Source organism: Talpa occidentalis, unplaced genomic scaffold (assembly GCF_014898055.3).
Source record: "Talpa occidentalis isolate TD23 unplaced genomic scaffold, MPIMG_talOcc4v2.1 talOcc4.15, whole genome shotgun sequence".
Taxonomy (NCBI): Eukaryota; Metazoa; Chordata; class Mammalia; order Eulipotyphla; family Talpidae; genus Talpa; species Talpa occidentalis.
In genome coordinates, this window is record NW_023601543.1 from 27,701,817 (window position 1) to 27,773,905 (window position 72,089).

A 72,089-nucleotide genomic window follows, 5' to 3' on the forward strand; every position below is an offset into this window, starting at 1 on the left:
TGCAGAGGCTGCAGGCAGCTTCGCAACCCAGCGTTCAACCGTTGCGCCACTGGGGAGTCCCGACGTCTACTGGCTTTTGAAAATGTTTTACATTATTGAATTTTCCACTATGTAAATGTCCACGCTATGTTTTTATTGTTCTAACTTATTCTGCTGCTCATAATTATCTGAAATTCCTTCTATTTTGTTGAAAACGGCTACATTTCACCCTTTCTTGTGGTTATATAATACTCCATTGTGTGTATATACCACATGTTTTTAACTAATTAATTTTTAACTGAATGAAATAAATCAGGAGAAAGATAAATAACAGATGGAGTCACTAATATGTGTAATATAAAGTAACAAATTTAGTAGTCAGATAAAGAGCTGAAAAAATAATCCTTGATAACTGACTAGAGATACCAAATCTTGATCCACTTATCCACTGATGACCATATAGACTGCTTCCATGTTCTATGTATTGTAAATAATGCTGCTATAAACATCATAGACCATATGGGGTTTTGCTAATGACTTCATATTCTGTGGATATACACCCATGAGTGGCATTGCCAGGTCACACTGTATTTCGATTTTTGTTTTTTAAGGGAAATCCAGATTATTTTCCATAATGGTTGCACCAGTTCACATTCCCACCAACAGTGTAAGAGTGTTCCTTATTCTCCACATCATCTCCAACACTTGTTGGGGGTCTTTTTAATATGTGCCATTCTCACTGATGTGAGAAAATATCTCATTTAGTTTAAATCTGCATTTCTCATTAAAAATGATAATGAACATTTTTTATTTTTTCAAGTCTCTTATCCTTCTGAATATGCTTTTTGGTGACTTGTCTGTTGATATCTGTTGCCCATTTATTAGTTGGGTTGTTTTTTTTAATTGTTGAATGTCATGAGCTTTTTGTGTATCTTAGCTATTAATCCCTTATCAGTTATATATTGTATAAGAATTTTCTCCCATTCAATACAGTTTCCACTTAATCATCTTGTATTTTCTTTCTTTTGTTGTATTTCAAGGTTTCAAAATTATTGGCACATAGTTGTCCAGAGCTATCTCTTGTGATCTTTTGTATTTCGTGCTATCTGTGGCGATTTCTCCTCTTCATTTGTGATTCTTTTTACTGATGTTTTCTCTTCATTTTTGTTAGCCAAGCTATAGGTTTGTATATTTCATCTTCTCAGAAGAACTAGTTTTTAGTTTCATTGATTTTTATATAGTTTTTTTTATCTCTACTTCATTTACTTCCACTCTTATTTTTATTATTTCCTTCCTTCTACTAATTTTGAGTCTTGTTGCTCTTTTGTAAGTTTCCTTAAGTATGATATTAGATTGTTTATCTGGGAATTTTGTTGCTTTTAAATGTGGATCTGTATTGCAATTATTTTTCTCCTTTAGGCTATATTTGCTGTGTCCCATAGATTCCGGTGGCTTGTATCATTATTTTTATTCTTCTCAAGGTATTTTTTAACTTCTACTTTGATGTCCTATTTTATCCAGTTGTTATTAAGCATCTTGTTATTTTGGATCCATGTATTCATAGTTTTTCCTTATAGTTGATTTCTAATTTTATGGCATTATGGTCATAGAAAGTACTAGGAATAATTTTGGTCTTTGTAGTCTTATTGACAATTGACTTGAGTATCAAGATTTTGCCTATTCTTTCAAATGTTCCATGTGCACTTCTAAAAATGTGTATATGCAGGATTTTTTGGGTAGCGTGTTCTACAGATGTCTGCTAGATCTATATGGTCTATCTACTCATTAAAAGCTATTGTTTCCTTATTTTACTTTTTGTTGCATTGTAAGTGGGGTATTATATTCCCCTATTGCATTTTTATCAGCATCTCTCTTTAGTTTTGTTATTGTTATATGTATCTGTTATTCTATCTTATCTATATATTTATCTATATATCTATATATTTATGAGTGATATTTCTTCTTTTTGGATTAGAACTTTAATCATAATATTGTGTCCTCTGTACCTCTTATTTTTCTTAATTGGAAGTCTCTTTTATCAGGTATATTGCTTGTCCTGATTTTTTTTTTGGGGGGGGGCCTCCATTTGCTTATATAACTGTCTTGCTGCCTTTAACTGTGCTTATCTTTATCAGTAAGGTGAATTTGTTGTGAACAGCAGAAGGTTGGGCTTTGTTTTAAAATCCATTCAGTCATTCTACATCTTTTGACTGGTGGGCCCAGGCCATTTATATTTAAGGTGATTATTGGGACATAGGTGCTCACTGCTATTTTGTCATATTTTTGAGAGCTTGTTTGGAGGTTCTAGCAGGGGAGTGCAGCTACCTGTATACCCTCGACCGAAGACCAGTCTGTCTCTATACCGGGAAGGCCATCCTCTTCAACCATTGTCATATTTTTGATTTGGTTTGTCTTGTCTTTATTTTTTGAGAACTTCCTGTTATATTAGTTTAGGTCCCATTTCCACTGTCTTATGTGTTACTTCTATTACTTTATGTTTGAGGGTTTTACTGAGGTTAATTTATGATAGGCCATTTGTGTGACCCATTGGATAATCTGATCTCTTACTCACTCTGATGGACCCCATTGTTACTTTCCCCTTCTTTCTCCATGTTAAGTGATTTACATGTCTGTTGCCTTAATATTCATTGTTCTGTTGCTTTATAATAACCCCTCCAGAATTTCTTTCATGTGTGGCTTGGTGTGGACAAATTCTTTTAGTTTTTGGTTTTTAGTAGTGCTCCTTATTCTTACAACTTTAATGTTAATCTTGCTAGGTAAAAGATTCTGTACTGGAGGTCTTTTTCTTTAAGTACTTTAAATACCCCCTTCAAGTCCCTTTGGTCTTGCAATATTTCTACTGAAAAGTCTAATGACAGTCTGATTGGGGTTCCCTTATAGGTTACCCTTATATTTCTTGATTTTTTAAATATTCTGTTCTTGATGTTGGTTTGCAACTGTTTTAATATTATTATAATGTGTCTTGGTGGGTGTCTGTATGGTATCATTTTGTTTGAGAATCTTTGGACCTCTTGGATCAAAATGTCTGGTTCATTTTCCCAGCTTGAGATGGTTTTCAGTGATTATTTCTTTAAATACATTTTCTATGCTTTTCTCTTTTCCCTTTGTAATCCCCATGATACAGATGTTATTTCTCTTTAAGTTGCCCCAGAGGACTCTTATACTATTTTTATATTTAAATTATTTTTCTCTACATTGTTCTATTCATGTGTTCTCCAACATTGCATTTTTGAACTCATTAATTCTCTCATTCCTTTTGTTTGCCTGCTATTGAGGCCGTCAGTTGTATTTTTAAAATCAGCTATCGTGTTTCTTAGCACCATTATTTCTCATTGCAGCTACCTCATGTTTTCCCGACCTTTATTTTGTTGTTTTGTTTTTTTTTTTCAGTTCTATAAGCATTGCCAGAACTGTTGTCCTGAACACCCTTCATGTTTGTCCCCCACCCCACCCCATTCCTCTGATTCGGGACTCTTTTGGGGTGTTTTAAGCTCTGGCATTTGTGATGTAATCTTTTGCATGCTCACTTTAAAATTTTTTATGGGTGTTAATAGGGATGTTTTGTCATCATGTAACTGCACCTGTTGAGTTCTTCTGAGGACTAGTATCAGCAAGGAGTAGTAGATACAAAAGAGCCAAAGGATACAAACAGGTCACCTCCAGTAGACTCAGGAATGTAAACTTCCTGCTATGCTGCAGATGCTAGAGTTGTGTGATAGGGATCCTTTTCTAGGCCAGCTCCTTTTTCTTAGTGTCTCTTATGGTCTTGTATACACTTCTATTCTGGGCTGTATTTAAGTACTACAGAACTGGCTGGACATGGATTGTATTTGATATGGCGTCACAGGCCAGGAACTGTTCTATTTTATGTTTTAAAAGTCTAATCTTGGGGTGTTTGCTTCAGTAGTTGGTAGGTGCTTGAATTCTAGCCTGTTTAAGCATTTCTTTGTTTTGGTTTTACTACTGTGGTTGAAGTTGGCAGGCATTTTGGATATCTCAACCTGGGTTTCAAGTACTAGACTCTTCTATAAGGAAACCCAGGTGTTCAGACCCATTTCAGACTATCGCTATTTTTTATGAAGAACTTCAGGCACAAGTTAGCAGTCCTTGCTCTATGCCCCCACTGCTGCAACAATACACCCTCCATTCTGAGTGCTGCTCAAGCACCACTTTATCCAATGCAATGCTAGGTCTCAGGAAACCCAGTGTTGGCATGTATCCACGTCAATAGCTACAGGGATTCTGTGCAGCAGCTGCTCCTCCCTCTTGTGGGTTGGAGTGACCAGTTATCTCTTTAAACAAAGTTCATTTAAAGTTTTTCATACCCTTTGCTGCCAGACAGATGCTGCTAGTGTGTGCTGTGGTCTTTTGTTTTTCTCGCTGGGATTTTTGGCTTTGATTTACAGCAGTTTAGTTGAGAGGATCTGAAAGAAGCGAGCCTGGCGACTTCACTCTGACATCTTTCTGGACCTCTGCTATGAACATATGTATGTTAACACTTAATCTCGGATTTCTAGCCTCTGGAACTATGAGAGAATAAATTTCTATTGTTTTAAGTCACATACTTTACAGCATCCCTAGGAATCTAATAGAATGATGATAACTACACAATTTTTGGAGATGCATTTTATCAAAGTGAGGAAGTTTTCTCTGTTCTAACTTGCAGAGATTTTTTTTATCATGATTAAGTTTTTTTCTGCATCACACGATATGATCATATAATTTCTCTTTTTAGCAGTTGATTACATTTATTGATTTTTATTTAATGTTGGGTCAGTCTTGCATATATGGAAAAGATCTCACTTGGTCATGGTGAATAAAGATTTTAATACATCATTGGGTTTGATTTCCCTAAAATTTTGTTGAAGATTTTTATATCTATATTTATGAGAAATACAGATCTGTATCTTTCTCTATACTTTCTTTTTTAGTTTTGATATCAAGGTAATACTGATCATAAAATAAGTTGAAAAGTGTTTTACCATCTTTCATTTTCTGAAAAATAGTGCATACAATTGCTGCTAATTCTCGAACAGTATAATTAAGATCTCTAGTAAAACCATCTGAGCATGGGAATTTCCTCTTCAGGCCCACATCAAGAAACAAGAAAGTACCCAAATAAACAACCTTGTCTCTCCTCTTGAGGCAACTAGAAAAAAGAAAAAAAAAACAGTAGAAGAAGGAGAGAAATAATAAAATGTAGAGCAGAAATAAATGAACTAGAAATCAAAAAGACAGTCCAAAAGATCAATGAAACTGAATGCTAGATCTTTGAAATAACAAACAAAATAGACAAAACTCTAGCTAGGTTAACCAAGAAAAAATAAATAAAAACAAAAGATAAGTCACAACTGACACTGCAGAAATTCAAAGGAAGAGATTACTGTGAACATTTGCATGCAAGCTAGATGATATGGACAAAGTCTTAGAAATATACAATCATCTGAGACTGAATAAGGAAGAAATAGAAAACTTGAACAAACCAATCACAAGCAAGGGACACAAAGATGGTAAAACACTGAAAATAAATCAACATGATTTACCACATCAAAAGAAAAAAGGAAAAATTAAAAACCACATGATAGTATCAATAGATGCTGAGAAGGCATGTGAGAAGATTCAATATCCATTTATAATGAAAACCCTCAAAAAACTGGGGGTAAATGCAATATACTTTAACATAATGAAAACCATATATACCAAACACACAGCTAGCATCATTCTCAATGGTAAAAAATTGAAAGCTTTTCCACTAAGATCCAGTACAAAGCATGGATGTCCACTGCCACCACTACTATTCAAATAGTATTGTAAGTCCTAACTAGAGCAATTAGGCAAGAAAAAGATATAAAAGAATACAAACTGGAAAAGAAATAAAACTATCTTATTGGCAGACAACATAATATACAGAGAACTCTAAAAACTCCACAGAAAAACTAATTAATGAAACAGGGCCTCCCTGGTGGCACAAGGGGTTAAGCACCACACTATGAAACAATCCGCAGCCTCTGTAGCACAAGTCCGGTCCCTGGCTGGCTAGGGAGTGACCCATATGGCGAGGTAGACCTCTCCTGTCTCACCAGCTGCTCCCCTCAGCAGTGTATTTCGTCAGTCTGCCTGTTCTGTTCCCCACTCTCTCTCTGATGAATCCTCTCACACAGACCCATCTCTGGCCTGTACCCCAGCTCTTGTATGCATAAATAAATAAATCTTTTTTAAAAATCAATGAAGCAGTTCAATAAAATGGGAGGTTACAAAATTAATACACAAAAGTCATTGCATTCTTACATGAAAATAAGGATATTGAGGAGGAAAAAACTAAAGAAACCATCATTTACAATCACACACACACAAAAAAAAAAATTAAATGCCTAGGAGTAAATCTAAGGAGGTGAAGGATCTATACAAGGAAAACTATAAGACTTTGTGAAAATAAATAGAAGACACAAAGAAATGGAATGATATTCCATGCTCATGGATTAGAAGAATCAACATTTTCAAAATGGCCATCCTATCCAAAGCAATTTTCAGATTCAGTGCAAGTCCAATAAAAATTTCAATGGCTGTCATTCTTCAAGGAAATGGAACAAACATTAGTGAAATTCAATGGAACCACAAAAGACCCCAGAGAGTCAACACTAACCTGACAAAAGGGGGAGGAAATGATGGTATTTTATATCCAAACTTCATACTATACTACAAAGCTACAGTAATGAAAAAAGTATGATACTGGAACGAAAACAGACACACAGATAACTGGAATAGAATTGAGAGAGGAGGAATAAACCCACCAATATATGGACAGTTAATTCACAAAAAAAAGGAGCAAAGAATATACAAGGAAAGCCTCTTGAATGTATGGTGTTCAGAAAATAGGACCGCTGCATGCAAAAGAATGAAACTAGAGCACTATCTAACACTACATACAAAAATCAACCCAAAGTGGATAAAAGTCTTAGATATAAGACCTGAAACCATAAAATCTGTAGAAGAAAACATAAGCAAAACACTCTATGATGTAAGTGTCAGAGATATCTTTCTAGATTTGACCCCAGCAGTAGGGAAAACAAAAGAGAATATAAACATTCATGACTACATCAAACTAAAAAGTTTCTGCACAACATAAGAGATGGTAACCCTACAGAATGGGAGAAAATACTTGCAGACCTTACATCTTAGAAGGGACTGATATCAAAGATGTACAGAGTTCACACAGCTCAAAAAAAAAGAAAACAAAACAAATAATGCAGTCAAAAAATGGGCAGAGGAGCTAAATAGCACTTCTCCAAAAGGCACATGAAAAAAAGAGTTCAACCTCACTTATAATCATGGAAATGAAAATTAAAACCACAATGAGATACCACCTCATACCAGTGAGAATGGCCCATATCAAAAGACTGGAAACAAACACTGGTAAAAGCGTGAGAGTAAATCTTAGTGTTGGTAGGAATGTAGACTGGTCCCATCCCTATGGAAAGCAGTGTGAAGGCTCCTGAAAAAACTAAACATGGATCTGCCATATGATCCAGCAATTCCACTCAGTGGTATTTCCCCAGAGAATACAAAACACTTATTCAAAAGGAAACTTGCGTGCCTATGTTTATTGTAGCACTCCGACGGTTATTGTAGAAATGCCTAATAATGGAGGAGTGCAACATGAAGATGTATATATACACAGTGGAATACTACTCAGTGATCAAAAAAGATTAACTCTTGTCATTTGCAGCAACATGGATGGAGCTGGAAGGAATTATGGTAAGTAAAATAAGCCAGAAGTAGAAAGATAAATACTGGATGGTGTCACTTATATGTGGAATATGGAGAAACCCAAAAAAGGGTTAAAGATAAACTTTAAAACCAACCCTTGAAAGCTGACCATAGATCTGAGGCATGGGTGGGGGGGTAAGGGAAGGGGAAAGAATGAGAGTGGGTAGAGTGTAAAGAACTATGGTGGGGGACTATGGATTCTTTGGTGGTGGGAGTGCTAAGGTGACTACACCTGAGGAGGCAAAGCCCATACTGTCAAAACACTAACAAGAGATTTAAAACAATGGTACTTCAATAACAAATTAATGAAATGAAATTTTATAAAGAAGAAAACAATTCAAGTTCCAGAATGAACTTTTTGCAAGAGGAGATGGTGCTGTTATACAATCAGAGCCCAATTGTGGTAATGTCAATACTGATTCATTAATTCAAATACATATTCATGTATAAGCTTGAATTGATCACTGTACTTGGTACTGAGATACTGGCATACAAAGGATACAATAAGCATTTATTAAAGGAATGAATTACAAATACTAACAGAAGTTCCTGTTCTCAAGAACTCACAGTTTAGGGGCCTCCCTGGTGGTGCAAGGAGTTAAGCACCGCACTATGAAGCAAACCACAGCTTCTGCAGCACGGGTTCGACTCCCCGGACTGCCAGGGAGCAGCACACATGGTGCAGCAGACCTCTCCTGACTTGCCTGCTGCTCCCCTCAGCAGTGTATTTCAGTAGATGTGCCTGTTCCACTCCCCAATCTGTCTCTGGTGAGTCCACTCATCCCCCACATCTCTGTCCTGTACCCCAGCTCTTAAAAAAAAAAAAAAAGAACTCACAGTTTAGAACTAGAAAACGGATAGAGAGGAACATATAAAAAGGTAATTGCAACCATAAAATACGTAGAAGGAAATATAGGCCAAACACAACGTGATATGCACATCAATGACATCTTTACAGACACATCACCCAGAGCAGTGACAGTGAAGACAAAGATAAACAGCTGGGACTACATCAAATTAAAGAGCTTCTGATGTGTATAAGACACAGCAAAAGAGACAATAACAAAAACAAAGAGAAACCCCACCGATTGGGAGAACATTTTGCACACAACACTAATGATAAAGGACTGATCACAAAAATCTTCAAAGAGCTGATGAGACTCAACAAAAACAAAATAATCCTGTCAAAAAATGGGCAGAAGAGCTAAAAAGAAACTTCTCTGAAGAGGAAATGCAAATGGCCAACAGGCATATGAAAAAATGTTCAACATCACTTGTAATCAGGGAAATGAAAATCAAAACTACCATGAGATACCATCTTACACCAGTGAGAATGGCACATATTAAAAAAACTAGCAACAACAAATGTTGGCGAGGGTGTGGAGAAAAAGGAACTCTCCTGCACTGTTGGTGAGAGTGCAAATTGGTCCAACCACTATGGAGAGTTATGTGGAGACTTCTTGACCTACTAAACATAGAGCTTCCATATGATCCAGCAATTCCACTCCTAGGTATTTACCCAAAGGACACAGAAACATCAATTCCAAAGAGCACCTGCACCCCTATGTTTATAGCAGCACTATTTACAATAGCCAAGCTTTGGAAACAACCCAAATGCCCAAAAATAGATGACTGGATCAAGAAGATGTGGTACATATACACCATGGAATATTACTCAGCATTCAAAAAAGATAAACACATGCAATTAGCAGCAACATGGATGGAGCTGGAAGGGATCATGCTCAGCAAAATAAGCCAGAAAGAAAAAGAAAAATACCAGATGGTCTCACTCATAGCAGGAATCTAGAAAACTTAAATAAGGGACCAGGAAAATCAATAACTATAAGAAAGTGAAAATCAAAATCAACAAAAACCTATGAACCAGAGACACTCTCTGGGGGGGTGGGGGGCGGGGAGGGGAGAGATTGGGGTCAAAATGAGGGGGTTGCAATTGTATGGGGAATATAAAAATAAAATTTATTTTAAAAATAAAAATAAAAAATAATAATAAAAGAAAAAAAAGGTAATTGCTTATAACAGGAACTGTGCTTAAATAGTGTTATGAGAACCCAAAAGGAGTATATAGTAGAAATCACAGCTCTCCACCCAAATGTTTCCTGCTTTTTTGGTCATATACCTAGACCACAATCTAGAATCTAATGTAGTTAGGGATGGCCAAGTGAAAAACTTGTCTCCAGTGAAATGCTGAACAGAAGGCACATACCCCATTTTCAGATATAAGTCCTGAAATCCTGTGTATATTTTTCCAAGCTCTTTTTTTCCCCCATTTTGGCTACTGACATTTAGGGCAACGTGAAAGTCATGTGTTGAAGACTGGAGTGCCTTCTCAGCTTAGGTCTCCAATGACTTCATAGAAAGACCTATCTCACTTAGATGTAAATACTCTCACAGCAGTTAACAGATAAACAAAAATATATTGTATAGTGCTAATGTGATAAAATTTGAGGATCTATTTGTTAGTGCAGCCTGGTATACCATAACTAATGAAGGAGGAATAACTTATCTGTGCTATTTGAAGTAAGATAAGGCTTTACAGAAGAAATAATGTGCCAACTGGGCCTTGAAAAATGAATGAGTTATTCTTGTGTCAATGAAAAGAATGGATATTCCTGGCAGAAGGAATTGCATGTCTGGCTACAGATAGGCACAATATGACATGGGAATGGCAAGATGAGTATAGCTAAAGTCTGAGAGAATAAGGGAGATACAGAGAGAAAAGGACAGGAAAGGAGGTTGGAGTGCAGATTAGGACTAACTTTGCAGGGTCTTCAAAGTTTAACTTTATCTTTTGTGTACTAAGGACACATTGAAACTGGGAAGTAACACAATCAAGGTAGTAGTTGAGATATACTACTGGAGACACCACCGATGACAAATTAGATTTTGGTTGCCTTATGGGGAAAATTCTTTGTAACTACTCTGTCTTCAAATTCCATTGCCATAAGTGAGATCAGCAATTTGTTAAAATTTAATCCAGTACTGAAAAAATATATACATTTTTTAAAAGATCCTCAAAACACAGGTTCAGCATAGAGGCAAAAGATTTAGGACACCAAGTCAAGATCCATTTAAACAATTTTCTTATTATACACTAGAAATGACCATATTCAATTGCATAAAACTTTTGAAATCAAATACTTAATATTTTTCAGATTGCATAATTCTCAAATATTGTGCTTTTGACTTAGGTTTCAAATGACGTCATAGAGAAGAGCTATCTCACCAATATGAAACTAAGTCTCTGAAATGTTAACGGAGAAAGAAAAATATATAGTGCTAATGTGCTAAAACTTCGGGATCTGGAGTATTAAAAATCTCAACACTGTGCATACAAAGAAACTGACAAGAAGGAATACAAAGCTTATTTCCTCTCTCATACTGTATTAATTATGAAATGTATTAATAATGTCTGTTTCAGATTTGAAAATTCTAACATTGATACTTGGATCTTTCGCAAATTAAATACTTTTTTGTTAAAATTTACTTTTTTTATCTAAAACAGTATTTTAAAGTGTAATAAAACATGAGTTTTATATGTAATAAGAGTGTAATAAAACATAGTAACATAGCTAACTGCAAATGTCAAAAAAAATTGTTACCTGTTTATAGATAGCAACTCTATTTGTAGCATAATTGGCATAAAATTTAGATGGTAATAGTACATAAATACTTTCTACAATATAAGGCCATAATAAAAGCGTCTATTAGATTTAGGGAACTCAATATGACTATAAAAGCAGGAAAATGTCATCAATACACAAGAGTGAAGATTTCCAGAAAATAACTTTTTCTACCTCAAATTATGGTGTTGTTTGACAAGCTCATGACAAATTAATTCTTTGCTGCAGAAATTCAGGATATTTCAAATTTTTGTGGCATATAATATAGCATCTTATACCAACAAGGACAGTCCATCTTTTCATATCAATGCTAGTAAAAGAAGATGGCTCTCTCCTAATCACAAGGCGGGGAACTCTTTTTTTTTTTTTTTTTTTTTAAAGATTTATTTATTTATTTGTACAAGCACTGGGTACAGTCAGAAGCGCGGGAGGGTGAGAGAATTCACCAGAGCCAGAGTGGGGAGCAGAGCAGGCAGAAGGACCGAAGTACACTGCTGAGGGGAGCAGCGGGCGGCAGGAGAGGTCTGCGCGCCATGTGGGACCCTCCTCCAGTGGCCGGGGAGCAGCCGGGAATCAAACCGGCGCTGCAGAGGCTGCGGCCAGCTTCGCAACCCAGCGCTCAACCGCTGCGCCACTGGGGAACTCTTAAAGAGGTGACAGAGCATCAAGTTACACCTCCACATTTTTAAAGTCTGAGCCCTATAACCTACAGAAATTGCCAAGATGCTTTAATATGTCCTTCATTAAATTTATCATAACTATGGAGAAAAACAACACTAATGATATCATAACTTGAAATACTGTTGTAAGAGAAGATGCTTTTGAATTTCTGTATAAAGTGGAGTAGAATGCACATTCTGCTGTTGTTGAATAACTATATTCTATAGATACTAATTAGATACAGTTAATTGTTGTTGCTGTTTGGCTCAACTATATCCTTATTGATTTTCTGCCTGCTGGATCTATTAATTATGGATAAAAAGATGTTGAAGTCTACAGCTATAATAATGGAGTCATCCAACTCTCCTTGAAGTTCTGTAAGTGTTTGCCTCACATATCTAAATGCTCTGTTGTTAGGTGCATACCTATTAAGAATTGTGTTGTCGTAGAGAGTTGACCTTTTAGCATTATGTAATGTCCCTCCTTCTCCCTAATAATTTCCTTGTTCTGAAGTGCACTTTGTCTGATATTAATAAGCTACTCCATTTGTGTTCGCACATTATATGTTTCTCCATTCCTTTATTTTTTTTTTTCAGCAAAGGATGCTTCTAGTTTATTTTCAATTCTCACCATTACAAGTATTGGGTTCTGCAAATCAGTTAAAACACTGTAGTGTAGGATATCAATTTTACACATAAGGGCTATAGAATTTTTTTATCTGACATTAAATTTGTATGAATATATGAAATTTGAAACTTAAAAACCTAAATGATAAAAAGTGTAGTTAAGCATCCACGGATGTCTACATCATGAATTTATCATGAATTAAATGTAGTCAAAAATTTGACTATTTAAGTCTGCAAGTCAGATGTTATCAAGCAAACTGACCTGCATGATCCATAATCCTTTACAATTTTTAACTCAAAGACAAAGAGGAAGATTTCACTCAATTTTAATTTTCCAAATATTTTCTCTAAGAATCATCAGATGCATCCTTCAGTTATTAAGACACAGCTGGATAATCCATTTATCCCAAATGAACTACCTGTGTGTTGTGAGGTAGCAATGAAAGATTATGATCTTCTGTGGAAATGGTATCCTCAATGCATACGCAGTTCCTCTTCCCATGCAGAAATGTGAACAAGAAGGGACAGTCATCTTTTCGTTACTTCATCAATAATTGGTATTTTCATAGGATTTTTAAATGCCTGATTTCAATTTTAAAACAACAGCAACAATACCAATATTTATTCTGAAAAGTATTACGTTCCGAGTAGCAGATTTTAACACCTTCCAACACGATCTCTAGGAATAATTCGTAGTTCTGAACCATGCTTTAGAAAAACATTTCCAGCAGTCTGTGCAGGATTTATTCTTATTCCATTATTAGTAATAATTGCACTTGTTGCTGCAGGAACTTTAAATTCTTCTGCTGCAAACTTTAAGACTGCTGTGAAAGGTGTGCTTTCAGGAGCACTAAGCACTTTGTAGGGCAGTCGCGGATCCGACGTCAGCGTGATCTTAAAGGAAACCTTGAACATGGTGGAGCCGGTCTGGGTAGAGACCCCAAGTCCAGCACGCCCGGTAGCCCCACTTCCGCCGCGGTACCTCCATTCCTTTATTTTTAATCTACATATGCCTTTACATTTAAAGTGGGTAATTTTAGATAATATGTACTTGATTATTGTTTTGATTCATTTCTGGAAATCTGTTTGTAACTAGTGTATTTAACCATCAATGTTTAAGGTGATTATTGATGTAGTTATATTAATATCTACCATATTTATTATTGTTTTTATTAGCTGCCCAAGTTCTTTGTGTTTTTTTTTTTTTGTCTAACACACTTTTTCTGTGTTCTCTAGTTTTAATTGAGTATTTCTCTCTACCATGTAGCAATTCCACTTCTATGTATCTATCCATAGGTTAAAAAACACTAATTTGAAGGGCTATATGCACTCCTGTGTTCCTTGCAACACTATTTACAATAGCCAAAATATGGAATCAACCTAAGTACCCAATGACAGATGAGTGGATTAAGAAGTTTCCATTAGGGCCTCCCTGGTGGCGGTGGCGCAGCGGTTGAGCGCTGGGCTGCAAAGCCGCCCGCAGCCTCTGCAGCACTGGTTCCATCCCCGGCCTCCAGGAGAGGGTCCCACATGGCGCTCAGACCTCTCCTGCAGCCCGCTGCTCCCCTCAGCAGTGTACTTCAGTCCTTCTGCCTGCTCTGCTTCCCGCTCTGACTCTGGTGAATTCTCTCACCCTCCCGCGATTCTGACTGTACCCAGTGCTTGTATAAATAAATAAATCTTTTTTTAAAAGAAAAAAAAAGAAGTTTCCATTAAAGAATGAACTCTTGCCACTTGAGACAGCAAGAATGGAACTACACAGAGCAGATAATGCTAGGTAAAGTAAGTTAGAAGGAGAAACACAAATACCAGATGATCTCACTTATATGTAGAATATGAAGAAACACAACAAAGTCAAAACTAAACCAATAATAAACTCTTGGCATCTAACTGCAGAATTGGAGCAACCAGAAGGGGAGGCTGGTGAGGTAGGAAATGGAGGGGAATGGGGGCCAATGTAACATGGTATATGATTATTGGGATACTGGTAGTAAGGCATAGTGAAAAAAATATATATATATAAAATAAATATTTGTGGAGATTTATAACCCCCAAAAGAATCAACAATGTATATATTTGTAGAGATATATAACCCCCAAAGTAGAATCAATAAAGTAAAACACTTCTATAATTTGAAAATAAATGAATAAATTAGATTTGAGTGGGAAAGAAATACCCCTACTTTGATTTTGGCTGGATTCCGTTATCAGAAGAGAACAATTAAGTGGAGCCTCCTAAAAAAATATTTGGGGCCCAGGTTTTTATTTCTTGCTAATACTGTCTTATTGATTACCATTATTTTCTTTTGGAATACTAAAAATAGTTAGCTTGTTAACCCTGAAAACTGTGTAAGTTACAAGAATCTTAGTAAAATTTGAATATAAACCATGAGAACAGCATGCTTCACTTTGACTATCTCTGGACTGTGCTGTGTCCATTCTAAGACAACCCACCTGCTAAAAGTAGCACTATGCAAAAGACATAAAAGCATTCTGAGATTTTAAAATAATTTCATGTAACACTGCAGGCTCAATCAACAGCATACAGATGGACTTCCAAAAATCTTAGGTGACTGTTTTACTATTAACAAAAGTCCACTAGCTTTCTTGCCTGAAAAATATGCCCTTTACACCTGCTGCCTAACCATTTCCACTTTTGTGAGATATTAGGAGGCAATGAATTTTCTATCACATGCAGTGGGAATAATTAAGACTATAATCAATATTCCCAGTGATATTAAAGGACAGTGTAACTATGAAATAATAACAGACCCTTTTTAAAAGAAACATGTAAGGAATGGAAAAGAACTTTTGGGGAAAAATATGAAAGCAGTATAAAAAACTCAATAATAACAAACAATAAAAATATGGAAAATTGGACAAATTCAAAGGCTTCTTTGATAAAAATGAACTGAATGTATATTTACAAAATAGATGGAGAATACATGAGTGAGCTAATAATAATATGCTAACACACAGAGAATTCAACAACAAAAAGCATTATTAATTCCAAGGAAAAATTAGAAATTGTAGAGAAAATTGAAAGTAACACAGTTTGCTACCTGGCTTACCTGTTAATTGCACTTTCACTGTGAAAACATGGTAAATACACTATAGCTATAATGGAAAACTGAAGGCATGAGAAGAGTGCACGTGTGCGGGAATGAGTATGTATGTGAAAGAACAAAATCTTCATATGCCATAATGAGAAGTCAACAGATATTTAAAATTAGATGTCTAAAATCAAGACATAGCAACATTTAGTTCAGAAATAATGAGATAAGTATCTGAAACTAAATGTATAAAAGTTGAATGTGAATGCCTCCAGAGAGAAAAAAAATAGGGGAAGAGAGCTGTTGTTTTTATAACAATCTTTGTAAAGATGTTTGTTTTTTAATATCATGTGCCCAACTACAATGATAACAAGAATATAACATAATCCTGTCAGAATTCTTCAACTTAAGGATAGTTCCAGATCAAACAGAAGCACTAGAATTTGGCCTTCCATCTTTTTCATGGCTATCAATCACAGACAACTATGGAGAGCCTGATAGTCTTTTGGAGTTTTTCATTTATGTCTTCTATACATTCCACTCAACTTTAAATAGTAAGATAGAATCTTGGCAAAGTAAATGAGAAGGATGCATGAAAGCAGGCATAGTATTCTTCAGAGAGGGAATAATAAGCAAGGAGAACAGAAAAAGCATTTCAAAGGCATTCTGAATTAAAAAAAAAAAAACTTCAATCAATTTATCATTCTATGTTCAGCTGAGAAATAGCAGCAGCAGAAGGCATATCAGTCAAGTTTGTTGTAGCTTTTCACAGTCTTTGTTACTGTTTCCAAACAAAGGTTCCAAAATAACACCACTGAAATAAAAAAGGATTACCACAAAGCTATGCACCATCTACAGTTTTGTGCAACAGAGCCCAATAATTCTAGCCAAACATGAAAATAACTACGATCATCAGTTAACTCATATCACACATGACAACATTAGTGATAAAGAAGTGTTTAATACTGCATTTTAAACTACAGGGAACAAAATTTTATCAATTGCTTTCAGGTGCTTCATGCACCTAATCTCCACCAACCCTACCTCTAGAATTGCATAGTATTTAAAAAATATTTTAAAATAAGATAATGTGGTTAGCTGCCTAGTAGGTAAAGGTACTTAACAAATATTTGATACAGATCAAAAACTGACCTGAGAAAGAGTGAAATTGGCCCAAAAATTAAGGTGGCCATATTTCTAAAATATACATTTTCAGGTTAGGGTAGTAACAGGGATAATAACAGGGTAATGTATGAGAACAATGAAGTCAATAGGGTGTCTTTTCATTTTAGTTATGGTTTCTTTCACTGTACAGAAGCTTTTCAGTTTGATGTAGTCCCAGATGTTTATACTGTCTTTTGTTTTCTTTGTGGTTTGGGATGATTCCCTACAGGTATCACTAAAGCTTATGTCATAAATGTTTTGCCTGTTTTCTTCCATGTATTTTATGGTTTCAGGTTTTTTTTTTTTTTTTTTTTATATAGAGGCATGCTTTATTTATTTGTTTTGCTGGTTTGTTTGTTTTTTTTTTTGTTTATACATGCACTGGGTACAGTCAGAAGTGTGGGAGGGTGAGAGAATTCACCAGAGCCAGAGTGGGGAGCAGAGCAGGCAGAAGGACTGAAGTACACTGCTGAGGGGAGCAGCGGGCGGCAGGAGAGGTCTGCGCACCATGTGGGACCCTCGCCGGCGGCCGGGGAGCAGCCAGGGATCGAACCGGCGCCACAGAGGCCGCGGGCAGCTTCGCAACCCAGTGCTCAACCGCTGCGCCACCGGGGAGGCCAATGGTTTCAGGTTTTATATCCAAGTCTTTTATCCATTTTGAATTGACTTTTGTGTATTGTGTAAGATAGTGGTCCAATTTTATTCTTTTGCATGCATCTGTCTAGTTTTCCCAACACTATTTATTGAAGAGGCTTTCTTTGTTCCACAGTATATTCTTGACTCCGGTGTCATAGATTAACTGTCCCTACAAGTGTGGGTTTATTCTGGGCTCTCAATTCTATTCCACTGTTCTGTGTGTCTGTTTTTGTTCCAGTACCAAGCTGTTTTAATTATTATGGCTTTATAATATAAGTTGAGGTCTAGAAATGTGATACTTCTTATAGGGCAACCATTTCAGGCTAAGCAGTTTCATTACTGATTTGTACAGATGGAAAAGAATCTTGGAGCCCTTGGTAGATTTGACAGGCCTTTAATGCTAAAGCAGAGGACCAGATACAAGTAGAGCAGCAGGCGAAGAGGAAGGCAAGCAGGGAGCAAGCAACTGAGCCTCCCAGCTCCCATGATTCCACACACTCTCTATCTGGCTTCTTTTCTGTCTCACTTTTCGGCCCAGGTGTCCACATGTATATATGTGCATGCTCTGTGCTTGCCAGCTTCTTGGCCCAGGTGTTTGTAATTACAGGTGTGCCTGTCCCATGCTCGTGTTCCCAAGCACTTTTTGCAATAGCATGTTATCATGTGTGGGTAATAAAACCTACGAGGAAAACAAAGTTGCAGGTGATGGACATAAAGGCTCATGGTGGGAGGCAAATAAGAGCCTGATTTACCCCATATTCCTTCCACCACCATTGTCTTTCGCTTTTTTTTTAACAGTATTGCTTTTGCTATTAGTCTTTTATGATTATATATGAATTTCAGTAATGTTTGCTCTAGTCCTTTGAAAAATGCTATTGATACTTTTATTGGGATTGTGTTGAATCTGTATATTGCTTTGGATAAGATGGCTGTTTTGACAGTATTGAATCTTCTTTTCATAAACATATATCCGATCATGTCACTCCCTAGCTAAAACCTCTTTAATGACTGTCCACTAGTCTACTACATCTAGAATAAACTCCAGAATTCTTACCCTGATCTACAAACCCCTCCCTGAGGTGGCCTTTGTCTCTCTAACCTCACTATGCTGGAGTACACTGCTTTCTTTCTGTCCTTCCACACACCTGCCGTTATGCCTTATACTATGTATTTCTCTAGCTGACATTCTTCCTTTGATCTTTGCTTTGCTAAGTCCTTCTTGGTATATGCCTCTTAGAACAAATGTCCTCTCCTTTGAGTGAGACAGTCTCTTATCACCCAACACAGTTACATATTGTGTCATCCAATTCTATATTTTATTATTTTTAATATTTTATTGAAGTAACATTGCATTATAACATATAAGTTTCAGGTAGATAAGTCAGGTAAAAGGAGTCAACTGCATGACTTGACAGATTTGAACTTTCAGTGGTGAATTTAGTAATATATACAGATGTTGATTTGTAATGATGCACAAAAATTCCATTTTTAAGATTTCACTACCTGATATGTTCTTATGCATGTATTTATTCATTTGGTTACTCCCTACTAGAATGCAAAGTACGTGAGAGTAAAGATATATATTCAGTACCTAAAACAGTATCTAGAATATATCTTATTTATGGCAAACATTTCAAAATAAAGGGATGAAAATAAATTCATTTTTACTAATTTGAGGTTAAAAGTTTTGCTCTGCAGACACAGTAAAACTTTATCTCTGTGGATGGTTTAAAATAAGGAACAGGAACAATTTTTGAACATATAGCAATTACAAGGTATACATCTGTCCTCTTTCTCCCTATCTAGAAACATTAGAAAGCACTTGTTCTTGACCTCTAATTTTTCAAAAGAGGAAACAAAGATAAATTGGATCAAATCACCACACAGTTAGTACATAACACAAATGGGACTAGAACACACCTCTCTTATTATGAAAAGCAATATTGTAGGCATGATCAAATACTGGTTCTATTGTGGCACAACAAACCTTAAAAGGTCTACTACTTAGTGAGGAAACATTGTAAATTAAAGAAAAAAATATTTACATATGACTAGGTAGTCTCCTATGAGTGAGTACTTGAAATTGTTAAATAAAGATAAATCACAAATATACAATACTTGTGAAATGCTAACACAAGCCAAAGTTGAAAGATGACATGTAGAAGTTAGAGATGTATTGCAACATAGTTGTTAGAAGTAATTTGTAATATTGCAGAATGTCACAGATGGTGATTAAATTTTAAGATATTAGACTTGGATGTCACAGAGATTGTGGATAATAAATCAGTTTCAACTTCAAGTAATAGAAATTAAATAGATATTTCTCAACTATTGGCTCATGCTTTTATTTTAGGCATAAGCCTGTATAGTTCTAAAAAGTTGAGTGAGCTTAAAAAAACACTTTAAGGTCAGAATACCAAAAAGTCAACCTAACCTGGATGTCTCAAAACTTTCCAAATTGGTTTGTAAAATCAATAATATTTTAAAATATTTCCAGATCACACTGTGTGCTTTCATGTTGACTGCCTTCACGTTATATACAAGACTGTGATCCTTATAATCTCCAGCACATTCTTTGGGTATAAAATGGATGAGACAAAGGAGTCACAAGCTATCAGAAAGTGACATGTATGCATTTGCAAATCAAGCGAAAGTATTAGGTGACTTACAGAGCTAGGACAGGCAGGGGGCATGAAAGACAATAGATTATTCCTGTTCACAGGAAATTTACAAGCTTGTTAATGAAAAAAAAATTATATTAAAAGCCACAATTGTACACTCACACACCAAGGGTAAAATTGTAGAAAACGAATAAAACTTTAAAAGTTAAGTCTTCCCTGGTAAATATTAGCTTGTACTGTGAATAGGGTTTCTCAGCTTACATGTCTCACTTTTTGGAGTGCTCTCAGCTTTGATTCTACAACACCTCAAGGATTCCAGAGGAGTGCTGAACCATGTGACAAAAGTCTTTAGGTGGGCCTGGAAGCAATCTTTAAAGAAATCTTTTTGGATAGGCAAACATTTTGTTTTGTTTGGTTTTTGTTTTTTAATTCTGAAAGCACCAATTTTATTTTCTGAGGGACACCTCTTTTCAGATGCAAATGTAACTATTTTTTAAACACCCTATTCAAATGTTAACATTATTGCTTTCTGAATGCTAATTAACAAAAAGAAAGAATGGTTTATACTTTGTTCTTGATTTTGAATCAAAGTGTATTATTGATATCTTTCCCTCTTTGAACCAGGTTTTTCTTTAAGGTATCTTTTCTTTGATTGTAAAATTATCACATATACAGAAGGGTATATAAAATACATATGTACAATTTAAATAATAACGGCATAAGAATGCCCATGTAATGATCACTCAGGTTAAGAAATAAGATCCCAGTTATTTTGAATGCATTGTTACAAAAGGAAGGGAACAGTTTACCATGAAATAGTCTAAATTTCCTTGCTCCTTGATGAAAAATGAAAGTTTTCCCTCCTTATTTCTCTTTTAACTCCTCAATCCCAAATTTGGAAAAGATCCTGAAGTAAATAGGCACAGGCATCTTCCTACCTCCTGAACTCAAATTCTTTATATAATAAAGGTGGTCTCTGATGATGTATTTAACGGGGAAAAGATATATAATTAATGAAGATGAAGTATTTAAAATCTATGCTGCTATTTTTATAATGATTTATTTTTACATTGTTGCTTTTTTTAAAAATAAACCTTATGTGGAGACGTCTGACAAGGAGGAATGATTAACAAGCCTAAACAAAATGTGATCTCTAATACAAACTCTCAAATATAGTGGCCTAAATACTGCACAATACTTTGAGTGGCTGATGTTTCATCTTTTGCAAAAACTAACACATCATCTTCTTGGCTTATCACTTTATGTAGCATTTTGTATTTAGGTAAAATCCTTCATTCAACAAGTAGCCACTGAATTCAATGCAGTACTAGGTGCCAGGAAGGGGTGAACAAAAGTAAAAAAATACAATCCCTGCCTTCAGGGGGTCTTACAAAACACTGGGAAGATTAACCATCCACTAATGAGGCAACTGACAAGAATTTACAATCCATCAACAATTACCTGATAGTAAAATACAGACTGAATACAGAAACTCACAAAACTAAAAGTGGTTCTATCTCAAAGCAGTTGTTTTGAACTGAGAAAACCTTTTACCAACAAAAACTTTGTAAATTAATGCTGATTGAATTTATAGGTTTGCCCAAAAACTCATTTAATTCACAATATATGGAAATTTATATATTTGTTATGAATATGTATTAAAAATCAAAAATACTGTAGTACTAACAATTACACAAAAATTAGAAGTTAAAATGATTAGGAAACAGGTTTATATAACATATCTGTATATATTTTGAAAGCCAATGTTTGAGAAAGCATGTTTAATTAAAACGAGTAGATGAAGACTTGTGTGAAGTTGTGGTCTGTGAGGTCTATATTTTAACTTCAAACATCCATTTTTAATTTTCATTTACTCATGAAACAAGTATTTATTAAGATCTCTATTGTGCCAGGCACTGTTCTAGGCACTGGGTATACATGGTGAGATTATATGGAGAACACACAAATACATATGGAGCTTACATTCCAGTGGGGGAAGGAGGAAGAAACACAAGTGTCCAGAAGTGATGTTTTTCCTTGATAGAGGTTTATCATCGTCATTACTCTATGTACATGATCAGCATTAATTGCATATTTATCACTCTACATGATCAGTGTTGGAACCTGACTTTGTTCCCAAATGTAACTAAAGATCAGAGGGGAAAATGAAAGTTGCAGACATTTCCTAAGATTTCTAACAACCACAAATGGGAAAGGGAAATGTGTGGGAAATGATTAGCTGAGCTACAACAAATAAGAGGAAAAAATGGGCATAATTCCTCTGAGGAGGAAAAGATGTTAGGTCGGGCAGAAGTTGTTATAGGACAGGGAGAGGGGCAGCCCAAACCCCGCAAACCTGCCTATTCTAAATGGGTTCGGCCATCCGCCGCATCAACACAAAACACATGAGACTAATGGGAAGGATCTTTAATAAAACTAGGAAACAATACAGGTAAGGCAAAGAGTCTAGTTGCTAAATGAAGCACCCAAAGTTACCCGTCCCCTCGTGGGTAAAAGTCCATCCATATGGGATTGGCCCAGAGCAAGGCCCCAAAGCCTGCCACAAGTCTAAAGCATCTTCCAGTGGGGACCCACAGCAAAGTGTCAGAAACAACCAGACAAGCCCGGAAGGAAAAGAGCAAAATCAACATCAAGATAAAAACTGCCATGGTCACCTCCCCACAGGTCTTACCCACATCTGTGTCACCCAGTCCACGACCAAAAGACAAGCACAGTTTCTTCACGTGTCTCTAGGCTCCATGCGCCTCCTCCAGGTCTCCTTCTGGCTCCATCCTGCTTCCTTCCTTAGTCTCTTCTTCAGCTTCTCCCCTTCCTGCTCAGCTCCACCCTTCCTTGGGTGGGGCAGGGAACCTGGAACCTCCCCCTTTCCTGGGGACCACCCTGTTACAAAGTGACTAAGCCTTGCCATCAGTCATGGAGAACCTGGATGCTGTGAAGGCAATCTTGAAGAGAAGGTAGTCTACTTTGGCCATTTTTCCCATCTTGGACATTTTTTTCCTCTTTCTTTCCTTCCCTCTCTCCCTCCCTCTTTCCGCCCATTCCTTCCATTCTTCCTTCGTTGAAGTAAACATAAGTCAGTAATTGTGACATACTATACTAAGCATTAGGGATGAAAAAATGACTATTACAAAGTCCTCTTTCTTAAGGAGTTTATAGTATAGAACAATGTTTTCAATGCAGGGCTTAGTTATATCCAAAGAGAGTAATTTTAACTACTTTAACAACTTGTGTAGCAGAAGCCAACCTATCAGAATGCATGTCAGTCAAAGTTCAAAAGTAGGGTCTTGGAAATTAATTTCTATACCAGTAGTTAACGTTGTAGTGATTGGATAGTGGAGAGATGGGAGGTCCAGAGAGAGGGGCCAGGGTAGCCAAGACAATTTTGTAGATAAGAGCACTTGGGGGGAGGGGTCAGGACAGTAACTATTTATCAAGTTATAGAAAATTATTCATCATTTTAACAATGATTATCATTTAACAGTGATATGACTGTGTCTATGAACACCAACTAAATCCTTAGCTTCACCTACGTCCAATGCTTCAGGAAATTAGGCAGTGGGTATAGTGAGATTATGTGATTGAGGGACTCTTTCCTGAGTGAGTTTTGAGCTTAGTCTTGAAGATGATTGGCATTGATTGCTGATTCGGAAAGGGAAGATATTTAGACATAAGAAATAGTTTAAATAAAAATGGTGATGGATATATCATATACAGAATGTCATAAGGAGATCAACCTAACTGGAACTGTGGGCAGTGAGAATATTTTAATAGGGTGAAGAGTAAATCTGGATGAATGGGTTGTATAGTAAGAGACTGAAAAGGAGTTTGGTTGTGGTGTCAATTGGGAAGACAGAAATATGGTAGGGCAAGGTGTTTAGTTTTGCTACAGCAGTGAAAGGGGTTGAGGTCTCTAAATCCTTGAGCAGGAAATGGTATGATAAAAGTGACTTATGAGAGGAAATGTTCTGCTGACTCTATGGAGACTGAAGATGGGTAAGGACAATTTAAGAGGTTACTTCAGCAATCCTGGTAGAGTTGATTAGGGCATGGACCAGGATGGTGATTGTGAACATGAGAGGAAGGGTTCAATATGACTATCGCAGGAACATGTGAGGAGTAGAAAAAAGAGGAATCAATGATAAACATTATACATGATAAATATGAAAATACTGTAAAATATGAAATATGATAGCTGATTCTCCAAACAAAAGGGAAATGCAAGTCTCCAACATGAACTCCTGTAAAATGGCAAGTCCAGCTATGTAATGGTCCTATTTAATTTACAAAATAAGGACTCTAACTTGCAGACAAGGCAGTATGATTGATAATCTTTTTGACACTAAGAATGAGGCTGCTCTACAATACCAACAAGGAATAATGCTGTTTTTTTATTGTTCACTTATATTAACATAGAAAGCATATATGGTGTGAAATTGTTGACATTTATGTGACATCTGCTAGATTTCATTATTCTGATGTTTAGTGTACTTACTAAAAGTCATTTCCAAATGAAAGTTTTATCTTTGGAAAATGGGAAGAAATGCTTAATTTTTAACTGAGTTAATTTTCAGTTGACTCCTAAGATAACAGAAAAGCTTTAGGAGCCTAATTAAACCATGTATTTGCTCTAATTACTTTAGCTAGAGACTGCTAGGAAACAAAAGCAGCAAACAGACCTGTTCTGTGTGCAGCAGTCAGGCATTTGACGGGTGTTCTCTCCAGCAGAGGTTTTGAGTAGCATAGAAGTAAAGAAGCTGAGACTCAAAGCCGTCATCTGCAAGCAAGCGGTGGCTGCAGCCACAAATCGCATGGCAGCTCTTATTCCTGCATAGTGTAGAAAGCATCGTTCATCATGCGTGATTTTATTTATGTCCAAACAGAGAAAGCAATCGTCATCACCAGCATCATTTTGAATATCAAGGGTAGCACCACATTTTAATCAACATAATTGAATAACAGCTCACAAAGACTATAGAATTAACAATCAAAGGACAATTTCTATAGTGGGCAAGAATAATTGTGCTTTTATATTGGTTACTTTCCCCTCTTAGGCTTTTATTCTCTTGAATAACATTCATATTTAGTGCAACCTTTTAATTTTAAGCCAAGTGAATGTACACTTCTATTATCCATTTTGATTTTAATACAAGTTTTTAGAATACTGATGATCATGAACATGAGGGAAAAAAGCAGATGAGTTTATATTACTACTGATTATTCAATTCAGTCAAATAACTGTTTTCTTAAGACTGAATTCACAGAAAATTCCCTTTAAAAGCAAACCCCAATAAATACATATTTCTTCATTAGATAGAAACTGTCTTAAAGGTGTTGTAGCTATGTTTATTCATTTACCTTAGTTTATAGGTATAAAATACCAGCTGAAGTGCTTGACTTTTCCCCGCACAGTAACACTGACAAACAAGTAATGGTGTAGGTTTTATTACTCGTTGTTTTAAAAATCTGGTCTTGAGACACTTGATTCAAAGTCCAAACTTTACAGAAATTATAACTGAATATGAAAATCTACTTTAGCTTTCTGGACTAATTTGTCCTTAAATATAAAAACAAACAAACAAAAAGAGGCAGGAATCTATAACCAAAGCAGAGCAAAGCACTAAAGCAACCATCTGGTGAGCTCAGGCCAAATACAAAGTCTCTACTTTTTGCCTGAACCATCGAGATGTCTGCAGCACTCCTTTGCTTTATTTTGCCTATGGAAACCTGACCTAAACTAAACAACTATTCTATATCATTAAGTTGTCCAGGAAGATGAACGTTTAAATATATGTCAGACAAGCCGCAGCATCTGGTGCAATTCAGTAATGATGGTCTCCTCCAGAAAGCTTCAGTGTTAGAACAACTTTTAGAACTGAGGAGATTTGGTTGACCTAAGTAAAGAAAATAATGTTCTAGCCACACATTCTCCCTGTTCACAAGTACTAATATTTGCACCCTCCCTCTATGAAACATCTCATTCCATCTCTAATTCCATTTTGTTGCAGCCAAATAATATACTTTGGTGCAAATGATCAGCATTGTGAATCTTACACTGTCATTGTTTAAACATTATTTTCACACCTTTTTTAAAAACACAATGATTAGTCCTAGGGGGTTCCCCTCCCCCAGTGTAGGGAGGGAATGTCTTATAATGCATTGTTTAACAATGCTACATAAGATTTAACAAGCATAGATGCTCGCTTTTATAGGTTGTTAATATGGAACACATTTAGATCTCTCTTTAAAAGATCATATAAGCTTAGATATATGAGATCATTTAAAACAAGGTTAGAAGTGACTGTGGTGACATTTGTGTGTAGCAATAGCGCTCTTCTAAACTGTACTACAAACCTTACAAAATAGAACTCTATCAAGTTTAAACATGATGCTCTTCATCAACAGACAGGAAAAACTTGCAACAAATATGACAAAGTTTTAATATTTTTATTATGTATACAAATTACATATACTAAGAAAATCACTTCAGAATCCGTTAAGGCAAAGGACATAAAAAGGACACTTAACAGAAGATAATACATTGTCAGCAATATATAAAAAAAGTTTTATCTCACTAGAAAAAATAATAGGAAAAGTGAAAAACCTTTTCGCTCACCTTTTCAGTGTGTGTTTTTTTTAAATAAGAATGCTCAATTCTGGCAATTTGTGTGGTAACAGGGTAAACTGATACAATTTTTTTGAAAAATAATGTATCAAATAGTCATACCTTTTTTTACCCAGTAATTTGACTCCTTGGTGTCCACCCCACGTGAATAAACTTAAGCATTTTTTAAAAGCTATAGGTACAAAATAAGATGTTCATTGCAGCATTATTTATAAGATTGGGAAAAAACAATGAAAGCTACCTAAGTACTTCAAAGCAGAGGGATGATTAAATACATCAAAACACATTAGTTGCTTGGCATATTTTGCCACATTTCCAATGATGTTTAGGCTAATCCATAATAATATGGTAAAATGTGATCTTGTAATGTGGAGTGAAAAGAACAAGATAGAAAGTTATATACCACATAAGCTACCACTATGAAAAAAGTCTATTAAGACATGAGGATTTTAAAATCTATTATTTTGCAAATTTTAACATGCCGTTTAATGCTTTTCAACGCATTTTTAAATGTCCTATTTTCACTCAAAGCACTTTCAAATGCATTGCCTTGTGTTGAAAACATTTCTATCTAAAGCAAAACCCTGTGCTTGGAAAGGCTTCTGAAATAGCATAACACCTCTTATAAAAATCTCGAATTACTTGATTCATTATCATTGTGGTTATACGTGTAGGGGATCGTCTACCAATGTGACTAGGCAGCTGAAACATGTAGGGGGGAGGGCCAGCCAGGGCTCCCTCAGCATCCACACTCCCTCTGCCTCTTAGTCCCTTTCAGCTCCACGGCAGCTCCTAGCACCTGTGAATAGACTGTGCTTATAAACCGGTGGCAGCAGAGGGAATGCTGTTTTAGAGCGTTTCTAATGTTATATTAGAGCGTTTCTAATGTCTTGGGGATAACCAAAACCAATTTCTTTTTCCCCAAATGGGGAGCATCAAAAAGGAGCCAGTCATCCAAATCTGTTTATTCTACAAGAGAAGACATTCTTAAGAGGGCAGGGGTGCGGTTGATTTCTTATGATGTATGCATTGCCTCGTTTACCGTTTGATTTTTATAAATAATACCGTCTGCAGCATCTACCCTAGGGCAAAAGTGAACCAACGTTTCATTCTTTTAGAGAGAAATACCATATATATCTCCTTCCTTTCCCCTCCAAATTCCTCTTTGCAAATATGATCACTCCTGTGACATTTTAATGTAATATCGACCCATCTCTACTCCTAGGAAGCTGAAATCCTGGTAAAAGACAAACGGGGCGGGGGGGGGGGGGGAGGGAAAGCGAGGCGGGAGGGAGAGGGAGAGACACTTCAGGAGGTGGCACTTACACTCCAGCGGTTTTTCCAGAAACAAGGGAGGCAGTAGTTCTTATTTCTGTGGCATCAAGCTGTAAACTGAAATTCAGCAAAAAAAAATCTTCTTTTCTTGACGCGAGGGATGTGAAACATATTCTAGGAAAATGTGTTCAGTATGATTCTTTGTTCTAGGTACAAGCTTTTTCTAAAGTTTTTCGGTGTCGCTCAAGGAAGGGAAACTTAATATTATTTTAAAATGCTCTTAAAGGCGTCTTTCAAAGCATCTGCCACGGGAAAATATCAAGACAGCTCAACAGTGATGCATTTCAGTAAGAACCGAGGAAACGAGTCCGATATTTTTCAACATGGCTGTATACCGTGCAGGCCCCCAAGTTTATGCTTTCCTGGTCATCATTAATCAGACAGCCAGAGACACCCTGTTTAGCCAACCTGCGTTTCGTGGGCTACAAACGCGGTCTGATTGTGTTCACTTAGGAGGCATTACTGTTATTCGCGTGCTCTAGAGTCGCGGCTTCGGTCAGGGCCGCGGCAGGCTGGGAGAGTGAGCTGCGCGGCGGGAGGCAGATGTGAGCGCCCTGGTAGTTCACACGATTCCAGGGGGGGCCCGACGCCCTCTCCGAAGACCCTCCGCTCGCGGTGCGCCGCGGGAGCCAGTGGACCTGGCTGTGACCGGAACAGAGAATTGATGTGAGGGACAGGGAGAAAAGAGAGGGCGCCCGGCTCGGTCCGGGTCACCGTGCGTCAGGAATTCGCAGGAGTTTATCACGACCCTCCACCGCTCCTCGCGGAGGCTTGTTTACCGCCTCAGCGCGCTACCACCGTCCCCGCGCGCGAGCCGCCCGCCGGCCCCAAGCCACGCCCCCTGCCCCCAGCTCCCCTCCCGCACCCAAACTAATTAATTCAGGACCGCCTCCCTGCCAGACCCTCCCATTGGCTCCCATCCCAACCAATGAGAACCTCGCAATAGTTTCACCTGGCTCCCTCTTCCCAAATAAACAAACAAACCGTCCCGCAGCGGAGCCAGCCCAGCAAACTGGCGCCGCCCGCCACGGCGCCGCCCGCCCACTCCCGCCACCTCGCGCCCGCGACAGCCAATGGGGCCCGGACAGTGGCGGCCCGGGCAGTGGCGCCCCCGCCAGGCCCCTCCGGCGGGCCGCCGTCTCGGCCGCCCCGTTAGGCGTGCTCCCGCCCTCGGGTGCCTCGGTGGGCTCTGCGTCGGGACAGGGGTGGCCCGAAAGCCCCGCCTGCTCCCGTCGGTCCACCCTGGGCCCACCGCCCCTCGAGCCCGTCGCCCCCTCTCATGCACACCTCAGCGGGCGGCGGCTGGAGCCCCTCCACTGCGGCGGTGGGGAAGCGGCTGCGGCCGCCGCGTGAGGCCGCGGTCACGTGTTGTTTTGCCCGCCGCCGCCGCCGCGCTGCGAGTGAAGTGGGCGGGGGCGCGGGCCCAGGCGGGAGGGGGCTGAGGCGGGCGGACGGGGGTAGACGGCCTCTTCCCCCCCACCCTCCCTTCCTCGCGCCCCCCCTCCTCCTCGCTCACCTTAAAACCGTCGTGCATCACCATGGCGAGCTGCTCCTTCGCTCGCGACCCAGCGACAAGGAGACCGAGAACTGCAGCAGCGGCCACAGCGGCGGCCCGAGCTGCGGCGGCGACCACCCCACTTCTTTCCTCGGGAACCCCGACCGCACTCATTGGGACCGGGTCGTCTTGTCCGGGAGCCATGTGGCTCTCCACAGCCACGGGCTCCCGGTCAGACTCCGAGTCCGATGAGGAGGACCTCCCCGTCGGGGACGAAGTCTGCAAACGCGGCTACCTGAGGAAGCAGAAGCACGGGCACCGGCGCTACTTCGTGCTCAAACTCGAGACCGCCGACGCCCCGGCTCGCCTGGAATACTACGAAAATGCCAGGAAGTTCCGGCACAGTGTCCGCGCCGCGGCGGCTGCAGCGGCGGCGGCCGCCTCCGGCGCCACGGTCCCCGCGCTCATCCCGCCGCGGCGCGTGATCACCCTGTACCAGTGCTTCTCCGTGAGCCAGCGAGCCGACGCCAGGTACCGACACCTCATCGCCCTGTTCACCCAGGACGAGTACTTCGCGATGGTGGCCGAGAACGAGTCGGAGCAAGAGAGCTGGTACTTGCTGCTCAGCCGCCTCATCCTCGAGAGCAAGCGCCGCCGCTGCGGCACGCCCAGCGCGCAGCCGGAGGGAGAGCCGGCCGCGCGGGCGGTGGCAGCGGCGGCGGAGCCACCCTTCTACAAAGATGTGTGGCAGGTAATAGTCAAACCCAGGGGGCTGGGGCACCGAAAAGAGCTGAGCGGCGTGTTCCGGCTGTGTCTTACCGACGAGGAGGTCGTATTTGTGAGGCTCAACACCGAGGTGGCCAGCGTGGTCGTCCAGCTGCTGAGCATCCGTCGCTGCGGGCACTCGGAGCAGTATTTCTTCTTGGAAGTCGGCAGGTCCACCGTCATCGGCCCGGGGGAGCTCTGGATGCAGGTCGATGACTGTGTGGTAGCCCAAAACATGCACGAGCTGTTTTTGGAGAAGATGAGAGCCCTGTGTGCAGACGAATACCGAGCCCGCTGCCGCAGCTACAGCATCAGCATCGGCGCCCACCTGTTAACCCTGCTGTCCACTAGGAGGCACCTGGAGATGCTGCCGCTGGAGCCCGGCGGCTGGCTCCGGAGGTCCCGCTTTGAGCAGTTTTGCCACCTCAGGGCCATCGGGGACGGGGAAGACGACATGCTGCTCACCCGGCGCTACATCACCCCCAGCGAGCCTGTGCCCCACTCCCGGCGAGGACGATTGCACCTGCCCCGAGCGCGCAGGTCCCGGAGAGCGGTCTCCGTGCCAGCCAGCTTTTGTCGCCGCTTAGCACCCAGCCCGGTGCGCGCCCCGCACCCGGCAGAAGCTCCTGTCCGCAGAGCTTGCCCGTCCGCAGAAGCAGCTGGGGCCGGCTCTGGCAACTCTGGGGAAGAAAACAATCCCCAAGGCAAGGAGAGCGAGGAAGGAAACGAAGGCGACTACATGCCCATGAACAGTTGGGGCTCCGGAAATGGCCGGGGCTCCGGAGGTGGCCAGGGCGCCAGTGGCCAAGGCTCCAGTAGCCAGAGCTCGGGAGGAAACCAGTGTTCAGGCGGGGGACAGAGCTCCGGAGGTGGCCAGGGCTCCAGCGGCAGCCAGGGCTCCGGGGGCCAGGGCTCCGGGGGCCAGAGCGCAGGAGGAAACCAGTGCTCAGGACATGGTCAGGGCACCGCAGGTGGTCATGGCTCCGGTGGTGGCCAGGGAGCTGGAGGTGGCCCCGGTTCAGGCAGCGGCCAGGGACCTGGAGATGGCCATGGCTCAGGTGGCGGCAAGAACTCTGGAGGGGGCAAAGGCTCAGGAAGTGGGAAAGGCTCCGATGGCGATGGTGGACGTGGAAAATCTCTGAAGAAACGATCCTACTTTGGCAAATTAACCCAAAGCAAGCAACACCAGATGCCACCACCTCCACCACCCCCACCACCACCCCCGCCAGCTGGAGCAATTGGTGGAAAAGGGAAGTCTGGGGGCAGGTTCCGACTTTACTTTTGTGCAGACAGAGGGGCCACAAAAGAACGTAAAGAAGCCAAAGAAGTCAAAGATGAAGAGAGCCCAGAAGGTGCAGCTCGGGGTCCCCACAGATCCAGGGCTTTTGACGAAGATGAGGATGATCCCTACGTACCAATGAGGCCAGGGGTGGCCGCGCCTCTTGCAAGCTCCAGTGATTATATGCCAATGGCTCCTCAAAACTTCTCTGCTTCAAAACGCCACTCTCGATCACCTTTTGAAGATTCCCGGGGGTACATGATGATGTTTCCCAGAGTGAGCCCACCACCTGCCCCCAGTCCTCCCAAAGCACCTGAGCCTGATAAAGAGGATGACTCAAAGGACAATGACAGTGACAGTGACTATATGTTTATGGCTCCTGGAGCTGGTGCAATTCCAAAAAACCCCAGAAACCCTCAGGGCGGCTCTTCCTCCAAAAGTTGGAGTTCCTATTTCTCTCTGCCAAATCCTTTCCGGAGCTCCCCCTTAGGACAAAGTGCCCACAGTGAGTATGTACCAATGTTAACTGGAAAATTCCTGGGAAAGGGTCTAGACAAAGAAGCCTCATCCATCGGGGGCCCCAAAGATGCAGCGACAAAGCCTTCGGTTCAGGGGTCATTCTCAAAACCTGGACTTGGGGGGTCATTCTCAAAGCCTTTAGATGATGGCCCCCCCAAGAACAAGGCGAAGAGACCTAACAGACTTTCTTTTATCACAAAAGGAAATAAAATCAAGCCCAAACCACAAAAGCCCACACACGAGCAGAGAGAAGCTGACAGTTCGAGTGACTACGTCAACATTGACTTCACTAAAAGAGAGAGCAATACGCCAGCCCCCTCTGCTCAAGGACTGCCAGATTCGTGGGGCATCATTGTTGACCCCAGACAGTCAGCCTTTTCTCGCTACGTGAACGTGGAGTTCGGAGTGCCACTTCCAAATCCAGCACACAGCCTATCAGATCTTTTAAGAGCTATTCCAGGTGCCAACCCCTTCGCTCTGGACGGTGCTAGGTGGCCGTTTCCTCCGCGTTCCAGGGCTGCAGGTGACAGTGCTAACGAGGAAGAGGGGGACTACATCGAAGTGATTTTCAACCCAGCGATGACACCACCTGTGCCTTTTGCTGACAGTGCCATTCGCTACGATGCTGAAACGGGTCGCATCTACGTGGTCGACCCATTTTCCGAGTGCTGTATGGACATTGCTCTCTCCCCCAGCCGCTGCTCTGAGCCACCACCTGTGGCTCGGCTGCTGCAGGAAGAAGAGCAAGAGAGAAGACGCCCACAAAGCCGGTCGCAAAGTTCCTTCGCGTCGGCCAGAGCCGCGGTCTCCGCTTTCCCAACCGACAGCCTGGAGGGAGACGTCTCCGCGCCAGCCTTAGCTGTGGGCCGGGCGTTAGCAGCCGCCTCCGCCCTCGCCGCGGCCCCGGCATGGGTGCCGCCGCCGCCGCCGCCGCGGGCTTGGAGGCCGCCGCCGGGTATGACCCCGCCTCCGTCCGCTGGTTCCAACCTGTTGCTCCTGCTGCCGAAGCCCAAGCAGTCAGGGGGGCCCACGAAGTGGCCGGGGGTCTGAACCCCACAGCCCCAAGCCCCGCTGGAGACCCTGCCGGAGCTGAGGACGGGGCCCGCGGGGCTGCCGCTGCCGCTGCTGCTCCCCCCGCACCACCGCCCCGCCGCCGGGTGCCGAGACCCCTCGAGCGAGAAGATTCTGACGATGACGACGACACCTACGTGAGAATGGACTTTGCGAGATCTGACGACAAGAAGTTCGACGCTCCTGAGAGAGGTTGGTGATTTTAGAATTCATTTCCCTGAAGTTAATGGGCATTGCCTAGGGAATCGATGCGCAGCCAGGTCTGCAGTGGACTTAGGGGGATGTGGGTTCATGTTTTATTGACAGCATGGAACATAGAATCCACAGTTCATGCCTTCGCGTGATAGCTTGTGATCTTTGCAAAAACTTAAGTTTTAATCCAACCCAGATAAAGTGTCTTTATCTGAAAAGAACCCATTATCTTTTACACACCGGCTCTACTTTTAGGAATAGTGAAAATTCAAGGAAATAGTGCATGAGGAGGCTTTTAAATACTATCCTTCCCTAACACTCAATGATTTGTGCAAACAGGACAGCAGTTCAATCCCCTTAACTCATTTTCAAATCAACAGGTAAAAGCTGTTTTCCATCAATGCACATATTTAATTGCAGGCATTTTATAAGACTACAGAATGTTGATTAGTGATCATCAACAATGAAGGTTTGGGGGAGATGACTTTCTCCTCCGAAAGTTTCTTTGAGCAGTCGTCGTTATGCTAGTTTGCTGTGGTTTATGAAGAAGGCTAAATGTCAATTGTTAGTATGCATTTCTGGAAGGAGCAAAACAAATAATCCCAAACAACAGGTGATTGAAAGAAAAGATTATTTGGCTGTGGAACATGTTATTGTGTTGATTTGTTTTGTTTCTACACAGGATAAATTGCCAGAAACCTTGAGTGTTCCTTTCCTCTGTCACTAGTGGTGACAGGCGAGTAACCTTCGCTGTGCCTCGTTTTCTTCATGTAACTCCCCCCAAAGAGGGTGCGGTGACAACTTGATAATGGGTATGGATATTGTTTGAAAGGTTTAAAAAGCATTTAAAACATCTAATTGGAAATCCAGGAAACCAAGATAATAAAGCTAGTGGAAGACCTGACCCCAGGGGCAGCCTACTTTGGAACAGTGGAAGTTTTTGAAAGGATTACTTTTCCAAAGTAACAAATACGGAAGGGTAGGACCTGCCAGATTTGGAAATAAGGCTTCGAGTAAATACATACTGTATACCTTGTGCAATGATGTTATCAGTGTGTCTGCAGTCATTCTGAAATAATTTCGGAAGACCAGGTCTCCATAGTCTCAACTGCCTTCCCTTTTTAGTAGAATGCGCTTCTTTCCCAGTGAAGGGAATGGATGGACCCCGGCAGTTTTCATTCCAGTAGTCAGTTTGGTGAAGATTTTTGCTTTGCTTGCTTTGTGGAATGCTTTTGTGATTGGATCTCTGCCCACTGTGCTTGATCAGGCAGAACAAGTTGGGGACTGATCACAACAGTCACCTAACAAGCTCCCTATTTAGTGCAGGTGTAGCCCCCCCTCCTCTTTCTCCCCCTGCTATAGAAAACTTGTCATACAGAAACTCACATTTGCAGCACGGACACATTAAAGAGCGATCATTAAAATGACAAAAGGATGCTTTGCTTGCCAAAGGATTTAACTCAGATCTTTAAATTGTGAGCCCCCCCTCAACACACACACACACACACACACACACACACATATGCATGTGCACAAGCACACCCACACAATCCCCACTACTACCAGAACCTTGCATTTCAAATATAAATTCTGTTACCAAGAATTTAATTCATAACCAGCTTTTTAGGAACACATCTGTTTTATTCTGTAAAGTATACCTGCAAATTGGTCTCAAGCTATTGTATCAGTCAAACTGCTGATATCACTATTTATAAGTAGGTGATCCATAGTGGCCTGAGTCCCTGTAGTACTTTGTAAAGGACAAGTTTTCCTAGAGGTTTGTCTATACTTTCCAATACTGTTTTTAAACTAAGATTAAAATTAGTGAAATCTTCTTGTTCCTTAAATAAACTCTGATGTTTCAATGATTATCAAGACCAAACTATCATTATTTTATTATAAGCTGCTGATTTATAAATAATGTCAAGGGACTTTGCAGCTATTGGGGAGATTTAATGTTCTCTACATGTCTTGTTCATTGAGGAAATTCCTTACTTTATTGAGTGACTGCAGCACGGAGGCTGTATCTCACAGGGAGGTAGGTGCTTAGTTTGAAATTAGAGAAAAATGTGGAAGCACCTTGGAACTTTAAAGCACTTTGCAAATATATTTTTATTTTGTCATTGGATTAACACTGAAGTTTCAACAATATAAACTGATGATTTAGTTTCCTGCAAAATTGGTTGGTCCTGAGGGTGATTCAGGCACATAATTTGCTGAGTTATATAGAAGGAAGGAGATGTAAAAATAGCTCATTACGGAAAAATAGCTTTTGTTAGCATTTAATGTGAATTGATATGGTAGGATTTTGTCTGTGAGATGTTAAGAACAGGCTTGATTTTTTTTTATGTGAAGTTATGTAATAATTTTCCCCCTCTCCAATCTCTCTTCACTTTCCTATGGAACATAAAAACTAGATCATGTTAGAAAACTAAAAACATGTTTTGACAAAGGAACAAAACACAGTCTTCATTATGATTTCCGTGTCTTAGAAGGTAATCTGAACTTATGACAAGTGTTTTGAACAGTGCCTGGCACATAGTCAGTATTGTACATGAATTATACAACTATTACCTTAGTTGTCATTGTTACTGTCATTGCTACATTTACAAACACAAAGCTAAATTGAAATTCTCTGTCCTCAGATCTCACTTTTCAATCATTCTTTACTTTTATTTTAGATGGTTTACATGGTTGTTCAGAGTTGGGAACTTTGCAGTTGGGATAACTTAAGTGAAATGACACAAGACGAGGGAAGTGAGAGTTTTTTTCATGTAACACAACATTAATAAGTAATCTCATTTACCTGCAGTCACGTTGTGTGTAAGTAGGTATTTGAAAACTGTTCAAGATAATTAGAAAAAAAGCCCTCAGGAATAATTTTTTTTATTAAATAATAAATTTTATTTTTATATTCCCCCATACAACTGCACATGCCCCATTCTGACCCCAATCCCTCCCCTCCCGGCCCCCACCCCCCAAAAAGTGTCTCTGGTTCATAGTTTTTTGTTGATTTTGATTTTCACTTTCTTATAGTTATTCACATTTTAAACACATGGGTTACAAGCATTGACAATTTAGGAGGAGAATGTGTGTTTAGCCTGACTTTTGACCCACATATGCATTTTTGCTTCATTTACTGCCGTATCTAAAGTAGAATTCATAGTCTGAAATGAGTTGAGGTTAAAAAAAAAAAACACAGGTTTTTTCATTCCTGGGATAGTAGAATGAGAGGGGCTCAGCTCTAGGGGAGAGGTGAGAGAATTTGTCTGCCAAATTAGTAATGTTATCATAGTACCTGGTATTAAAAAGCAAAATAATAATAACACCAAAACAATCACTCTTTGAAATTTTAGACACTCTCAACATGAAGGAAGTGTAAGCTTCTTTTCAGTGTGCTCCTACCAAATGCTCTTGCTATAAATTATAGGTGCTGAGCGCAATTTATTTCTGTTATATTGAAATTAGTTATTATAAATTATTAGAATACTATCTCCATGGAACCAAGATTTCTCAGGCACTATTGATGGCTCACTTATTTTAAGCAACATCTCCTGTGACCCCTTCAAAACTGGACAGTCTTTTGGAGTAGAGGTATTTGACCTACAACAGTTAAAGAGAACTTCAATCAGTAAGTTAACTAAAGTTGCTGGTAATCATTATTATTAGAATTCATTCTATGTTAAGAGCGATGCTCCAGGGTAAAAATCTCAGACACTAACAAAACACCTTCTTTACCAAGGACTATTGAGGACTTTCATGGAGCACAGCAAACTATCACATATGCATAAAAACTCAAACAAGACCTCTTGCTTTCTTTTCCTCTCCCTAATTGCCAAACAAGAACCAAAATACTTCAGTCATTGTCAGGAAGCTGTTTTGGGGACAAAATATGACTTCTAGAGTGCCCCCCCAATTTTTGTGTAGAATAGATGGGGGTAACCAGGATAGAGGGAAGTAAGTAAGGAATATTGATGTGATTTGAAAGGGAACTGTTGTTGAATTGTCAACTTATTGATTGAGGGAATGGTTTACAATTGCATGCTGCCTTATCATTTGCAAAATACAATCACATTCATTATTTTACTGGGAGACAGTAGGAACTGGAATGGAAAGTGATGTTAAGAATTCTCCTCTGATCAATAAGGTAAGTGGCAACCAAGCTGAAAATCAAACCCATGCATCTGATTTCAAGTCCAGTGCTCCACCTGCCACAATATGCTACCCTTTAATCAGATGTTCCATCTGTTATTTTCCCATTGACGAAAGATTGTTATATAGGCAAGGAATTAGGGAAATTACTAGTGTTCTTGAGTTTGAAAATACAAAATAGTAAGTCATTCATTCAGAGCATTATAATGATGATGATTTTTATTACATTAAACTGTTTACCCATGGCTTTTAGAGTAAAAAAAATTTGATCTGTACTAGAATTGCATGTTTTAACTCTGGTTGGGGGAGAAGTTTGATAGTCTTTACCTCCCAAACACAAATAGTGTGTGCATCTGTTTGGATGCCACAGGAACATTGATAAGAACAATAGTGAAATGAGGGTGCATTCATTAGTGGTCGTTTCCTCAACTGAAGTTTGGCTTTCCTAATAATCCATTGACATATGCCAGTGATAGCGGTCTTTTAATGTAATTTCTTCCATATGTATAATATTTGATATTCTAAACTATCGCAGTGGGTAAACAGGATAAAGTGAGATAGGTAAAAGAAAAAGCCTGTAGAAATAGATGCTCTTCATTGGTTTGAAAAGTAAACTTGCTTTTGGCAGTCAGGCAAATCGATTTTAGAAGCTTTGAAAATAAAATCCTCTCCTTGGGACATACAAATCCTTGTTTAAAATTAAATTCATTTTGTTTAGCACCTTTTTTTTTTAACACTTTAAGACTGTAAAAATAGCCCAGACATTTTATTGGCAGTATTGGAAAATAGCTTTTGTAAAATGCTTAATTAAAGCCTGCAGTTTGTTTTGTCTAAAAGGTGCTGCCAGACTCTTAGATGGTGAGGACCATTTACTGGAAAACATTGTTTGGTCCTGAGTGAGCAATGAGAAATTTAAAAAGGCTGCTTTTTATAATAATGATATGAATACATTACAACACAGTCTTTACCACAACTATCAGGATTGCTGATTTTAAAGCTATTGATAAAGTTGCTAAGATAATGTGCTTGCCATATGACCTTAAAAAATATTCTCTAGCAATTTTCTGTTGGTTATTGGTTGTGCAGCTGCAGGTCTTACATTTCCATCTTCTTTTGGAACTGTGAGCTGAATGCTTATGAAGTAGGAATTTTTAAGATTTTTTGAAATGTAGACATAGGTCCTATTTTAGTTTGCAGTCTTTTAGAGGGCACCTTTCAATTTCTTGCTAAGGGTTTAATTCCTTTTAGAATTAATGGGGAAAATATGTACTTAAGTATTTATTTAGTGAAATGAGAAAGTTACTGCTGTTTTTTCCCTTAGCTTGTTTACACCCATTTCTTGCTAGTTAGAGTTGTATTGCTTGTATTATGTGTTTTACCCTCATATTCCCTTTGCTGAACCTGTACCCCTACTTTCAGGAAAGCGTGCCTCTTTTCTGGTCTCTCTGAAAAGTTGAGGCAGGGCCCATGGGGGATATTTTTCACCAGGTGTTGCTGGCTCCTTGTTCACAGGCTACTTGCATTGCATTTAGCCTGCAGGAACAGCCCTCCTCCAAGGGATCCTTATTCAGCAGGTCTAAGGCTGTGCTGCTGCTTGTTCTCCTCTCACTTGTTGGCACAGAAGCAGCTGGGTCCATGTTTAAAGCTCTTTCCATGGTTGGATTGATCACAGTATGTTTGGTGCTAGCCATATCTTCTGGATTTACTTAATATTAAGTGACTATAAAGTGTAGTCACTTTAGCTAATTGTTATAATTTATGTAATTTGCCTTTCTGTGATTATTAATTTTCTACTTATAGACTTGAAACTTAGAATATCCTTAAGGTCTATATCTCTAAATTCATCTTGAAAATTATTCACATGTGTACCCACAGTGTTCTTGAAAGTCTGACCAATAAGTGCGATTTTAACTCCTGATTTTTCATAACTTGTGTCTCCAACCTTGAAGGCATACCAATACTGTCTTCACCTGTAGAGCCCACCTGCTTCCTATCCCCATGAAGGACTCCTTATGGTGGCTGCAGATCTTACCATAGTTTCTTTTCCACTGCCACCCTAGCCCTGGTTATTTCAGCCGTGAAGTTCAAGGGATACCATTCCTATTACCTTGGCTAGAAGAGATATTTTCCTGGAGTTCCAAACTGAAACTCAAATACATCTACCCACAGAAACAATATTGTAAGTTGACAGTTGACTGTAGTCAAAATAGTTCCTCTGTTAGTCCAGGAATTGCAATAGGTCCCTGTATATAGGCATGTGCAGAAGGTCCTACTAACCTAACCACCAATATTTATAACATGTTTCTATGGGATAATTTATTCTGAGTTTCAACTAAACAATGAACCTTGGAATATGCCTCTTTTGTAAATTGGAGACCGCCTATATTAGAATTCTAGTAACTTGCATTCTTTAAGTCTGCAGTAACTAGGCAGCAGAGTGAAGTGGCCTAAGAGTGTGTTGGGAAGTCGTGGAGAAGCTGATCTGGGATGAAAATCCTGTAACTGATCCCCAAATAGCTTGTATCCAGATAATCTAGATTGAAATGAACATGCAGAAGTTGTCCAGGATCTGCTAGTGAAGGGGAGGTGTGAAACAATGGAGTTGACCTTTGAGGACATGGAGGTTTACAAGTATTATCCATTTCCCTTACAGATTCTTTTGACTAGTCTGTCACAAAACTTGTCACCACGGGGAGAAGCACATTTGCTCTTATGATCTATGAAGGAAACAATAGCCTGGCATGATTGGTGTTATAAAGACTAGCAGCAATTATTGCTGGTTTTCACCCTTGGGAGACAGCACTTAGGTTTTATCAAATTCTAGATGATCATCCGCCTATATATTCACAGAGCACTAAAAGGTATGACGATCTCCTTAATGAAAGAAAAAAATTTACATATAAGCCAGAACCAATGCTAAGCTACTTAAAACAATTGCGTTATTCTATCTTCATCTTTGAGGTACATGCTTTCATTTCTCTTCATTTCCTTTCATTTGTTTGCCTTCATGCTTTACCTAGTTGTCCCTGCTAGCAAGATCACTACTGGATTTGTGGGGATAGCATGTTGACTAATAAACACAGTGAGGAACTTTCAAAAGAACTTGACAAACATTTTTTTTAATTTTGGGAAAAATTGGCATTGAAAAGATAACTAAGGGAGTAAGATTAGGGAGAATGAAAAGAAATGAGGGAATAACTGGAGATATTGTTACAGTTTTGACTTTCCCTAGCAGGGGAAACATTGCTGTTTTGGACTTCAAAATGTAATAGAGGCATGTTTATGATTCACATAAAGAGGCCTGGAATGCCCTCGAGCAACTGCCTTCTTGGCTCACCCAACAAATTTCCAGGGATATTGAAGTCATGTGTGCTTTATTAGTATATTAAAGATTAATGTTCAGGTTTATATCATTATACAAATTGAAACAGAAAAGTTTACTTCATTTGTTTTTGAGAAGAAAATGATACCTGCCAGACCTTGGCGGAAGGAGTAGAAAAATATTTTGACTCATCAGAATCCATTGAGGTTTTCTCTTTTATAGAGAAAAATTACTTCAAGAACATACTTCCCATTAAAATGAATAGAATTAACTTGTCATTAAAGAGATCTTTGATTAATCAGAATATAAGAATTTGCCCATTAGGTAATTATTTATAACCTTTATCAAGTGGAAATAATACCTCAAAAACAGACCACGTTATTGAAAGCATCACCATTTCTGGTTGTGGCATGATAGGAAGATGAACAGGGGGCAGAGATACGGTATGATTGTCAGCTATTTGCTGTTCATTTTCAGATTTTTTTTTGATGGAGTTTTAATCCTGAGTTACTTTCCTTTGCCACCCAGCAAGCTTCTGAATTATGCTGTTCTTTGGAATGTGCTCAGGGATTGTAAACTCATTCTAATATTGGCCTAAGTAAAACAGGATTATAAAAGTAAATCTGTGGCTAAAAGTCCCATCATGTATTTCAAAAACAAGTTAAATTATTTTTGGATTATCTTGTTTTGGATAGCATTAGTCCCTTCTGCTACCCTGGTTAACCAAGAGTTGACAAATATATTTTGTAAAGTAAACTTGAAGTCACACCATTATTTGCTACATCATCAAGCATTCACTCAATACTGGCGTAAGTGTTTTAAGAAAGCAATTGAAATGTAAGTCAAAATTCTAGTAGCACTTCTGTCATTTTTTTAAGTATTCTCAAATTTTAACGATTTATTTTTATTTACTTATGTGTACAAGAATTGGGGTGTAGGGCCTCCCCTGGTGGCACAGCGGTTGAGCACTGGGCAGCGCCGGTTCGATCCCCGGCTGCTCCCAGCCACTGGAGGAGGGTCCCACATGGCACACAGACCTCTCCTGCTGCCCACTGCTCCCCTCAGCAGTGTACTTCGGTCCTTCTGCCTGCTCTGCTCCCCGCTCTGGCTCTGGTGAATTCTCTCACCCTCCCACGCTTCTGACTGTACCCAGTGCTTATATAAATAAATAAATAAATCTTTAAAAAAAAACAAAAACAACATAACAAACTAATTTGGGTGGGCTGCACTTCTAACCTTAAATTTCTGATAAAAACATCCAGCTAATAGTGTCTACACATTCTATGATGCTACGCTAAGCTACATTTTCAGGAGCCGACTGAGTTGCCAATATGTACTGTCACTGCTGACCAATGGCTATCACAGTCACCTTTCATCAAGTGTAGATAGAGACATAGAATCTAAACTTTCTTAAACCCAGTGCTGACAGAATAACTTAATACTTCTACTAATCTAAGCTGTTTAATTTTGAAAAAAATTTTAAGATGAGGAATGACCCTCTAAAATGAATGGGAACTAATAACCATAAATAAGTAAGGTTGGAGGAGAATAGAAGCCTTTGATGCTTCATCCAGCTACAGGTTTGTTATATTTTTAAAACCTCTGATGAAAGAATGATAGGTAAAATGTACACCACTGTTTAAAATAAGGTCTTCATTGCCAACACTTTGGCCTCCCCGGTGGCGCAGCGGTTGAGCGCTGGGTTGCGAACCTGCCCGCGGCCTCTGCGGCGCCGGTTCGATCCCCAGCTGCTCCCCGGCCACCGGAGGAGGGTCCCGCATGGCGCGCAGACCTCTCCTGCCGCCCGCTGCTCCCCTCAGCAGTGTACTTCGGTCCTTCTGCCTGCTCTGCTCCCCGCTCTGGCTCTGGTGAATTCTCTCACCCTCCCGCGCTTCTGACTGTACCCAGTGCATGTATAAACAAAAACAAACAAACAAACAGATAAATAAATAAATAAACATGCCTCTATAAAAAAAAAAAAAATTAAAAAAAAAAAAATTAAAAAAAATAAAATAAGGTCTTCACTTAAAGCCTACTCTGGGGGATGTTTTTCATGGATTATTTTAGATTGGCAAAATGAAATAGAATACTTGGTACTTTGATGTGAACTAATCTGTAAGTAACACTAGCATCCCATAATCAATTTGCTGACCATTTATCCTCATCCCTTCTCCAGTCCAGCGCCTTCTTCAATGTACCAGACCCCCTTCCTCTGCCCCACTCCCGATTATGCACCCTCTCAATAACCAGAAGACCAAGAGAGTAATACCAGAACTTCTTTTTATTAGACAGATGGGGATTTCAATCAAATCTCTTTTGCAGGTATGACTTTGCTCTTTTAGAAGAAATTCAGTGATTGAGTATGGAGACTATCACCAAGGCTGTGCTTAAGTCCTTTGACTTGTGCCATATAATCTGGTGAAAGCATAATCAAGCATGTAGGAGAAGAAAAAAATTCTCTTCACCTCACTTGCTGCTCCCACTGGGAGGAAATAGAACAGTGCATGCACGTGCAGAGCTGCTCACCACCAGAAATGCCAGTGGCAGTCAGCAAAAGGAGTAACTGTCCTTATGTTTTTGCTGGGCTTGTGCTGGTGTTTGTCATAGGCACCTGGCACAGTTAGGCACATCCATGCCAAGGCAGTCTCCTCAATATGGCTCTCAAAAACCACTAGTTTGATTTTGTTTTATTTTAGAACAAAGTGGGAATGGAAATGCTGCACACTTTAATTCTGAAAGTAACGTTTGTTTTGTCATTTTTTTCTAGAGTGATTATATTGCCACAAAAAAAGCACATTTTAGAAGAAAAGTGATGCTTAAGGAATTTCATCTTTGTCTACTCCAGATCTGCCTAAGAGAAAGAAGATTCAGAGGCTTCTGAATAGAAAGCAACCTGAATTTTTGAAAGTGTTCAAGTGGATGCTGGCAGTTAAATGATCCTGTTTCACAGATCATTCTACTGCTGCCTTATGGATTCAGTGATTTTGGATTAAGAAATTCACGCTGTTCGTTGTTTTTGTTTTCTGGTGTCTCTAATCTGTCTCTTTGAAGGAGAAGATATACTCAAAGTGAACATTTTATGACTGTTTCCTTCCCCTCTTTAAAAAATGTTATTTACATGTGTGTAAATGTGGCTAGTACTAATTTTACTGGTGTATAATACTTACATTAATTTTGAAGGTGAAACTCCTTTGAACAAGAAAAGATAAAGGAAAAGTTTATGTTCATGAGAAGGTAGGTATGATCTGGAATCTGTTTTTCTGAGGAGTACATACACAAAACATTTCTTGATCAAGGAATTACTTGTCAGCTGAACTGATATCTTGATGGGACATCTACATTTTAAAGGCAGGACCAAAGGGCAGATTACCTCAGTTTTTGCTCATTAACAAAACTGCAACATTCTGTCCACATTAAATGTCAACTAAACGGATACCTTAATTGAGCATTTCCAACATTTTAAAGCAGAACAGAAACAGATTTGTTCATCTACAATGCCACGATGTTCTGCTTGCAAATCAATTGAGCATTTCCAAAGCCATCATTATTATTTTGAAACCTACACATTCCCTGTAAAAGAAGCAAAGTTCTTCTAAAGTTTCTCCCCAGAGCCCCTCTCTGCCACTCTGGGCCTCTCCTTTTCACCCTCCGCTCTCCCTTGCTTCCTGGCTCTCGCCATGACTCGCACTCTTCCTCCTCGGCCCAGGCCTCCTATGAAGAGATCAGTTTCCCATGCTCCAGACATTAATGTGTGCATATCAGTCAGTATTCTGACTAAAACCTAAGCCAAAAGGAACCTCTTATAAGGCCTTGTTTCCTTTTGAACAATGAGCTGATATAAGATGTACCAAATTTTAAAAAAATCAGAGCAAGCTCACCCGCCCCCCTCCTGTTTTTGCTTGCCTCTGATGGAAACTGAATTAAGATTTTAGGAACCTGGACCTTTGAGAACATGACACTAACAGGTGGTGATCACAGAGGATAGGTACAAAGGTCTTGAAGCTTGCTTAGAGCTTTGTTACGTGGTGGCACACAAATCATGACTTGCTGTACCATCACTGGCAAACCTCATCATATCAGATGGGTGTGAGTGTCTAAGTGTGCGAGTGCTAGTATGTGTGTATGCACACCTTTGTGTACCTGTGTACATGTGATTGTAGATGTACCTGTTGTGTGTAACTGTTAAAAAAATTGCTTCGCATTTAATGTGCAACTTTGAAGTAGTGAATATTTACCTAAAGCTTCTTGCCACTCGGTTTTAATGTCTTTGAACGTGTACTTCTATCTTTGAGCAGGCTTAGAGTACATGTTGCTAAACTAACTTTTCTGAAAAACCGAGTTGACTTCTTCTATTATTTTTCCTTGCCTACCAACCAAAGGGATGGGGGGGCTCTTTTTCTTCCCCTTGTGAATGATTGGTGCTGAGGAGAGGATGTGGCGACAGTACCAGTCACTACTCTAGTTACTGGTCACTGTTAGGGCATCCACTTCATCAGTCCTTCAGACTCTTCTCTTTTTCCAACCTAATCAACTAATGCGGTGTGGCTTTTGATCGTTACAACAGTGCACTCTTTAGGCAGCCTTTTTTCAAGCCTTCGGTCACCATTTTAATTTCACGAAGTCGTCATAATCGTTCAGAATTGTGGAAAGAAAAGATTATTTGGGGGAAACTGCTATATCACTTTATTTGCATATTAGGTTCGGGGCTGCCAGCAGACAGGGTATAGCACAGATGTAACATGTGCTGAATAAATGGGGAACGTCATACACAACAGTACATATAAATAGTAACAGGTACAAATAGTCACAGGTACAGCATAACAAATATGCAATCTTTTGACACTACTTCTTAGTTTACAGACACAACTAATTCAGTATTGTGCTGGAAGAATCTTTTTAGAATATGTGTACCAACATATCACTTACCTTCCAGCTACCAGTTTATGCTGCTGTTAAGAAAAACCAATGATGGAACGATGTTTTTGTGACCTCTACATTTAATTTGGTATCAAACATAGTCACTTGGTCAGTAATATTGAAAACTTTACAGTTCCAACAGTTCATTACATTTGTTATTTCTGCTTCAGAGATCTGCTTTGAGTTGCTCTGGCTTTGTCTTCCTTTGTAAATACTCTTATACTCTCTTTTCTTTGTAAACATCTCCTTTGCGGTTTTGGGGAGACAACCTTGCAACTCTGTATAGTGTTTATATATATATCTGACTTGCCTTTCCATAGAGCTACTCGCAATAAATGTGTTGAAAGTTATTTGTGTGGAGACTCATTTTTTCTTAATATTTGTCTTTACTCCATTAGAACTAATATTTTTCTGCTTTGTGGTAGAAGGGACTGTATCTTTTCATAGTAAAGCAGTGGGATAATTTAGGGTATGTTTACCATTAAATATGCCTAGAAATATATAGCTCTTAATATACAAATATGGACATGATATTAGTAGAATTGACCTGAGCATTTGGGTATTCATGATAATGTGTGAATCATATTGCAGTGACTACTCAAGGAGGTTAAGGTAATTGTAACTGTTTTCTTTTGTCTCCTTCTCTTGCCACTTAACTCTTATCCTTTAAATCACTCCGTTTTCATTGACCTATTTTTAACCACTGGAAAGGCAAATATGGATATATGGATATATGGAAAGGCAAATATGGATATATGGAAAATATACCAGTGAACAGATAAAAAATATTTTGCATTGGTGGAAAATAGAGGGATAGGTGGATTGAATATCAAGAATGTATTAGCAAATTATATTTTCAACCTTACCAGAAACCAAAGTTTAAAAGGAACATTAAAAAAAAAATTACCTCCTTGATTCTTTTTTTAAAAGATATATTTTTATTTATTTATGCATACAAGAATGGGGGTGCAGGCCAGAGGTGCCAGAGGGTGAGAGGGTTCACCAGAGACAAAGTGGGGAGCAGTACAGGCAGATCAACTCAAATACACTGCTGAGGGGAACAGCAGGCAACACAGGAGAGGTCTGCTGCACCATGTGGGTCAGCTCCTTGGCCGGGTTTCTAACTCACGCTGCAGTGGGCTCCTACAGCTAGCTAGTGTTGAGACAACCCCTTGCACCAACAGGGAGGCCCCCTCCCTGATTCTTTTACCAAATCATCCTTGCTACACAAGAGGGTAGTGACATTAAATAAGACTTTGGGACCAAGGGTCAGTGAAGGGGAAGAGGTCTGTGGAATCAGATGGGCCACAAGGTAGGGAGGGAATTCCAATATCGCGCATAATCCAAACGCAACATGGATTGTATATTCGCGGACAATTGAGTTCATTGTGCAGCTTGACCTCACCTGATACACCTGAAAAAGTTGTGTGAAAAAGAATATCACTACGGAAAGGTGGAATGAGACTATCTTTATCATCAGAAATTATCCACAACAGAGATCATTTAGCCTCTGTGTAATTAAAGTGTGTGCATGTGTATTTAAGAACTCTTAATTCTCACTTAAAGGGAGATAATCTCTATTTGTGAGGGCACAACCCAAAGAAATTTTACTCATACCAAACAGCCCAATCTACTTATCAATATACATGATATTTTCTATACTCATTTTGGTGATTCATATATTAATGTGACTTAAATTCCTGGAACAGCAGGCATTGTCAGTATGGCTGCTTTGGCAATCAGAACTATCTGGGAAGATCCATATTGGAGAATGCATGAACAGCACTTCAGCTTTTGTATCTCCTAGTCTCATACATGGTTACCACGTACTCACTGCAGAATGTGAAGGAGTACTGTTTCTTTAAAGCATAAAACCTGTTCAGAAGACTTGTCAGGTAAAACATGCCTAAGTACACACTAGTTAAGCACCTCAAGTGACTGCTTAGAAAAATATTACTAGGTGCTAATTGACTCCAAAGGGCATCTTGGAAATGCACCAAAATTTTTTTTTTTAATGTTTTGAAAACAAAACTGCCCAAAGGCAGAACCTGGAAAATGTGACTATGAAAATTTGTATGGACAAGCCAGATCATGTTCTCTAGTTTATAAATGTACAAAAGAGAAATTATGCAAAATTAAAGCACAGAATGAGGTTGAACTGTATTCTGTTTTGGAAAACCAATTCATTTTCCCTCCAACACATGCATGTTAATAGATGCTGGTTTTTAGGCAGCTACCTTAAGTCCCAGTTTGCTGCTTAAGCGAACTTCAGAAAGAAGGAGTGCCACTGAGCTGCACAAAATGAGACGACTTCCCTCCTGTCTCTTGTGCATGATAAATGCTAAAGCAATTAGGAACCACTGTTCCATGCTACTTTGGAATTTGTCAGTAACATCAGTGCTGTGCTATATAAATGGGGGACACTTATTTAGAATAAAGTCCTGGAATTTAGGAAATCACTGATTTAACTTGATATTAAACATTTGGGTTCATAAAACTGAACTAGAAGCAATTCCCCTCCTTGATTTTTCAATCTCAGAATATCCATTATAGGGTCTTCTATTTCATAGGAAGTCATTTGAATTAGGATTTCAGTTACAAAAAGGAGCACAGAAATATGGAAATGGGAAACGGATTTTTAAGTGTCTACAGAAAAATGTGAAACATGCAGTTCATTCTGTGTATACACATACACATAACCCATAAGAAGGTTTTCAATATTTTTGCATTTTCTGTACCATTTTCAGGAAATTGAGTGCATGTAGGAAATTTTAAATATACCCATATTTAATTTTTGTTATTGTTTCATATTGCTTTCTCAACAGCAGTTTCAGGACCACATACACATGACCTTGCTTTTTTGTTCTTTTTTTTTCTCTTTATATTAAGATTATCTCATTCCAGGAAGATCAGGTGGTATTGGTGGTTGTACTTAGTGCTTAGAAATTATAGCTAAATATAGCACATTGCACAGTAGATATAACTCATGTTAGATATCGATAATGCAAACCCTCCCGCCTTTTTTTTTGCAAGACTACCATGCCTTTTTCTAGGGGCATGACAATGCAACTAGGTCAATATTTTAGTTGTGAAGGATTCCACTTTGGTTTCTTAATACCTTAGGAAACTATAGCCACCTCTTGGTTTGTGTAGAGTTGATATTCTGGAATTGGACTACAACACATCTTAGATATGGTGTAGATGAGGCCCTACCACTCTTTCAAGTACTCTATTCTGCTGCTTCTCTCCCTTGGAGAAGTTATTTTAATTATATTTACTAGATATTAAAGTCCTCATAATAACTTTAGGAAGAGAATAGTGTGAAATGAATGGAAAGATTTCTTCTTTGTTTAGAGTTTAATGACTCATGATACTCCACAGAAAATGAGTGCTATCATATAGGATTTTTAAAGGAAGATTTTCTCTCCTCCCTCCCTGGTTTGACACTTCACACCCTTATCAAAAAATGTCTTCATTACATCTATGGTGCTCACAATATATCACTTTGTGAATCCAGAGACTAAAACCTATTTTTATATTTTCTTTACTTCTGATAAAGCAAAGCCCTATCTTGGTAGAATTAATAAAAAAGTTATCTGACTTCAATTGCTAAATTACAACTGAAACAAAAGACAAGGCTATGCTCATACAAACATTCATATCATATGACACACAGCAGAGGTCTCTACATTTAAGGCCCTACATGTTACAGAGTAAATGAAATTCTTTAAAATGATCTTGATCTGATGTAGTGAACACGTAACCTGTGCTGGCATGAAGTAAGTAATGAGATATATAAGACTTCCGGTTCTGGCCAACATACATCAGATTTATCCTCCCACATGAACAGGCTCCGCTCCTCTCCAAACAAAATCACTCAAAAAATGAAACAAGGGCTTTCAACACACTAGTCATTAAGAAATAAAGGGCAATGATCTGTAAGAGGCGAGAAACAAACTTGGTAAGCCCCACAGTTACCCTCTCTTACAACTTTAAGAGCAATTTCGGGCCATGGTACAGGGTCAGGATTTTCTAACATGAAGCTCAGACATGAAGCTCAGATTTAGGTTACAAGGAAACCGAAGTGGTTAGAACTCACAGGATAGAGTACTGGAATGGAGCAAGTGTCACAGACAGAATTCCAAAGATCTTTAGAGTGTCATCCGTGAGTATTCAGTAGAACACCAAAATCCCATGCATGTAAGGAAATTATCTCAGACCAGAGAAAGAACCACCTGAAAGGAATAGAGGTAAAAGTGCTTGGCATTTTATACAGAAAGAGGGCTCAGAAAGGGTACATGTTTCCATAAGTCAAAATGGAAAACCTCAAGATTCATGGGACATTAGATAAGGTACTCAGAGGAATCTTATCTCACTATTAAGGAAAATTTAGCTTTAGATTGAGCACTGTTCCACACACACCTAACAAATCTTCCAATATCTGAAAGAAATGAACAACCTCAAGGCATTTTAACTGTGTTCCAGAGTAAAGCTAAAGAATATTTATAGGATTATAAACTATTTGACACACAATAAAGTAAAATCACAATGTATAGCATCATGCAAGCCAATAGAAAAAAAAATGATCTATAATGAAGAGAAAAAAATCAATGAAACCTAGCCACAAATGATACAGATGACACAATTACTAGACAAGGTCACTGAGAGTTATTATAACTATATTCCATATATTAAAAGAATAAAAATATATAAATAACACAATTGGAACTGCTTACAATGAAAACTACAATTTTTGAGATTAACAAAACTGCATGGTATTGGAACCAGAACAGACACATGGACTAATGGAACCGAGTAGAAAACCCAGAAATAAACCCACAGATCTATGGTCAACTAATCTTTGACAAAGGAGCAAAGAATATGCAATGGAGCAAAGAAAGTTTGTTCAATAAATGGTGCTGGGAAACCTGGGTCACTACACGCAAAAAAATGAAGCTTGACTACTACCTCACACCATGCACAAAAACCAACTCAAAATGGATTAAAGAACTAGACACAAGACCTGAAACCATAAAATATATAGAAGGAAATATAGGCGAAACACTACATGACATGCTTCTGCACAGAAAAAGAGACAATAACCAAAACAGAGAGAAACCCCACCAACTGGGAGAAAATTTTTGCACACCACACTAACGATAAAGGACTGATCACAAAAATCTACAAAGAGCTGATGAGACTCAACAAAAACAAAGAAATTAATCCAGTCAGAAAATGGGCAGAAGAGCTAAAAAGAAACTTCCCCAAAGAGGAAATGCAAATGGCCAACAGGCATATGAAAACATGTTCAACGTCACTTGTAATCAGGGAAATGCAAATCAAAACTACAATGTGATACCATCTCACATCAGTGAGAATGGCACATATTAAAAAAACTAGCAACAACAAATGTTGGCAAGGATGTGGAGAAAAAGGATCTCTCCTGCACTGCTGGTGGGAGTGCAAACTGGTCCAACCACTATGGAAAGCTGTGTGGAGATTCCTCAACCTACTAAAGATAGAGCTTCCATAAGATCCAGCAATCCCACTCCTAGGTATTTACTATTTACCCAGAGGACACAGAAACATTAATTCCAAAGAGCACCTGTACCCCTATGTTTATAGCAGCACTGTTTACAATAGTTAAGCTTTGGAAATAACCCAAATGCCCAAAAATAGATGACTGGATCAAGAAGATGTGGTACATGTACACAATGGAATATTTCTCAGCATTCAAAAAAGATAAACACATGCAATTTGCAGCAACATAGATGGAGCTGGAAGGGATCATGCTTAGAGAAATAAGCCAGGAAGAAAAAGAAAAATACTGGATGGTCTCACTCATAGCAGGAACCTAGAAAAACCTAAATAAGGGACCAGGAAAAAGAATAACTATAAGAAAGAAAAAAATCAAAATCAACAAACAACTATGAACCAGAGACACACTTGGGGGGGGTGCGGGGAAAGGAGGGATTGGGATCAAAATTAGGGGGTTGCAATTGTATGGGGAATATACACATTTAAAAAAATAAATAAAACAAAGAAAAAACAATTTTGAGATTAAGGATCTGTGTACCCCTATGTTTATTGCAGCACTATTTAAAATAGGTAAGATATGGAAACAACCTAAATGCCCAAAAATAGATGACAGGATCAAGAAGGCATGGGATAGGGCTTCCCCGGTGGCTCAGCAGTTGAGCGCTGGGTAGCGAAGCTGCCTGCAGCCTCTGCAGCATCGGTTTGATCCCTGGCCGCTGGGCGAGGGTCCCACATGGTGCGCAGACCTCTCCTGCCACCCGCTGCTCCCCTCAGCAGTGTATTTCGTCAGTCTGCCTGTTCTGTTCCCCACTCTGGCTCTGGTGAATTCTCTCACCTTCCCGTGCTTCTGACTGTACCCAGTGCTTGTATAAATAAATAAATAAATCTTAAAAAAAATAAAAAAAAAGAAGGTATGGTATATATATGTATATATATATATATATATATATACACACACACACACACACACACACACACACACACAATGGAATACTATTCAGCAATCAAAAAAGATAAACTCATGCTATTCGCAGCAACATAGATGGAGCTGGAAGGGACTATGCTCACTGAAATAAGTCAGAAGGAAAAAGAAATATATTGGATGGTTTCACTTATAGGAAGAATGTAGAGGAAACAAATAAGGGATCAGGGGAAAAAAGTAACTATAATAAATTAAAAAATCAAAATGAACAGGCAACTATATATCAGAAACATTCTCCTGGGGAGGAAGAGGGAGAAGGATCAAAACAAGGGTGGGAAAAGCACAAGGGACTATGGTGATGGGACACGGGTGAATGGTGGTGGGAATTTCATGGGGACTACACTGAGAGGAGAAAGCATACATTGTATAAAAATGAAGAATGATAGAAATTATATATAAAATAAAAAAAATTAAAAAAGAAGAAATAAAAAAGTCAACTGAAAAATAAAAGTCTAACACTGGGAAAACTATCCAAACCAGCAATCCCACTCTCAAGCATGTATCTAAAAAATATGAAACCATCAACACAAAACCCATACATTCCACAATGTTCAAAGCAGCATTATTTACAATAGCTAGGGCACAAAAGCAGACTAAATGCCATCAGTGGATGATCAGATCAAGAAGATGTATATTCACACTACTGAGTACTGTTCAGCCACAAGATAGAGTGAAATGCAGCCAATTTTCAACAAAATGGAAGGAGTTTGAGAGAATTACGTGCAGTAAAACAAGTCAGAAAAATAAAACACATACTAGACATTTACAATTTGATAACTTAAAACACTTCAAAAACCAGTGGACATGAATAAACAATGTGAGGACTCTGAGGTTAAGAAGAAGGGGGAGGGAAATGGAGAGAGAGGGATATAAGGGGAAGGTGGTGAAGAAAAAGATAAAACATCAATGGGATATTAAAAGAGAGGGGCCTCCCTGGTGGCTAAAGGGGTTAAATCTCAGCACTATGAAGCTATTGGCAGCCACCACAGCACAAGTTCGATGCCCAGACAGGGAGCTACCCACATGGCACAACAGACTTCCCCTGTCTCACCCGCTACTCCCCTCAGCAGTGTATTTCAGTACATCTGCCTGTTCCGCTCCCCACTCTGTCTCTGGTGAATCCTCTCACCCCCACACCTCTGAGCTACACCCCAGCTCTTGTATGCATAAATAAATTTTTAAAAAATCCTTTAAAAAAATAAGAGAGTTAGGATCGGAAAAGCAAATAAAAAATAAGAAAATTAACTGCATTCCTGAAAATAGAGGGGGCTTTGAACTAGGAGAAATAATTGAAAAATGGACATAATTTGATGTAATAAAACACATTAGGTTTCTATGTCCTCTAAAATAATGACAATAAGAATCATTTTAAAGATTTTTTGAAGATTTATTTATTTATTTATTTATTTATTTATTTATTTATTTATTTATACAAGCACTGGGTACAGTCAGAAGCGCGGGAGGGTAAGAGAATTCACCAGAGCCAGAGCGGGGAGCAGAGCAGGCAGAAGGACCGAAGTATACACTGCTGAGGGGAGCAGCGGGCGGCAGGAGAGGTCTGCGCGCCATGTGGGACCCTCCTCCGGTGGCCGGGGAGCAGCCCGGGATCGAACCGGCGCTGCAGAGGTTGCAGGCAGCTTCACAACCCAGCGCTCAACCGCTGCGCCACTGGGGAGGCTCCATTTTAAAGATTTAATTTAATTTAATTTATTTATTTATTTAGTTATTTTTTAATAATAAATTTTATTTTTATATTCCCCCATACAATTGCAAAAGCCCCATTCTGACCCCAATCCTTCCCTTCCCGCCCCCTACCCCCCAAAAAGTGTCTCTGGTTCATAGTTTTTTGTTGATTTTGATTTTCACTTTCTTATATTCATTTTCCTGGTCCCTTATTTAAGTTTTCTAGATTCCTGCTATGAGTGAGACCATCCGGTATTTTTCTTTTTCTTTTTGGCTTATTTCACTGAGCATGATCCCTTCCAGCGCCATCCATGTTGCTGCAAATTGCATGTGTTTATCTTTTTTGAATGCTGAGTAATATTCCATGGTATATATGTACCACATCTTCTTGATCCAGTCATCTATTTTTGGGCATTTGGGTTGTTTCCAAAGCTTAGCTATTGTAAACAGTGCTGCTATAAACATAGGGGTGCAGGTGTTCTTTGGAATTGATGTTTCTGTGTCCTTTGGGTAAATACCTAGGAGTGGAATTGCTGGATCATATGGAAGCTCTATGTTTAGTAGGTCCAGAAATCTCCACACAGCTCTCCATAGCGGTTGGACCAGTTTGCACTCCCACCAACAGTGCAGAAGAGTTCCTTTTTCTCCACACCCTCGCCAACATTTGTTGTTGCTAGTTTTTTTAATATGTGCCATTCTCACTGGTGTGAGATGGTATCTCATGGTAGTTTTGATTTGCATTTCCCTGATGACAAGTGATGTTGAACATTTTTTCATATGTCTGTTGGCCATATGCATTTCCTCTTCAGAGAAGTTTCTTTTTAGCTCTTCTGCCCATTTTTTGACTGGATTATTTTCTTTGTTGTTGCTGAGTCTCATCAGCTCTTTGCAGATTTTTGTGATCAGTCCTTTATCATTAGTGTTGGGTGCAAAAATGTTCTCCCAGTTGGTGGGGTTTCTCTTTGTTTTTGTTTTTGTCTTTTTTGCTGTGCAGAAGCTCTTTAATTTGATGTAGTCCCAGCTGTTTTAAAGATTTTAAACTCAGTGAATAAGCAGATAAAAATGAACTAGTGCAAAACCAAGACAAAACAAAAAGAAGATGTACAAATGTCCAACAAGCTTACAAAAAGATGTTCAGTATCATTAGCCATTAGGGAAATGCAAATCAAAACTACAAGGAGACACCATTCCATACCCACTTGGATGGTTACAATTTTAAAATGGAAATGTTTTTGTATGGACAAATTGCACATTTTTGGTGGGAATGCAAGATGGTACTCTTGCTGTTGAAAACAGATTGGCAGTTTCTCAAAAAGTTAAACATAGAATTAACCCATGACTAAGCAAATCTTTTCCTAGATAGATATCCAAAGGAATTAGAAATGGTTATTCAAGAAAATACACAAATGTTCGTAACAGCGTGATTCAAAATCAACAATGGGTAGAAACAACCCAAATGTCAGTGGGTGAATGGATAAATGAAATGTGGTATACCATACAATGAATTATTATTATTATTATTACAAATTTTTAAAGATTTATTTTTTATTTATGCATACAAGAGTTGGGGTGTAGCTCAGAGGTGTGTGTGGGGTGAGTGGGTGAGAGGATTCACCGGGGACAGAGTGGGGAGCATAATAGGGGGATCTACTGAAATACACTGCTGAGGGGAGCAGCGGGTGAGACAGGAGAGGTCTGCTGCACCATGTGGGTTAGCTCCCTGGCCAGGGATCGAAGTCATGCCGCAGTGGTAGGCGACAGCTTGATAATGCTGACTTTAACCCCCTGCGCCACCAAGGAGGACCACAATGAGTTATTATTAAACATAAAAGAATACAGTAGCATACATGATATAATGTGGATCGACCTCAAAAACATTATGCTAAATTAACCAGGCGAATGGTCACAAAAATATATGATTCCATTTATATGAAACATCTGTAACAGGTAAATCCATAGAGACAGAACACTGATCAGTGGCAACAAGAGTTTTAGGGAGAGGAGTGTAAGTGCTTAAAGGGTGTGAGATTTCTTATGGGATGATGAAGATATTTTGGAACTACAATAAAGGTGGTGGTTGCACACATTGTGAATGTACTAAATAACTACATGAATTGTTCACTTTAAAATCATTAGTTTTATGTTATGTGAATTTGCCTCAATTTGAAAAACACAGGAATGAAGTGGGAACATGCTTCAATAGATGAACTTGAAACCATTATGGTGAGACACATCGGGCACAAAGGGACATATACTGTATACTTCCATTTATGTGACGTCCAGAGGAGGCAAATCCTTAGAGAATAAAGTTAATTAGTAGTTGTCTAGGGCTGGGAGAAGGGAGAAATTTGGGAGGGAGGAATAGGGAGTCACTGTTTCTGGGTATGAGATTTTCTTATCAAAGGGATGAAAATGTTCAGGAATTACAGGGATGATGGCTGTGCAACACTGTGAATATACTAAAAAATCACTGAGTTATACACTTTAAGGTGAATGTTACAATATGTGAGTTATATCCGGTTAAAAAAAGAATGTACTGTTAAAATAAAAATAAGAATGTAACATAGGGCTTATAATATATTAAAAATATACTGTAATAGTAATAGCACGAAACTGAGGTGGTTTTATATAATAGTATACTATATCGTGCACTATTATAATCTTACAATACACATGAAGTGGCATTATATAACTTGAATGTAGACTTTGATAAGTTAAAGATGTAGATCATAAACCCTAAAGCAGTCACTAAACAAACTGTTTTAGCTAATATGCCACAAAAGACAAAATGGAATTGAAAAATATTCAATCTGAAAAAAAGCATCACACATGAACAAGTAATAAATAGCACAAATAGAAAACAAATAGCAAGATGATAGATTTAAACCTAAAAACATTAAATGTGGTCTACTAAAAGGCAAAGATCGCCAGATTGTATTTTAAAAAATACAAGATCCAAACTTATTCTGTCTTACAAGAAATGCACTATAAATATAAAGACAGAAATAGGTTAAAAGCAGGGGCTTCACTGGTGGTGCAAGGGATTAAGAAGCAGCCTATGAAGCTATCCGCAGCCACTGCAACACAAGTTCTATCCCGGACAGGGAGGTGACCCACATGGCGCAGCAGACCTCTCCTGACTTGCCCGCTGCTCCCTTCAATATTTCAGTCAACCTGCCTGTTCTGCTCCCCACTCTGTCTCTGGTGAATCCTCTCACCACCACACCTCTGGCCTGTACCCCAGTTCTTGTATGCATAAATAAATTTAAAAAATCTTTTTTAAAAAATAGGTTAAAAGCAAAATTATGGAAATATATACCGTGCTAACAGTACACAAAGTTTTATTGCTATCATTGTAGATTTCAGTGCAAAGAATATTAACATTTTCTTTACCATTTTACCATTACCATAATGATAAAGGGATCTTTTCATAAAGAGGACATAACCATCATAAATATTTATGTAAATAATATCAGATCTTCAAAATAGATGAAGCAAAAGCTAATAGAGCTGCAAGGAGAAAAACTTTAGCACATTGTCATGTTCCCACGGCTGCTTCAGCTTGCTCAGAGAGGATAAAATACTGGTTTCTCAGAGTAGGAGGATGTGTTTATGAAAATGTCTTTTCGGCTGTTCTCTCCTTACTCTTCATGGGGGGTAGTTTTCTATGCTGCTGTTGGCCTGAAGGTGAGCAATAGCTGCTATAGCTGTACATAGTAGACTTAAAAACATATTTAAACCCAGTTATCTTAAAACCTAGCTTCTTACTATTTTGGTATAAGTTAAGCAGGGCTCCATTTTAGCCCAGATGTTTTTCAACTTGACTTTAACCTTTCCTCTCTCTCTAATCTGATAAATAACCACATATTGCGTGGCCCAGTTGGCTTGGTGTTTTTTCATCTAATTCCCAGTGTAAATTTTTGCTGAAGGGAGCCAAATAAGGAAAGCTCCTACATGTGACATATGATCAATGGAGGTTATAGTTAGTAAGCTCAAGTTGTTTCTGTGTTGATGTACGTTAACATAAATAAAATATAACTTTCCTATTAGAAATAAAACCGTTTTTCCATTTACTGAGTACTTTCTGCATTGTCTGGAATAGACAGTATCCACACAGTCTCAGGTAATAGTCATACACTCTGGTCCTTACTTGATCACTACTAGTGCTGAAGGGTTTGCAGACCAGAGCATTCAAACTCCAGAAGTTTGTCTGGAATCAAGTACCCTGAGGAAGTTCATCCAAGGTGGGCACCAGGCCAGACTCATAGGGTTTCTTTAGCTGCAGAGGCTTAGACCAGACAAACAAGAATATCATGAGGTACAGTCAATTCACTGTTGGTCCCCAGTGACCAAGGGCTAACTCTAAAGGGTGAGAAAAACACTTATCCTTAACTGGGAACCAAGATTTCCAAAGACGCAGCTTGTCTCTTCTTATGAGGTAGAGACACCTGTAGTGCTATGACTCACTACCCCACCTGAGATTCTGTGGTTTTTGATTAGATGTTGAGTGAAAAAAATGTGGAAACTTTGCCTGCAACCTTCAGAAAGTCATTTATCCATTCTAAGTTTCAGCTTCTACATCTATAAAATGGAAATCAATTCTTGCAGTTTGACTACAGGAGGATTATTGAGCTCAGATGAAATAATGTGTGAAGAATGACATTTTAATGAAAACTGTATAAATGGGTTACTTTTGTTGCTAAAGACATCAGAAGTAGTCTTCCTTACAGCCCTAATTATTGTGTCAGAGTGAACAAAGCTCTGACACCTGAGTTTACCATTGTGATAGACTGGCAATAGCAAGCACATTATTGGCCCCAAGAAAATAAAATAGAAAACTATTTTAATTTAAAGTAAAATATATTCACTTCTTAGTAGGCTCCTTTAGAACCTGGTTGAAACTAGCAAATACTCTCAGACTGCCTTTGGCTTGAGCCTGTTCAGTCTTTTGTAACCTCCAGTCTAAGCAATCACTCTGCTACTCTTAATGAAAGGAAGGGAAGCAGATCTGAAGTACTTACACAGGCTCATCATTCAGAGGCTCTTGAAGCTAGAAAATCAATTGTTTTCGGTACTTCCGTATTTATTGACCTGGTAACACTTTGGGGCTTTTTACTGACTTCAGGAATGTTACCTGGCCTGGCAGATTTCTCTAAAGTAGTAGTACCAGCTTTCTGGAGTTTTGAGATCAGTTATTGGTGCTTAAAATCTAGTCTGTCAATGAGGCAACTGAGATTGTTCATTTGAATAGGATGGAGCTAGCCAAATAACCACCTGTGATGCGGGGGTGGGACGTCTAAATGTACTCTTTCAAGATCCACTGAGACAATATTTAGAAAAAGCTTAACAATTTAGGATCATAATGGACATTACTTTTTGCTCTGTTTCATTGTAAGAAACATGGAACACAGCTTTTAATAAAGCCTGGTAAAGTAGATCTTATATTAAGTGATGTTAAGTCATATTTCTGCTAGTCTATTTTTCAGTCCAATGTGGGAGATGATAGTCATGTATATCAGATTTATCAATTCACCCCCATTTTGCCTTATATAGAATAAAACACCTCCACTAGTTTTTGGAAAAGTAGAAGTAGCTATGCATTACTCAGGTTGTCAACAGAAAACAGACTTAAATTCAAATAATCTGAGGAGTTTAATTATTAAGAAATAGGTGGTGTGTAGGGGAATCACAAACAGTGCAGGAATCTAGGGCTAGCAGCAGAGTGGACTTGTCATCATAAGCACAGATCTGAAGGAATGAGAAGACGTTACTCAAACTAGAGGGAAGATAACTAAGATCAGATCATCCTGAGAGAAACAGACACATTCGATGAAGAGGCACAAGCCAAGCTGAGGCCCACAAGCCCCTTGAAAACAAATACCCTAACCTTGGTCTCATCTCTCACTCTGCTGTCCTGCTCGAATAATCCATTGGTTTGAACCCAGTGAGAAGCCAGGAGACCAGAAATTCTCAGGGGCAGAAAGCAGGGTGAAGTATGCCATGTAGTTCTGGAAAACAGAAGATATGTAGCATAAAGGGATATGATGCCAGCAATTTGTCATCTGATGGAGTTGGGATGTTGGGAAAGCTGTTCATTGATAAAGAAATACAGAATTAAACTTACATAAAAGTGATTTTAGCTTCTCCATGTGTTAAGCAACAGGTTGGTGAGCCAGCTTTCTCCAGACAGCTTTTGCTAGCAAAGACCCTCGGGATCTAACCAAGTCTAGCTTAGCATTAGTAAGATTTGGCAGGCAAACAATAGTGTACCTTTTCACACAGAGCGTACTTTGTGGTGATGACATATTTATCTGGTTCAGTTGATTTTGGATTGCTGCCTATCATGGTGCCCACAACTAAAAAGTATCCAATGAATGCTCACACCATGGAACTTGAGAGACAGGTACATTTGGATTTATACCTTCACTGTCCCAAATTATGAGTATTTCCACAATACAAAAAACTTGAAGATGTTCTAGGAACCACTGCTCTAAAATGGAAATGACATTTGATTTTAAATATTATTCAATTTATGATGGAGCTGCTGGTAGATGAAGGTGTTTGTATATTCCAGCCTGAGAACAGAACTTCTCTGCTAAAGAAGCCAAGTGAAGTTCTGGCCAAACAAAAATGACTATTCTTTCCTTCTGTGTTGAGAGGCACAGGAAGTACTGCCAGAGCCAACTCATAATAAGGCTCTTAAGAGAATCTTTGATGGCAAAGCTGTCCCTTATTTTGGATGCAAACATTGGGAAACTGGGCCACCTCTTAAAATACTTGCTATTGATCTTTTTGGGGATGAAAGCGTACATAAGCTTGAAATAAGGAATCTGGAGGCAGGGTTTTAGAAAACACCACCACCAACAATGAGCTCAAAAAAATCACTATATACATGCTCACATGCTTTTATAGGCAATAGTGCCCTCTTGTGAGTAACATATGAATAAATTGATGGCTTGGCATGATCAGTGAATTTTCAATTAAACATGTCAATCAGAGCAAAGAAACTCATTGGCACCACAAGAAATAGAAAGTGTTTTTCAAATTTAGTGGTGATGAAAAAAGACAATGCAAAATCACAAGGTGTCCAACAAAACCTCTTTTGAAAATACACACACACATAACACACACCCATATGGTTGGTACATGTAATAACCATTTGCTAATAAAAGTTATGTGATTAAGCAGAACAGGTCATTCATTGTCTACATGTGTTGTAAAACCATTAAGTGTGTATGACTACAAAACTCACTATAGATAACTATTAGAGCAGTTATATCAGAATAATCTTCAAATATTTAGTGGCAAGGGAGGCTAAACAACATTAAGGTCCTGGAATCAACTGGGTTCATGTACTTCAAACAACAAATCAGGGCTGAGGACAGTAATGGAGAGTTAAGAAACACACATAGACTAGCTGCATATGCAACTATTAAAATATTAGGATATTCTATTTGAGCCAAGGTTTTCAACTAATTAAAAATGAAAAGGAAAACTGCAAGTAGCGAAGTTTCTAGATTTAGCATTTACAACTGTAGTTCAAACAGCAATCTTCCAGTGTATAGCATGAAGAAAAATATCTGTGGGATGTAATATGGTATTTCTTAGTTATAATCACCAATTAGTGTTTTCATGCATTTAGCTACATGGAAAAGTAAAGCCTGAATATACAATTGACTAGCCTTCAAATAAACAGTGTTATTAGAGAGTTACTACTGTTTAGACCCTAAAATTTACCACTATAGAACTCCAAGGTTTAGATTTTGTATGGGTTCATGTTAGGGTCTAAAATTCTCAAAATCATTTTGATTGCTCCATATTTTAGCTGTAACAGAAATTTTATTATAGAGGCTTTCATTGCCTCTTTTAGCAAGTCTTTGGTTATTTTATTATTTTTTAAAAGATTTATTTATTTATTTATTTAATTATTTATTTATTTATTTATTTATACAAGCACTGGGTACAGTCAGAAGCACGGGAGGGTGAGGGAATTCACCAGAGCCAGAGCGGGGAACAGAACAGGCAGACTGACGAAATACACTGCTGAGGGGAGCAGTGGGTGCAGCAGGAGAGGTCTGGGTGCCATGTGGAACCCTCTCCGGGTATCGAACCGGCACTACAGAGGCTGCGGGCAGCTTCACAGCCCAGTGCTCAACCGCTGCACCCTGGTGCAGCGGTTATTTTAGAGAGCGATACCTGTTCATAATTAATCAATAGGAATATTAACTTCCTAATATGTTTTAAACATTATTAATGAATTCTTCCCCAAATAGAAAGTAGTTCAGCTTCCTTTCTTACTCACCAACAATGTTGTTAGTACATTTATTATCTCAAAAATATCTTCCAATGGGTTGTTTTGTTCACTGGAAAAAGTTTATATTACTATATGTTATATTTTCTATCATTTATCAGAATAATCAAAGTCTCCATAAGCATCTTTGGTTTGGAATTGTTCTAAATTATTCTCTGAGAGGGGACTACTTGCTGATGTGCTATGTGTTGTCTAGCTGCAAATGAGCAGATTTTTACACACAGGCTGAAGTCATACACAACAAACCATCTTTATAAAATAACTTTAATTAAATTGATATTGGTGAATTAAGAAACATGTGAAAAGATGGCAGCCAGGGAAATAAGATATTCTATGACTATAACAAAATGTTTAAAATAAAATAAAAAATAATAAAAACATCAACTGGCTTTTTGTCATTGAAGAGAGACAATGAACAAAACATTGTCTTCCCAGCTCCGAGCAGAGATCATAGGAGAATAATAATTCTTACAAAAGAAGCACAGAATGAGCAAAAACAAGATATAGGAAATATTAAAACAGGGCAGTTGGTGTTAAGAGAATGGTATGTTACCTGAACATTTAAAAATCTGATTAAAGTGACTAAATGACATTAAAGTGACTAAAATGACCTATTTTTAATAAAATTTCAAATAAGAACTTAGGGATTAAAACCAAAATAAATTTACTCTCAGTAGTAACTTGATGCAAGAATAGAAATTCTCTCACTTCAATAAACACGGATATAAAATTTTGCTGTCTGTATTTTAGGATTTTCTACATTTTCTGTAAAGAGTGATTCATATCAGGTCACATCTAAATGACTCAACATTTTGAGCTAAAAGGCTGTTTATATAATATACACATTCTTTACTTACAGAGCAAAATAAGCTTAACACTTTTATATTAAAAACCTGGGATACAGTAGGATTAGTAGCACCATGAAAAATAATTCTTTCCCCAAACTGCAGTCTTTTATTTTACTCAGTGTGATTCTTCTCTTAATTGAATTTTTAACATGCCGTTTTAGTTACCCGGCAAAATATATAATCTTCATCTCATAATCCTTGGAGAAAGTCATTCTGGACCCAAAAAGTAAATTCATTTCCTTATTTCTTTCGTAGAAAAATAATAGAGACCTTGCTCTAGCACACTGCTGAGGTACATCTGAATTGTTGTGGTTACTAGTCAGCATGTTCTCTTGGTCATATACAGTAGCACCATTGGTGACAACAGTGGTAGTTGGGGATAGTGAGACATTGCATCCGGGGAAATATATATCTCACAGTTAAAAGCACACAAAGTATTCTTCAAAATGTTATGTTCTCTTCATGCACACTTGACATCGGCTAATACGTGTCCTCAAGTCTCCTGCTTTCAATGTTTCTGACTGAGGTTTGCTGGAAAATGAGAAACAAGACAACCACATTAGCCTTTTCTTGGTATTTCAAATCTATGGTTGGTTCAAATTCATACTCAACCATTCTCTGTGTGCGTAAGTACTTTTGATGACATAATGGCTAACTTTTGAGCAATATGACCTAGTGTAGTGACTGGTATGGCCTAAGAGCCATTAGTGGTTGTAGGTATTTTTTTTTTCAAAGGCTTGAGTTTTGTTTTGTTTTTTTTTTAAAGATTTATTTATTTATACAACCACTGGGTACAGTCAGAAGCGCGGGAGGGTGAGAGAATTCACCAGAGCCAGAGCAGGGAGCAGAACAGGCAGACTGATGAGTACACTGCTGAGGGGAGCAGCGGGCGGCAGGAGAGGTCTGCATGCCATGTGGTACCCTCCTCTGGTGGCCGGGGAGCAGCCAGGGATCGAACCGGTGCTGCAGAGGCTGCAGGCAGCTTCACAACCCAGCGCTCAACTGCTGCGCCACTGGGGAGGCCCCGGCTGTAGGTATTTTTGTGACATTCCTCCCTACTCCATTATCTTTATCTATTTTCCCCTTCCTTTCTTACTATTACACATTTTTCTAATACTGCTAGAATGAGGGGAATTTGAGAAAGCAACGAATAAATAATAAATCATAAGAGTTGGGTAACGATAACACATAAGAACAATATGAAGTAATGATAACACAAAAGAAGCAACATATAAAATCATATTTAAACTGAAAAAAATCCAATAGATTGATGTATCCTAAGGTACAAATATGTGGTCTTGCTCATTCAAGCACTTGGATGAGTCTCGAAAACTTCCTGGGAAAGAGACTACTGGCCTGGGGGAGGGAACACAGATTACAGCTTCAATGCCTGGGGTGGCCCCCAGTCTAGTTGGACAGGTGCTCACTTGTTAATGAACAGGTCAAATAACCTTTCCTTGCTGTGTTTGCTATTGCAGGATTACTAAAAGTCATCTGAAATCACATCTGCCTTATATTAGCCAAGTTTGTTTTTCTGTCCTGAGTCAGGTCTATGAGGAGACCAAGCAAGAATAAAGGACACAGTCCACTAAATTCCTAACATGTGTTAGTTATAAACCACTGATGAATTGCCTCTTTTCCCGACCATCTCTAAAGGAAGCTGAGAACCTAAACTAAACTAAAGCCATTAAGTACCTCACCTGAACATGTCTGACATATCTACAGTTGCCAGCCAAAAGCTGTAGGAGTTGGCATAGTAGTTGCAGGTACCACGTCCATGGCATTCAATGAAGGGAGATGAACGAAACTCTTCCAAACAGGAACCAGGAGAGGCCAGGGCTTGACCTGAGCCCTCTGCCCCTGCACTTGTGTGCTAGAAAAGAAGAGGCAAAATGTGCCACAATTCCCATGTACCATCACATTTAGTGAATACCCAAAGCTCTGTGCTTGCCTAGAAATTCAAACTTAGAGAAGGAACGAGGGCCAGAGGTAAGAGAACAGTTATTTACAACAAGGATGCCCAACTACTTTTGTAAGTGGCAGATTATGAGGGAGAACACAGTGCTTAGACAGAAGCTATTTGAAGTTCAAGCTTCTTACCTCACAACTGTCAAGGATTCTTCATACTGGAAGAAATGTAGATACAATATACAGCTATGATGACAAAGGAGTTTCTTACCATCATGAAGGAATAACCAATCCAGAGAGAATCCCATCCCTGAGGACAATGGGGAATCTGTATGGTCTGACTGTGAACTGCAATCACAACAGCTGGAGCTTCACATACTGCACATCTGGTAGGGAAAAACAAGAAAGAACACAATCTACAGAGTGAGTCTGTGGGAAATAGCAGTCCCTCTTCTTTGGAAGTCTTCCTGGTACAAAGGCCAATTAAAGTGTCTTCAATGTTCAGAAAAAGAGAATAATACATTTTGAGAATTTCTTTTGCTTAAGTCCTATCTCCCAATATACATAACAAAGTTATAAAATAAAACCATAAGCTCTTTTCAAGGAACTACAGAACCACTGCTATAGCATTTTCATTTTCCATTCTTCCCTAAATTTGTATTCATACTTGCTATAGTCAATGCCATAATTGCTGTAAGAGTTTGGCTTAGTGTATTGTAGATACTACTTGCTGTCAAAGTACCCACCTGGAGGGTAGACATTTAGTAATGCTGAAACTGTGTTAAGGACAATGCGTGCTAAACTGGAAATTATAAAAAACAGACCATTTTTTAATCCCCACCCATTATGTCCAAAAGACATTTATTAGCCATATGGCCATATATGAAGAAGTCTAATACATTCAGAATGCTGAGTTGGTATCCAGGCACTTGGAGATGTGGCTTAAATCTATAAAATCAAGTAAAACAGCAACAGAGTAAGTATAGTTGAGTCTACCAAATCTTTAAATGAACACGAGGGGGCCTTTTAAATTGTGACTGTACTAATTTGGCAAAGTTTATCTACAAAACAGGGACTACTGTAGGGGACCTTTTACTCCCAATAGCTGGGACAAAAATCATAAGATATAAATTCCAAAAAATTTTGGACAAATGTATTAGAATTAAGAAAGAGTACTATAAATCTGCTACTGAGAAAGGCTGAACTAGGATTAAGCTTAACATTTAATGTCAAAGAAACTAGACTTTCCAATGGTTCATTTATGGTTACTAGAATCCTAGATCAACTGAGTCATGATTAGAATGAAAATGGCAGTATCTTTTATGCCTAGGAATTTGAGTTAAACTAGGATTCTAAAGTGGTGAAACACTAGAAAATCTCTATTAATTGTATCATCCCACTTTTATTTACTCATGCCCCAAACTCTCAGCTATCATTTCCTCCTTCCCATAGCTAGTTAACTACAAATACTATCTCTTCTTGCTAATAATGAGATGATACAAGTTGCCCACTCCAAGTTCTAATCCACTCCTGACAAACTTTAGCAATATCTTCATCTAGTTGATCAGCTAGATGTCAACTTAAAAATGTGAAGGTGTACATCATTTTTCATTGTTATTTTGTGAGTAAATGATAAAAGAAAGGCCTGATCACTAGTAGAGATAACCTCTATTGACCCTACCAGCTCTGAAATTCACCGATTCTAGTTCCTTTCCTCTTCAACCTGCTATAACCATCTCTCTATCTCAGGGATATGCCTCTATAATCCATGCTAGATAGCAAATGGGTAATATTCCCTGGAGTATAGCTCAAAAACTTTTCAGGGCTCCATATCATATACCAAACAAATTCCAAACTAAAATCTGGCACTGAAAGCCTTCTACTATCTGGGTACAAGCTAACTTTCCAACCATTTCTTCCTATGCAACCTTTACAAACTACATTATAGACACATTATTCTACTACCAGTTCTCATATTCTCTGCCTAGTATGCCCATCCTTCTTACAAACTGCCTGGGTCTCAAGTTCTCCCTATCCTTCAAGGACTAACCAGTTCAAAACATGTTTCTTCCACACAGTCATTCCAGATTTCTTCAGTGGGAATTAAACATCCCTTCCTCTATGCTTTCACAGTATTTTTTCTTATATTTATTGTAGCATGTAGCTGAAGACTGATATATAGGAGATTAATTTATGTATATTTGCCTAATGACTATGAGTTCTTTGTATATCACACTATGTTTATCATGGGCCCTGGTCAAAAGCAGATCCTGAATATATATAAACCAAACTAAATATGGAATCCAGTATTATTATTTTTTATCTCACTGTAGATTTTTTATATATATTTTTATATCATTTTTCATTTTTGTACAATGTATGCTTTCTAATCTTGGTTATAGTCCCCATGAAATTCCCACCACCAATTCACCAATGTACCATCACCATAGTTCCTTGTGCTCTTCCCGCCCCTTTTTGACCTTACTGCCCTCTCCCACCATGTAGAATGTCTCTGGTTTATAGGTGCTTGTTGATTTTGATATTTACTTTATTATAATTACTTTTTTTCCCCTGATCCCTTATTTGGATCCTCTACATTCCTCCTAAAAGTGAAACCATCCGGTATTTTTCTTTTTCTTTCTGGCATATTTCACTGAGCACAATCCCTTCTAGCTCCATCCAAGTTTCTGCGAATGGCATAAGTTTATCTTTTCTGTGAATCCAGTATTATTAAATGCACCTCTGTGCTACCTAATCTAGGAGCAATAGGATCATTATTAGCTTTGGACTCATTTTTAAGTAACTAAACTAACTGGGGTTTGGTAAGAGTAATAGATATACCAGTGTCTCACCGACTAATGAATGGCTGGATACTCTGGCCCTTCAGGGGTTCCATGCTCATTGGCATGGGCTCTGGGGTAGAGAGCCAGTAAGAATAGTCATTTCTTGAGGCAAAGTTGCAAACATTATTGATATTGCAGAACATGAAAGGCATAGTACTGAAGCGACGAAGGCAGCTTCCGGCTGTTCCTGGGGAAAATTAGGGAAGAAGATGATGAAGGAACTGCATCATGATGATGTGTTAGTTTCTTCTAAAACACTAACAATTCTTCAAAGAGAAACATACATTTCTTAGATAATAAGTACACTTTAGTCACTCAATTATAAGATGTACATTTACTCATATTTTAAAGTTTCTAAAATCAGGATATATCTCATAAATTACTTAAAATTTATTGTGATAGCTCATAATATATCCCCAATCCTGTTTCTGAATTGGTGATACATCTTATAAACAACGGTGGCTTATGGAGAATACTGAGTAATTTACTGTGGACAAGTGAGTCCTGTAGTATTGTATGAGTATATCCCCTTCACTTTGCTCTCTTACTCTTAAGATATCCACAGTATGTATCTTCTATGGGTTTGCTATCTCTTTTAGCCTAGGGACAAGTGTAATGCTAATCAATACGCACAGCAACCATGAACAGTTTTGGAGGTGAATAATAAAAAAGAAAAAATAAATAAGAAAGAAAAGAAAGAAATGGGTGTGAAGAAACAGAACTAAAATCTTTGAATTGCAGAACTGGTAATGGCAATAGAGGGTATCTCAACCAGTGATCAGACATTTGTTTTCTCATTTACTCACAAAAGAACAATGAAAAATTATATACAACTTCACACTTTAAAGTTGACATCTAAGATTTTTCATCAGAAGTTTAAATTGATACTGTCCCAGGTATTAAGATAGCTTATTGTCTCTTAGCTGTCTATTCTCTACTTAGTAGTACTGGAGTCTGGGACTTTACAAATGACATTTCAGCATTCCCAGCTGTCATTTCTAGTGTTTTGTAAATATTGATTTTTAGAAACAAAGTTTTATGACATACTTTTAAATGTACCAATGTAATGATTTGCAAACAAATAAACATATTCAAAACTACAAACCTGCCCCACCCACATCATGGTGGAACGGGGAGGTTAGGATCACCTTCTCCCCTAAAAACAGCTATAAAAAAATATTTGCTGAAAGGAAGACTTGGAAGTTCCCTAACAGATTCCAGGACTTTCCCAAGGAAGACTTGAACTAAGGTTAGTAGCTGACAGTGGGGAAGGAGTGGGAAGAAGTGAAGGGCAGTGTGGAGAGGAGAGCAGATACCTCAGTTGGCAAAACGGGCTAGGGGTTGGCTATCCATGGTATGACTGGGCACTCTAGGGCACTGTGAGTTTTCTTGGAGGAACTTTTCAGAAAGGGAGCGCAGTCACATGTGGGCTCAGGTCCCGACATGGAACACTGGGAATTCTACAGTGTGGGCAAGGAAAGCGCTACCCATCCTTCACGGAAGTGAGAAATAAAAGAGTTGCCAGGCAGACAGGCCAGGCTCCACTGAGGGCCCAATAGCAGAGAAAAAGCTTGGTGAGAAGGAACTCATCAATTCCTTGGAAAGTATCTACTGGGCATGCACAGCTTGTTGCCCCAGTCCCTTGGAGGTAGAATGGCAGCGGTGGGGCTGCTATGGCAGTCATTGCCTATGGCAATAGGGCACACACCCTACTCAGGCACCTCCTGCCTGCCAGGCCCGAGTGAGTCCTGGAAATAACCCTTCTGGACCAGAACTAGTCTCCCTCACCAAAAGACTTAAACTTCACAGATCATAGTCTAACGCAGAAAGGAGTAACAGGGAGGTGGGGTGGAAAGTTAGGGCAATGAAAACACCAAACAGAGCTTGCTGTGGAGAGACAGGAGAGGAGACCAAACTCACTCCTCAATAAAACAATTTGAGTATTTAAGTCCTAGACCCCTCTTCTGTCTGCACCTCAAACCAATGTAAACTAAGAAGAGAAACACAATATTTTGCACATTCCAACTACAAAAAAACAAATAAGGCAATACACATGGCTATGAAGCAAGAAACATCTGAACACAAGACGAAAAAGCAAAATACGAAGAACATATACAAAAGAAATAGAAACAGAGGACCTATCATAAAACGACTTTAAAACAATATTCTTTTGCTGAATAATATTCAATTGCATCAATATATCACTGTTTATTTTTCTATATGTGGTGATGATTTTTTGGAAATTGCTTAGTTTAGGGTTATCTTTAATGTGCTGGTATGAATAGTTTCGTGTACGTATTTTAGTTAACATGTATTTACATTTTCATTGGAAATGAGTCTTGGCTGAAAATGCTGGGTCACAGGATATGCATTTTTAGGTTTAGAAGATCATTAAATAGTGTTACAAAGGGATTGTACCAATTCATACTCCTATTAAGCGAACTTTAATGAAAGTTTTAAAGTGTCATATTGTTATGACCACTGTCAGTTATTTAGTGTTTTTTTGCCTTGCTGTTGTAATTTTTCAGTTCCCTTTACAGTAAAAACAGAACTATGCTTTCTCTTGCCTATTGCAATAATTTGGAAAATTTAAAAAATTAATTTAAAAAATTAAAACAATTTAAAAAATGCTAAATGGCTATTGGAAGGTTGCTCAAAGACACATAGGCAGTTGCAAAATTGTAGAAAGGAGATCCAGGAACAAAGTGAGTTCTTCACCAAAGAGATTAAAAATATTAAACAAACACAAAAGACTCTGAATGAAATGAAGACAAATATAGAAGGTACTTTAAATAGAATTGAATTGGCAGAAGAAAGAATTTCGGAAATAGAACACACAAATTTACAAATCAGTCAATTAGAAAAAAAGAAAGAAACAAAATATAAGGAAAATGAGGAAACTAAGTGATAAATAACAGACTCGATTAGAAGATGAAACATAATGATAACAGTTATACCAGAAGGTAAAGAGAGAGATAAGGGAACAGAGAGCCTATTCAAAGAAACAGTAGCTGACAATTTACCAAAACTATGGAATTAATTAAGTATGGATATCTAGGAAGCAAAGAGAACACTGGAATGTCTACATGAAAAATGACCTACACCAAACCACATCATTGTCAAATGATCAAAAATCAAAGATAAAGAAAAAAAATTATAGGAAACTAAGAAGATAATTTACAAAGGTACCCAAATTAGGCTTTCTTCAGATTTCACCCCAAACAGTCTACAGGCAAGAAGAGAGTGGAATGAAGTGTTCACAATCCAAAAAAACAATAACTTCCAGCCAAAAAGACTCTACCTTACAAAATTATCCTTCAAATATGAAGGCGAAAATATAGGCTTTCCCAGACAAACAAAAGCTAATGCATTTTTATCACTACCAGACCTGCAGTACAAGAAATATTGAAAGGAGTCCTTCTACAAGAAAAGAAAAAACAAAACACAAAACTCTAAGCAAAATGACAGTAGGAATACAAAGTTAGAAACATGAACAAGAATATTATAAATCGGGCCTCCCCTGGTGGTGCAGTGGTTGAGTGCTGGGCTGCAAAGCTGCCCACAGCCTCTGCAGTGCCAGTTCGATCCCCGGCCATGGGCAAGGGTCCCACATGGCACGTAGACCTCTCCTGTCACGCCCGCTGCTCCCATCAGCAGTGTATTTCGTCAGTCTGCCTGTTCTGCTCCCCACTCTGGCTCTGGTGAATTCTCTCACCCTCCCGTGCTTCTGACTGTACCCAGTGCTTGTATAAATAAATAAATAAATCTTAAAAAAAAAGAATATTATAAGTCAACAACAAAAACACTAAAGGAGAGAAAGAAACGGACAGAACCTCTACAGTTAAATGCTGAAGAGTTTGCATTAGCTCACAAAAGACGTATCTACAAATAGTAATTTTTTAAAAGATTTATTCATGCATACAAGAACCAGGTATAGGCCAGATGTGTGGAAGGGTGAGAGGATTCACCAGAGACAAAGCGGGGAATAGAACAGGCAGACTGACTGAAACACACTGCTGAGGGGAGCAGCGGGCAAGACAGGAGAGGTCTGCTGCACCATGTGGGTATGTCCACGGCCGGCCGGGATCCAACCCTCACTGCAGAGGCTGCGGCCAGCTT

The 72,089-nt window shown here is 38.8% G+C and overlaps 3 protein-coding genes across 3 annotated transcripts in view; 1 reads left to right on the forward strand and 2 right to left on the reverse strand.

The window, feature by feature from the left end:
• Positions 1 to 13,241: 13,241 nt before the first annotated feature.
• On the reverse strand, positions 13,242 to 13,664 carry LOC119246579 (ubiquitin-fold modifier 1-like). Its single transcript, XM_037512939.2, has one exon. The coding sequence runs from the start codon at positions 13,607 to 13,609 to the stop codon at positions 13,352 to 13,354; it is 258 nt and encodes an 85-aa protein (XP_037368836.1). The 5' UTR covers positions 13,610 to 13,664; the 3' UTR covers positions 13,242 to 13,351.
• Positions 13,665 to 29,683: 16,019 nt separating this feature from the next.
• On the forward strand, positions 29,684 to 46,194 carry IRS4 (insulin receptor substrate 4). Its single transcript, XM_037512087.2, is given in 3 exon segments — positions 29,684 to 33,101; positions 33,104 to 33,466; positions 43,708 to 46,194. Coding segments are annotated over 3 exon segments (3,786 nt in total). The 3' UTR covers positions 43,713 to 46,194.
• Positions 46,195 to 62,476: 16,282 nt separating this feature from the next.
• Positions 62,477 to 72,089, reverse strand: part of COL4A5 (collagen type IV alpha 5 chain) — a 156,253-nt gene continuing 146,640 nt past the window's right edge. Inside the window, exons 37-40 of the mRNA XM_054695879.1 lie at positions 67,980 to 68,157; positions 65,399 to 65,513; positions 64,920 to 65,092; positions 62,477 to 63,750 (exon numbers count right to left, since the gene is read on the reverse strand). Coding sequence (XP_054551854.1) covers positions 63,669 to 63,750; positions 64,920 to 65,092; positions 65,399 to 65,513; positions 67,980 to 68,157 — 548 coding nt within the window. The 3' untranslated portion in view covers positions 62,477 to 63,668. The remainder of the gene's footprint in view (positions 63,751 to 64,919; positions 65,093 to 65,398; positions 65,514 to 67,979; positions 68,158 to 72,089) is intronic.

Excerpts from the sequence above, each read along its gene's own strand:
- LOC119246579 (XM_037512939.2), bottom strand. The coding sequence starts at position 13,609 with ATGTTCAAGGTTTCCTTTAAGATCACGCTGACGTCGGATCCGCGACTG.